The following is a 71235-nucleotide window of genomic DNA, read 5'->3' as shown; positions in this document are numbered from 1 at the left end:
TCTCATTATTCTTTCTAGCCAAACAAAGAAAATTCAAATTTAATTTTTACCGTTCCACTTTCCCTTCCTCTTTACCAAACACATATGATGGAAAACTAAAATATTTTGTATCCTCTCATGTTTCTATCCTCCTACTTCTCCATCTTCCTAACCAAACAAATTTGTGTATGATTGCTAAAAATAGTCATTAAAAGTGATTGAAAAATGGCTGAAAAGAAAACTTAACTAAAACCATCATTATAGTTTGGTCAAATGAATATTTTCAAAAATTGAAATATTTCATTAAGGTTACTAATGGTATGATTTATGTGTTGATTTGTTACAAAACTCATGGAGAGGAGTGTCATTTTTGTTAAGGTTTGGAGCGAAATTTCATTCCCAAAACTTTAAGAAAGTTTTTTTTTTTTGTAATTTACTTCAAATAAATAAAGAAAGAAAAAGAAATTTGATATTGCTTGAAGGTCATTCATATTTCCCTTCTTTACTAATTTTTTTTTTTTTAAAACATTCATATTTACTCGAAGAAATCAAGAGTTTTTATTTATTTGTTAGTTTTATCATTTTACATTCTTTTATTTGTCCAATCACTACCCCTAAGGACTTGAAAGGTTATTCTTACCCTTTATTATTTATTTATTTTTCCTTTTAAAAAAATCGCTATAAATTGTTTAGTGAGTTATAAATTAATGTGACTGTGGGTAGATGGAGCTCGGCCCAGACCAAATTCAGGCCAATACCTATAAATATGTGGCCCAACCCATGTGTGAGAGGCCCGAACAAGTTTGTTATATAGACAACCATACTAAGGTCCAAACAAATCACTCTTATCCCCCAAGGAGGAAAGTAGTGTCAAGGATAAATAACACCTTGGGAGAGTCCGCTATCCGAACATGGATCTAGATGCATGGTTCAAGTTACAAAGGAATTATCCCAAGGGCAAAACTAAGGGGGCCCATTTCCTTGATATGAAATTAGACATAATAGAACAATGCCCTACACTCAAGTGGTGAGGCCCATGCACAAGTTGAATATTCTCATCATTACCAACCAACGAGAGTATAAAAGGAGAAAGATTCAAAGGAAAAGGGGTTAAAACATTTTTCAAGGTGAGAAACACGAGTGAATGGGAGGACAACACATTTCTTTTGAGAAAGAATAAACCAGTTGGAAACACATTAAAGATAACTCGGCCACCTAAGAATCTCCTTGGACGGTCTGATAAATAATCTCAAACCATCATGGAGTAACTTTTATTCATCAAGTCATCTGCTTAATCCTTCTTGGGATCACCCATTGTGAGCTATATTTCCAATTACCCACAAATTAATTAATTGTGACCCAAGTCCAAAGGTTGCCATCCCATTGGGCCAGACCTTCACAGTACTCTTAAGAATTAATATATTTAAATAATAATGCTATAGTTACAAACTATTTTATAACATTTTTACAAATTATTGATGTAACAAATTCTTGTTTTTATTTGTATCCACCACTAACACTACTTTTTTACTTAACAACCAGTTATCAAATTAACAATTTGAAAAAAAAAAATTGTAAAATATTTTGTGTTTTTATCATTTCCCTAAGTATTGTAAGTGGGTTTTTGTAAAGCTTAGGGGCTGTTTGGTTTGTGTTTTCAAACAATCATTTTCAGTTTTTAAACACATTTTACGTATTTTCACACATTTTTTTACCCACACATATTTTCATAAATATTTTCAAACAATAATTTTCAATTTTTAAACAGATGTACCAGGCCAGTTTCAAGGATATTGACATCAATTTTCATGCAAAGATGGACATCGAGGCCACTGCGGTGACTCTTTAATAATTTTGTTTTGGGTACGAACTAATAAAGCCAGATTAAAAATTTATAATTGATCTCTTTCTACAAATTAAGAGCATTTTATGCCCGAAACAAGAAGAAAACGCTCTGTAGGATATCTCTGAGAAAGGGGCTTGACTTATGTATTGATAGACAAAACATGACTCGGGTGAGTTTCTCCTCTAGAAGCCAGCTAAAAGCATAGCACCTCAAAGTAGTAAAGACTGAAGTAAACCAATAAAAGTTTGCGCGAAAACAATCTTTAGAATTGCTTTCTTTTTGCTAACAGAATATGTGTACTGTATCAGTTTTAGAAATATAGCTGGTGATTTTAATTTTCTGAAGGCATGGAAAAATTGGTGGAAGTATGAATGATTAGTGGTTTTACAACTGACCAGTATAAGCCTATCCCACAGAGGCTGTAGCATCAGTCATCAGTGCAGAACAACAAAGACAACAAATTGATGCAATTTTTTTGGGGTTTCAAGAGCAAAACATTCTTGAAAACAGGTAACCATGGCAACCCTGCACAGTATCAAGCAAAGGAATTGTTTGGCATGCTTCCTCAGCATTACGGTCCATCCACTTTTCCAAGATAGCTTCAGCAAGAAGAACAATTTGATGCTGCAATACAGCTGCACCCATAGGTCCTACCAAATTCAACCTTGTTGCAGCAGAGATAACATCCCTCATTGTAATAAACAAGTAAGCTCTCTGAGAGGTTCTACTATCCAACCCAAGAAGTCCACATATAAGCCCAAATATAGGAGCATGGTGGAAAGAAATGACCCCAGAACCCAGAGAGGTATCTCTCATGGATTTAAGAGAGGGGATTTCTGAAAAGACAGCAGCAGCCACTCTTATAAGTGCTGATCCTTGTGCAATTGATGCCTTTCGACCCACTTCATTTGTGAGCATTGCATCTAATGTTCTGTCAAGTTTATGCCAGGTTTCCAAATTAGGTGACAAGGTTGCAGAATAAACAAAAGGAAGGAGTAAGCTTCCAGTATTTTCTAACACATGGATCACAAAAGTTTGAAGATCCTCAGGACCTGATACTATACGAGTTTGGATTGCTGCCTCAAGACCAAAAGAATGAGCAAACCCACCTGTAGGAAGGATGGAATCAAGCAATTGCCACTGACTCCACTGTAAATGAGAGTCCATGGAAGTAGATTTCTCACTTTCTTTATTCAATTCCATCCCATCCTCCATTGGAAGAGAGCAAGTACTCTGGATAGACAATCAAATATCATAAATAGCTGTCTCTAAAAGTAAGAAAGTATATAAATGGTCTTAAACATTTTTTTTCACACATTCATTTAATAAAATGGTGCAGACAAACTCAATCTGTTAAGCCTATGCAGTTTAAATGGAAGTAACAAACATTAATACTACTTTTGTCCTAACTACTCTCTTTTTTTCTGCTCAACCAAATGGAAGGGAGAGGGGGAATTGGCTGTTATGATGATATTTAAAGATGACATTTTCAAAGAATTATGTTAGTTAGCTATAGCAAAGGGTTCCTTAAAAAAAATACATGAAAAATTATAAGCTAATAAAAGTAAATTTATTTGCAGGCCAGCTATTCTGCAAGACATTTGGCTATCATCCTTACATTTGTCTACAATGCTTTTAAGCTTTCAATCCTCCTAGACATCCAAGCATAAGTCTAGTGAAAGATTTCCAGTACCTCACACTTGCACATTCATTTTTTTTTATGCAGTAAGAATGGAACTGAAAAGGGCCAACATTCTTTTCAAGGAAATTTAGAGGATCAAAATTAGTGAGAAGAAACTCAACCTCTATAATTCACATAGACCTTTAAATTCTGCAAAGAAAATCAACAAGCAACGACCACCAAGGATTGCATTCAGTGATATAATGGGGCCACTTGTAATCACCAGGTCAAGTGCCAATAAAGTCAAATAAGGTAGGTACTGTAGGAGGCGTCATCAGATATGATTAGGAAATCATTAATGTTGCCTTGCAGCTCACCAAGCCTGCTCATTTCATTTGGTACAGCTTATTTTCAAGTCGTTAGAAAATGGGCTGCTGCTGTATCTAGAAAATAGTGATGTTTAAAAATTTTGGTAAATCCTATTAAACATTGGTTCTAAACAAAATTATTGACCAAATATCAACCAGATAAACTACAAATCCGGTCTAAGAGATTAATCACAAATCAAAACAATGAAAACCACTCAAAACCCTAAAAATTTTACCTTTCTCTCTAGTCTCTGCTCTCCGCCTCTCTCTAGTCTCCAGTCTCCACTGTTCAGCCTCAGCCTCTCTCTGATTCTCTGCTCTCCGCCTCTCTCAAGTCTCAACTGCTCACCTCACCGTACCAGGTCCTGAGGTTCAGGAATCAGGTATAACTATTATAAATATTTGGGCACAGGGCACTCCATTTTATTCGTTAAGAACTTAAGACAACTTTGTTTATTTGGGCCCTCCCTGGCTGCTTTTGTAACTTTGTTTATCACTTAGCAGTTTATCATTATGGCTGCCTGGACCCTCCCTGGACTGGGCGTTAAGTTTGGGCCTTCAAGTTCTTTTTTTTTTTTTTTTTTTTTTTTTAAAGCCTGCATTTTTTTTTTGTTATAGCAGGATTTTTTTTTTTTTTTTTTTTGGTGGGTGGGTCTTATTAATAAGTCTTGTGTCAGTGTTATGGCTGTGCTTAAATTTTTGTTATGATTGTGCTTTTTTTTTCTTTTTTTTAAATTTATGTAAGTTAAGATTGCTAAAAACTTGTTATTGTTCAGTGAAATTAACAATACTCTTTATATAAATCAAATTCTATTTCTCATTTGCTCTACACTTAAAAGTTATTTTTTATTTTAGTCTTTATAAATATATTGTTTGATTAGAAATGTCAATTAGAAAATATGCATATGGATATGAAAAACTTTAAAAAAAAAAAAAAATAAAAAATAATTGAGTCTTAAAAATGATCAATGGATAAATTTGTTATTAGTAATAAACAAAATATAACACAAAATTTAGATGAAAATATCACAAATGAGAAAAAATTCACCAAAATAATTTAGAAGAAAATGATGTTCAATTTTGTAATACAACAAATCTTGATAATGAATTTCAAAATAATTTAGAAGAAAATGAAAATAATGATGAAAAATATAATATAAAAATATTAAATAAACATTAATTTAATTAATATATAAGTATAAAAAAACCTCATTTTTAGTTCTTGCCTTAAGCCCCAAAATGTCTAGGGCTACCCCTGTTTCTTCTCATCCTCTTTCTGCCTCAACCCACATCACACCGTGCTCCATGGCTGACCACCAAGCTCTCCTTCTAAACCTCCATGGCCAGAGCTTTTCAAGCTCATCACCTCCAACCACGCACCACTGTCGAAACCTAGCCAAAATCAAATTACGACCACCACCACGGCCAAAACCCAGCCAAAATCAAATCGCAACAAAAACCCAGAAGCCCACCAAATCACAAATCAAATCACACCCACCAAAATCAAAGCAAAAAAACCCACAAAACAACTAAAATCACAAAAATGAAAAACACTAAAAGTGAACCCACAGTTAAAAAAACATATATTGGTTTTGTTATTATATTTTAGAAAAAAAATCATCTTATTGAACTAATTTTAGATCCAAATTAATCAAACACATACCACAAGCAAGAATGATAGACTGAAAGCAAAGCAAAAAAAATGGTATTTCCCAGAAAAGTGTTTTTAGAAAATAGAAAGAGTAAGCAAAATATAAAAACTATTTGCTTCATAATCTCAAATAAATAAATAAATAAACAAAAATCACACACCATAATCCGATAAAGCCCTATGAGCCACAATTTCATCTAAAAGGATCATCTGAGTTGAGAGGAAGAGATTTTCATAGTCTTTGGCTCGGCAGCACAATCTTCGATTTCCTTTCTTGACATGGCTTTCGCTCGCTCCTTTCCTATCAGCCTAGGCAACATATAAAGAGAAATGAAAGGAAGAAGAACAAAGCACCGCGTAAAAAAGAAGAAAGGAAAAATGGTGAGAGAAGAAAGACGGACTAAGATCAGGTGCACTGTCGTAAGTATTTTTTTACATTTTTTACTCTTTTTTTTTATAGCTTTTTAACTCTCCTTTAATATATTTTATTTAATTGTTGAGATTGAAAGTTGTTTTTTCAACTTTTAATCTCAGCCATTAATTACAATTACATAAGGTATTGCACTTGAATCTGAAAAAGACAAAGAGACCTACACATACACATACACATACACATACATAAGCAAGCATTACACATACACATACACACACTTACATAAGCACACATACACACACATACATAAACATACACATACACATACACATACAAATACAAATACACATAAACATACATACATATACACATAAATATACATATACATAAATATAAACACACATACACATAAACACGTATAAACTCACATAAATGTAACGTAAACATACATAAACTTAAATAAAACATAAACACACATAAATGTTCGATTTAGCACACCAAAGTAACTAACGAAATTGTTTACGGATTAGTGTTAGTTTTCAATTTTTTCGAGTCTATATGAGGGTTTAATTTTTCTCAGTGTGTACGGGTATTTATGTCTATGTATGTTTATGTTATTGTGTGTGTTTATGTGTGTGTGTATTTATGTTTGTTTGTTTTATTTATGTTTGTTTATGCGTGTTTATATGTATGTGTGTTTATGTTTGTTTGTTTTTATGTTTGTTGTATTTTATTCATGTATGTTTATGTGTATGTGTTTATGTTTATATTTATATTTATAATATAAACATACACACGTACATAAACATGCATAATATAAATGAACATAAACATAACACAATGCTAAACACATATACAAACTCATACCATCACACATACATAAACACATAACAACACACACATAAACATACACATACACATATACACTCATATACATACACATACATAAACACACATACACATACACATAATTTTTAGTTCTCGTCTTACCCCAAAATGTCTAGGGCCGCCCCTGGCAGAGCACAAAACAATTGGAGAAATGGTAATTCTTTTGGCTTCCCTTAAACTAGCCTCCTACCTAATCTTACAACTAGGATTTGGCTTGTGTCCGATGCAATATTGGGCACTCGATACAAAATTGACCACGTGTCAGTCTCGTTACGTTCGTTCCTCTAGTGTCCCCAAACACATACACATTCAATGACTTCTATTCTATTCCAATTTTTTATAACAGTTGAATTGCAACTATATGATTCCTTGTCTTATTTAATTTCAAGGTGAACTCTTTCCAAATTCGCCTAGGCATTGGTTACGAGCAAAACATATAATACTAGTAAATTTTCACAAAAGTTGGTAATCAAAAAAAAAAAAAAAAAAAAAAAAGATACAATCAGATCACAAGAAAGGGTAAAGGTCACAAAAAAATATAAAATTCTTGCATTTTGCAATTTAGTTTTCAAGATTCACCAATATTTATTTTGCAATTAGTAGTGAGAATGAGATGACATATATATATATATATATAACCAAAGCACAATCTAAATAGATATATAGACAAATTAAACCTTCAAGAAAATAGAGAGAGAGAGAGAGAGAGAGAGAGAGAGAGAGAGAGAGAGAGAGAGAGAGAGAGAGAGAGAGAGTACCTGAGTGTGAGTTGTGAGGCAGTGGTTTCGATCAATGAGTTGATTCCTCGCAGTCGCAGCAGACAGTGGATTCGCTCATCTCAACGGGTATTTGAGAGCTTCTGCACTAACAATTCAAAATATTTGAACTTTCGATTTATTAGGTGTTATTCATCCATAATATGTATAATTTTTTGTTTTATAAATCCCATAATATATCTTATTGATTTTATTACAACTGGACTTTAAAATATTTTGTCTTAAATTAAGTAGTGCTACGAATTTTTTTTTTTTTTTGGCTAAATTATTACTAAATTGGTCCTAAAATAATAGGATAATGGTTAATTTGACTTAATTAATAGTTAAGCCACTATCTAACTTTCAAAATAAGTGTTCCTCAAAAAAATAAAAATAAAAAAACTTTCAAAATCAGTAAATATCATCCTCAACTTTCAAAATCAGTAATAAATATCATCCTTGAATCTACATTGTATCTAAATTTTAATGAAACAAGTTACTGCAGTAAATATAGTACAAATTGTAAGGTTATTATAAAAAGTGTACAAAAATCAAAATCAAAATTTAAAAAAAAAAATTATTAATTTCGTTAAACTTTAATATAGAAGAGAAAAACAAAATGACTTGATTTTAAAACTTGATGGATGAAATTGATACAATTGTAAAGTGAGTACTATTTTTTTTATTTTACAATTAGATGGTTACAACTTACCACTAATGAAATCCCAATCCTCTTAATATAAGAGAGTAGATTATATCATTGAGTTAAAGACTTTTTATCACCAAAATTACATTGAACTTCATCGTATAGTTTTAGGAATAATCAATAATTTAAACTTTTTTTTTTAACTAAATTGAAATTTACACCTTAAAGTTAAAGGTAATTTTAATTTTTCCTTTTAAAGTTTTAAAATTTGAATATGTAAGTATGTACCCCAAGAGCATTCGCATCAAACTAGTTGATCTAGTCTGATGATAAAAATATAGTTAAAGGCACACAAAACTCTCGTACATCAGTCTCAATAAACTAGCACAAAAACTTTAACAAAAAACAATATCGTTGTTGTGGGCTATTTGTGTTACACTGGACTGCCTTCTGCGGTACTGTTGTTGTACTAGGCTGGGCTACCTCCTGCAATACTAGACCCAAATGTTTTGAGTAAGGGAGTTGAGACTAGTCCAACTAGAACTTAACTTGGGCCGGCTTGTGCGCAAACTATGCCTCGTCTACCAGGAATATGCTTACGGTAGGCAAAGCTATTCTGAGTGAGTTGTGGCAAGCAAACATGATAATAAAACAAAAGAGAAGAATACTTTGGCTTCTTAGTTAAAGTGAATAGTTAACCCTTACTTAAGAATGGTAATCATAATAACAACAATTAAAACAAGCACGTGAATAAGTGGTCAACATGTGGGTCAATCAAAAAAAGAAAGAAATCAGAGTAAGTCTGGTTCGCAAGACCAAAACTAGAAAGGAAAGAACGCCTCTTCTCAACGCAATTAATCTCCCAGGAAAACCCCTGCCACAGAAATTAATCACCTTGAGGGAAACAAACCTGAATGGTTTGTGCCCCGAGGAACCTTTTTGTTTTTGGCAGAGAGCAGGATTTAGAGAGGGAGAGAGGGAAACAACCTATTGGTGCATACCTGCTGAACTAACTCTCTGTTTTTTCTTTTTTCTTTTTTTCTTTGTTTCAGTTTTCCTCTTATCTTTATTTTCTTTTCTTTTGCTCTTGTTTTCTATTTTGTGATTTCCTCTCAGATGGTTGTTACAATGATTCTAGTGTTCTCCCTTTTATGCGCATGGCAAGGGCCTCTTTTTATAGCGCTTGCTGTGGTCGGATTTTACTGTTTTAGCTCTTAACCACCTTTGTCTAGTTTGGGTGTACTTGCCGACCACCACTGGACCGTCTGTGTGCCACTCCATTTCACTAGACAAAGAGGACTATTTTGTTTTTTAATCTGCCATGGGACCCTTTCCTACCACGGTGTGGGTGCTCTCTCTCCCTATCCCTCATGGCATGCACCTAGTAGTTCCAACTCAGTTTTGCTTCTTTTGGGAGGTATGTCATCCCAGCAGGACGTATCCCCCAAAAGAGTTTGAGTAGGAACCCCAAAATAGGTTTTTCCCTCTCCCCACCGCCAAACCATGCCCTCTTACCTCTGACCCAGGACCTCACCATGTCCCATATTGGCTGGGTACAGGCTGGTGATGTCTAAGCCTTACGTGTGCCTTCTTTCCATATGTGTCCAAAATCTGCTTGCTGCTCATTCATTCGCCGTGGTCTGGAGGCTTGTCTGCACAGTCTACCGTCCGTTCTTGACCTTTTATGTGAGCTGCTTTTTGATTTCCCACTCCCGTTAGGGGCTGGGCTTTGTTTGATACTGGGTTTTATATTTCTTTCAACCCATTTCTTGATTGCCCTTATTTCCTGCCATATCACTCTGTCATTCCTGCCGTAATGACTCACTCCTACTGGGCCTTTTTAGGCCTATCGTTTATTCTTTCCCTCGGTAGCTTAGCATGGCCACTGGTGTTTCTACTCATGGGCTCCAGTGTCTCTTTTGTTTTTTCTCTTGAGCATCCTTTGGCCATTTGCCTTCTTTGGGTTTCCTTGACCCTTTTACTAACTTTGCATTCCCATGGGCTTTTACTAACTTCATTGGGCTTCCTTGACCCAATTACCTTATTCTCATCCTTAGGGTTCATGAGCTTGCCATTAACCCCTTACTTTCTTTGTTTGTATTACTTTGGGCCTGTAATGGACCATTCTCACTTTTTTGTATCATATACTGCCCATGGGTATGCTATTTCTCTCTTTCTGGGCTTCTTTAAGCCCATTTGCCTCCTTAAGGCCCATTTGTTTGTTTCATGGGCCTATGATCCATTATTCCTATCGCTTGGGTCTAATGGTCTTACCATCTGTTTGCCTACCAACCCTTTGCTGCCCTTGCTGCTGGGCTTTCTTCTTTCTACTTGGATTCTCGAAAATGACCCTCAACAATCGTCTCTAATGGTAAGGGTAAGGCACTTTCATCGCTGCACCAAATAAATTCATTTTTTATTTCCCTCTCTTTCTCTCTCTCTAACGATATCGTTTCTTCTTCTCTCTGTTGTGTGCCTTTTGGTCTTGTTTCTTCTCTCTCTCACAATCAAATGCCTTGGGGTCTCTCTCATAATCAACTGCCTTTGGGTCTTCTCTCACAATCAATTTCCTCTACGTATAACATCAACATCTCGCTGAAATTAGATCACAATTTGGTTGTTGGTGACTATTGAATAGGTCGCGATTTGGGTTTTTGGCACCAGTGGAGATGGGCGACAATTGAGATGGGTTTCTGGTTGGTGTGCAACGGTTGAGTGCTGGCTCAACACCCTTGGTTTGAAACCAAGATTTGTTGGGTTTTGATGGTGGATCTAAGACACTTTATTTGGTGGTTGTGTACTTATGTTTGTTTTGGCTTTGGTTTGGTTGTGTAACTTTTGTTGGAGTGTTTATGGATATCCATGTCTAGACGCAGATGTAGTGTGACGGTTGTGGTAAGTGATTGGATTGTGTTGGATGGTTATGCGTTTTGGGATGGCTGTGCTAAGTGACTGAATTGTGTTGGGTGGTTGTGGGTTTTGGGATTAAAATTGTGAATAGAAAGAAAATAATATTTAATTGAAACAATGATATAGTACTGAGGCTGATATATATGTGTATAAAAAAATAGATAGTTAAATTAGAAGAAGTAGTGTTTTTTTGTGTTAATTTGGTTAGAAATTTGAGTAGATTGATGTGAATGCTTTAAGGTTATATATCGTTTTGATTTAAGCCATTCTGTTTGTATATGGTAATGAAATTTTTGTTAAGAGCCCCTGCAATTAAAAATGACATAGTTTTAAGAATCCAAAATTTGGAACTTTAGTGAGAATATTAAAATTATCCCAAATGTTTAGCATGTATATTGCAATTTAGTGAAAAATCATTTAAACATTTTTGGGGACAAAATTAAAAATTCCCCAAATTTTAAGGATTCAAATTACAATTTATTTTATTATTATTTTCTAAAAAACAAAATACATTAACAATTTTTTTTTCTCTAAACTATTAAAAGTGTTATATTAATATATTTTGTTCTTAAACTTTAAAAAATATCTTTTTTTTTTAAAAAAAAATTATTAAAAAAAAATTTTCGTGTTTATTTTCACCCCTAAGCTTTGAAAATTTTTTTTAAAAAATTAAGGATAAAAAATGAACTTTTAATTTTTTTTTTTGATACAAGATAGAAAAACTATTTTAACATAATCTAAGTGTATATGTGTGGTTAACAAATTTGTTTTTTCTCTAAACTATTAAAAGTGTTATATTAATATATTTTGTTCTTAAACTTTGAAAAAAATTTCTTCTTTTTTTTAAAAAATTATTGAAAAAAAAAGTTATTTTCGTGTTTATTTTCACCCCTAAGCTATTGAAAAATTATTTAAAAAAAATTAAGAATAAAAAATGAACTTTTAAATTTTTTTGATAAAAAAAAAACTACTCTAACCTAATCTAAATATTATATTTTGTGTTAATATAAAATATTATATGGTGTGAAACTCCTCTTTGGAAACTTGAACTCTGTCTTTACCTCTATCTCACAAATACTTTACTTTAGAATGACCATCGCACTATGATTTGAACTTTTTAAAATTTAAGTATTGCTAAAAGCAATACAAATTTAAAGATTAAAACAATATTGAGCGCTAATTATTACTTACATACATTATGGACGAACAGTACGCGCACATCAATTAAAATCGAGTATTTAAAATACAATTTAACTTAAATTCGTGTTTTCCTGAACAATTTTACGATTTCAATTTTATAACTAATTCATATTTTGTACGCACAATATCTAATAAAGTTGGGGACAGATGTGTGCGAGAATCTGATACCAACAAACATAAACCATTCTTCTCGTTTCTCAAAAAAAAAAAAAAAAAACAAACATAAACCAACAATAAAGACAAACGACGTTACGCAAACATGGACTACAACAGAGAGAAAACCCCAAGTCGGAGGAGTTGTTGAACACTTGAACCAACCAGTTCAAAAAACACAAAAGCTCCCAAAATAGTGGTACCAATTTTTTTTTTTTTTTAGATTGTCCTAAATGGAACCCACAGTGTCATCCCATCACCACCGCCACCACCACCAACTCCTCCACTTCTAGCGGTTTTGCCCAAACCAGTGATCTCTCCCCACATCAGTTGGAGTTTCTGGACCAACATTTCCGAACCCACCAAGATCTCCTCTCAAACTCCCCATCTCTTCTCATCACTCAGCAAACGCTGCTCTGATCTCGACACCCACCTCCTCTCCCTCGGAACAAGCCTCACCAAACGCGCCGTTTCATGGATCTCTCGTTCCTTCGCTGCCAAAACCTCCCTTCACAATCTCAATCTCAAACTACACAACCTCAACCTCCGCACTGTTCCCAAGGTTTGTTTGTGTTGTTTGGTTTCATTTCTTAATTTACGTTGTTCGAACTATTGTTTATATGTAATATGTTTATGTTCTAATTTTTTTTTTATGGGATTGTAGATGGGTTTGGTTCGAAGATACGGGTGAAGAGTTGCCTCTGGCTTTACTTGCTAAGCAAGTCAGGCAAATTGAGAGTATTCGCAATTATATTGGTGGGTTACAACCAATTTCTATTTCTATTTCTTTTCCATTCTTATGCTTTTCTGAATGTGTACCAACTTGACAAATAGTATTACTGTTACCAACTTCATAGCCTTAAATTTCCTTCACATGCATTTACTTCACTTGTGTCTTTATTAGTCAATGGTGTATATCTTTGTTGGCATCCATACCTGTCAGTCTGAGTAATTATGTCATCTAGATTTGATTATTAGTTTGATTCATAGGCTTAGATTCTTGTGGACATTAACATTATCCCAATTCCATCTGTTAACATTTTATTTTTTGGCCAAAATACACTATTGGTCTTAGACTTTAGTCCATAAGTGATTGTAGTCACTCAAGTTTAAACTGATCACTTTGAGTCCCTAAAAAATTTTAGAGTGATTGATTTTGTTCCTATCAAACTTAATGTGATCACTTTAGTCCCTAAGTGATGATGTGTCAAATTTTTAGTTTGTCACATCATCTAAGTGACTAAAAGCAGATCGCTTTAAACTTAAAGACTAAAATCGATCATGGGGTAAACTTTATGGATTAACAGTAACATCCCTCCCCTTTCCCACTTGACTTACCAAGGCATAAGCTAAACTTACTTTCTTATTATCTCAGAAACTGCTCTACGGTTGGAAGCTCTGGTTGGGGATCTTGAAGATGCTGTTTTCTGCGTTGTGAATCGCCACTCTGGGTTCCTCTTCTCAGCAAAGGTTTTAAAGTCATCAATTGCTACTGTAATGGTCTAGTCCCTTCACCCCCAGCCCCTTCCTTTTGTTTTGCAGTATTCCTGGTTGCATGTTGAAGTGGTAGTTTAGTTGATGGGAGCCAAAATGTTGAACATTAATATGTGTTGGAATGCAGGACTCTGGACCAAAGCAAGAAAAGTTGCTTCAAGCCATAAAAGCCATGAATGATATTGAAGAAGCATTAGTACATGTTGTGAAGTTCCACCCTCAGTGGCGTAATCTTTTGATATCTGTTGATAATAGGGTAGATAAAATTTTGGCGGTTATTAGGCCACAAGTTTTTGCCGATCACCGAGCTCTTCTTGCTTCTCTTGGATGGCCACCAAAATTTTAACATCTAAAATTGAAAGCGACAAATATCTGGTCTCCCTAACCCTCTAGTTTTGATGCAAGGTGACAAAAGAGAGAGATATTCTCATAGCTTTATAGCTCTTTGTGCTTTGCAGCATCTGCAGAAACGGAGGGAAGAACGACAGCATAATTTTTTTGGGAAAAAGGAGTACAGTTTGCAGCTTTGGGCTATTGATGAACTGGTATCTCCTATTGCATCACGGATGGAATACCACTTCTCAAAATGGGCTGATCAGCCTGAGTTTATTTTTGCTCTTATGTATAAAATTACTAGGGATTTTATTGTTGGAGTGGATGATGTGTTGCAACCTTTGATTGATAGAGCAAGACTGGTAAGTTGTAGTGCTAGAGAAGCTTGGGTGTCTGCAATGATCCAAATGCTGTCTGGCTTTTTAGCAAAGAGATTTTTCTCTGGTCTTGCTGAAAGATACAAAGAAAAACATATGACATCTGAAGTTATGACTTCATGGCTTCATCTGATAGACCTTATAGTTGCTTTTGACAAACAGATGCAATTGCTTGTAAATTTGGAAACTGGTCTCTTCCTGGCAGAGTCTGAAAGGTTTGAAGGCCTTTCAAGAGGCATATCAGTATTAATGATATTCCATGATAGGCCTGATTGGCTCAAGATTTGGGCAAAGATGGAGCTCAAGGATGCTTGTAAGAAACTAAAGGCAGAAGTGAAAGATGAGAGAGCTTGGATAGTTGATAACAAACATGGATTGGCAACATACACTGAGCAATATCTTCTTTCTACTAGAGAAGACCATAAAGCTCCATTCATTGCAGAATCCGCCCTTAAAATTTCCTGGGAATTGATTGAACGATGCCGAACTATGCCAGCCACATTACTACGTCTACGATTTATCAGATCAACTGCAGTCAAATTCCTCTGGTACTTTTTTGAAGTACTGCTTTTCCGCTTCAAGGGAACCGAATTCTCTCCTGACAATTATGATGATGGTGCATTGATCAGATTATGTGGACTGATTAATGCTGCCAGGTATGTTGATTCTAAACTGCAAGAATGGAGTGATGATGTGGACTTTCTTGAGATGAGAATTGCTGAAAATGATTCCAAACTCCATAACAAAGATGAAGGTATCGACTGGGGGTGCTTTTTTGGAGAAGAAATAAAAAATTTGTCTGAACTCGAGACCAATTGGCTTATGGAGATAATTGCTGTTATTCTTCGTGCATTTGAAAATCTTTCATGGGAATATGTCCAAAATAAAGAACATTTTGAGGAAAACAAAGAAGTTTTGTCTCCAGTTAGATTATCAGCAACCATGGATCTAGTTGTATGCACTGATATTGTTGAAGCATTAGATGTTCTAAGAAGTCAGCTTCAAGTTTTGAAGACGAGCCTCAATCCAAAAGACTTCTTGGATTTATGGAGAAGTGTTGCTGAAGGACTTGACCATTTCATTTCTTGCAGCATTCTCTCAAGTGAGATTCACTTTTCTGACAGGGGGGTCGGTCAGTTTGAAACTGATATGCAAGCATTGTTTTGTATTTTTCAGCCTTTTTGTGCTCGGCCCCAAGCGTTTTTCCCTTGTATTAAAGAGACTCTTAAGCTTTTAAAATTGAAGAAGGAAGAGGTTAAGCATTTGCAAGTAGTTTTATCCACTGGCGAAAATGGAATAAAATACTTGCATCTTTCTGGAATTTCTCAAATACCTTTTGATCAAGTTGATAGAGTTTTGAGGAACAGGAAGTTTGGAACTTGATATTTACTATGGTAGCAGATAGGATTTTTAAAATAATTTTAATTTTCTCACTTGCAGCTGGTTGTAGTTGAAATAGAATGGTACTTTCTTTTTGTAATTATTTAATCTAATTTAGCTGGCTCTTTGAAGGCAACTGAATGAAATGCTACACAGAAGAGATTACAGTTCATGGTTGCCACTTGCCACTCATAAATTTAAGTTACTCCCTCCATTTTTTATTTTTACTCTTCTAGTGTGTTTGGATAGAGAGGGGAGGAGAGGGGGTGATGCGGGAGATGCAAGAAAATTATTATTTAATATTATTTATGCGTGCAAGTCAATTATATTTTTATGTTTTAGGTCCTAGTAGTTTATTTGGCTATTAGTATTTTAATTTGGGAAGCAAGGTTATTTTTGTAATAAGGCAATATGGGTTTCCTAACCAATTAGAATTAGGGTTTAGTAATCCTTTATAAACAACCTATTGTACTCCTTAAAGAGATAGTTGATATTTTGATGAACGAAAAAAATAGCCGTTTGGTCTTTCTTTGGTCTGGTGCTGACTCCAGGTCTATCCTCGGTGTTGACTCCTAGTGGTTTCTCCGTTTGGTACTGACTCCAAGCAAGGCCTAGGTGCTGACTCTAGGTTATATTTTTTATTTTTCCGTTATTTCAGTTTTGTTTTGGTTGCCCTGCGTCAGTTTTGGTATCAAAGCAAACACCGATCTGTTGAAGCACCGCAGGAAAGAGCCAGAAAATATCACCAAAAAAAAATAATAATAAATCCCTCACCATCTTGTTTTTTTCTCCACTAGAGAGTTGCCTCTGTCATTTTTATGCTTGGTGCAAGAAAGTGGTCATACAGTTGGGTTTCCCATTAAAAAAAAAAACCAACACAAGCCAACAGCCACAAACCAAGACCCACAAATCAACCTTCAGCCACCGCAGCCCATCCCCACCAGTTGTAGACCCATCAGCCACCGCCGTTGACACCACCTTCGCCCCTGACCACCGCCGCTGAGGACGTCAGCCACCGTCGATGCAAGACCCAAGATAGGCAGCTGCCACTCTGTCGTAGTCTTCCCCGTTTTGCGTTGTTGCAGTCGTTGATCACAAGCACTGCCGTCCATCGCCGAGCCGATTATTTCGTGTCTTTTAGTTTCTGAGTTTTCTTTTAAGGGTCCGTTTGGTTCCCGTAAAATATTTTCTGGAAAATACTTATTTTCCGGAAATGCTATTTTTCGGAAAAGGAAAATATTTTCAAGTGTTTGGTTATATTATGAAAATTGTTGTGGAGAATATTTTCATGTGTTTGGTTCTATTAGGAAAATGCTATTTTCCTACAATTTTTTTCCGACAACAAATTCCGGCAACAACAACACAGCAACAACAACATCCGCCAACAACAACAACAACAACAACATCCGGCAACATCCGACAACAACAACAACAACGCAAATTCCGGCAACAACAACACAAATTCCGGCGACAACAACAACAACAACAATTTTCATTCCTCAGCTCCCAAACAAATATTAACATCAGTCCTCAGTCCACAGCCACAAAAATACAAAACCCAAAGACAAAAAATCATCAACAACAACAATCAAACTTTTAAAAAAAAAAAAAACTGAGAAATCGAGGAAGAGGGAGCGACGGGTCTAGGTTTGGGTCTGGGTTTTTAAAAAAAAAAAAAACTGAGAAATCGAGGAAGAGGGAGCGACGGGTCTAGGTTTGGGTCTGGGTCGACGACGAGGTGCGATGGCGCGGTGCGATGGCCCGATCGAGGAGGCGATGGGTCTGGGTCGAGCGGCATTGGAGCGATCGGCGCGGTGCTGCGATTTCCCTTTGATTGATCAGCGCGGTGCGATGGCGAGGTGCGATGGCGCGGTTCGTGGGTTCGTCGGTTTGTGGCGCCGGCGAAGTCGAAGGCTCGTGAACGCCGGCAATGGGTTGTGGCGTTGGTTCGTTCTCTCTCTCGCTCTCTCTCTCTCTCTCGCTCGGTTTGGTTCTTCCTTCCTCTCTCTCTCTCTCTCTCTCCCTCTCTCTCTCTTTTTCCGGAAACACTTTGAAGTGAAAATAGGTACTGAAAATGATTTCAGTTGGGTAACGGAAAATTTGGAAGTGATTTTCCGGAAAATATAATTTTCCGGAACAGCCAAACACGCGAAAATGTGGAAAACCATTTCCGGAAATGATTTACTCCCAATTCAAACGCAGCCTAAGTCTGTACCTGAGTTCTTTTAAAATCCTACATTTGAGTTTTCATTTTAAGTCCGTGTCTGTAGCTCTTAAAGTAGCAAAGCATTTTATTATTTTGCAACAAAAAAAAAAAAATGTTACTGTAGCAACCCATTGTAAGTATTGGGCCCTTAAGTTGCTTATCCACAGATCCATTTTGTGCAAACAGACCCACTCACTTGAGGAGCCAAGCTAGTGACCGTAGTGCAGCAAATTGGCCACTGACAAGGAGAAAATCACAGCAGCTATTTGTTGAATCACTATTTTAGAGAATCATGGTAATATTAAAAGCACCTTATTTTGATGGTGATGATACTTATCCACGAAATTTTGTCAACTGGATGAATGGGATGGAACAATTCTTTAAGCAAGCAAATTGGGCAGATAACAAAAAAGTTAGGTATGCTAAGTTGAAGTTAAGAGGTGAAGCACAAATGTTTTGGGAGAAGCTTGAATATTTCCGCTATATGAATTATGAACCTGCCATTAGTGTGTGGGAAGATATGAAAGAAAAGCTTTGTGATGAGTATTTGTCACCATACTATCAAGCTAAATATCTACCCCAATCTTAGTGTGGTACTTTTTAAGTTGAAACAAATACAATGAATTCTCATCCTCACCCTATTTCATGTCCTGAGCGCACTTTTGAACAATATACCAAGGAATTATCTACCAGGGAAGTAACGGAATTAACTGTAAAGCTCATGAAAGACGTTCAAGACAGGATTGCTCAGATGAAGAAAATGAAGACTCAACCCGATTCAATTGGGAAACCAAGGATAATTGATCACAATGAACTTATTGCTGCCCCCATAGAAGACAACATTGATGGTGATATCTTGGTCGTGGAGAATCCTCTAGGAACATCAAAGCCTAATGTTGACACAGACATATATGCCTCGACAAGTGTTGCTTTAACAAGCGTGCAAGGAAATGAATCTATTCAAGAACAGCAAGGTGAAAAGATGGTGCCTAAAGAGAGTATTATGTTAAAGGGTGCACATGATGTGAAAGTTGAAGTTGTTGAATTTGCTTTTGATCAACCCTCCACAGTCCTTGAAGATCTACATCTTGGTGAAGTTGAAGAGGTTAAAACCACAATGCTTCCTATGGTTCATAAAGTTCAAGAAGAGATTATACTGATTCCACACATTGATTTTGTTATTCCAAATGAGTTTGATGTGGTGGAATTCAAGGTTTTTTTTTTCCCCTGTTCTCCCTAAGGTGATTTCAAACTTGAAGCAAGTGTTATTTGTCAATATCCTAATCCTTCAATACTTTAAAACTTGAGGTCGAGTTTTCTCCAACCAGAGGAGAATGATGAGGGAGATGCAAGAAAATTATTATTTAATATTATTTATATGTGCAAGTCAATTGTATTTTTATGTTTTAGGTCCTAGTAGTTTATTGGGCTATTAGTATTTTAATTTGGAAAGCAAGGTTATTTTTGTAATAAGGCAATTAGAGTTTCCTAGCCAATTAGAATTAGGGTTTAGTAATATTTTATAAGCAACTTATTGTACTCCTTGAGGAGATAGTTGATATTTTGATGAATGAAAAAAATGGTCGTTCGGTTTTTCTTTGGTTTGGTGCTGACTCTAGATCTACCCTAGGTGCTGACTCCTAGTAGTTTCCCCGCTTGGTGCTAACTCCAAGTAAGGCGTAGGTGCTAACTCCTAAGTCATATCTTTTATTTTTTCGTTATTTCAGTTTTGTTCTGGTTGTCCTGTGTCAAGGGGTTAAAGGGAAAGGGATATGGGTTGCTTAATTAATCTTATCTGGATAAATTTTAAGAGGGAGAGGGAAAGGGGTGTGAAGGGATTTGGAGAAATAAGATACCCCCACCAAAACCCCTCATTTTTAATTCCTTCCAATTGGAGAAATTTGAAGGAGGGGGTATTTCATGAGATCGTCTCACTACACAATTTTACAATTTTGGAGGGGAATAGGTTCCACTTATATAGTTATATTATGATTTTTAAATAACAATTTTGTTTATGATGTCAATTTATATACATTCCTATAAATTTAAAAAAAGAAAAAGGTATAATCCATCGTCAATTTATAAGATGTCTTATTATTTATTCCATCCCATTTCAATTTTAGAACATTCAAATAAAGAGGAGGGATATGTATTCTCTTGGTAGATTGTGTTTGAGTTTAAATTCAATCAGGACTTTGTGTAAACCCAAGTATTTACGCCCTCCAATGAGATAGTGCCATGTTAGCACTATTTTACTCTTTACCTTTGTAACAATTTCGTTCTTGAATTAAAAATTTACCATTATGACAATTTTATTCTTGTGTTTAGAATTTACTGTTGTGATGATTTTACTTGTGTTTAGAATTTATCGTTGTGACAATTTTACTCTTGTATTAAGAATTTATTGTCCTAATGATTTTACTCTTTTACATTATCAAAAATAATTTTTGGAAGCATAAACTAAGAAAAGATAATGCTTTCACTTGAAGAAGTTTTATTTGCTTGAAGGAATTTTGTCCTCTTATTTTATTTTATTTATTTTTAGCTATCAGGGAATCATAAGGAAATAAAGTAATGCTAATAACATTTTTACTAATAATACCTCTTGAGATGTTCAACATTCCATAGACAGAGCAATTTGCTTCCATCCAATGCCTCTAAATTGATGAAACCAAAAATGGTCGTCAGTTGAATTCCTCATCCACTTCTTCTTCTTCCTTTCATTTACTAACTATGCCTTTGGCCATCAATGTGTTTTCTCCATTCATGTACTTTTGTGTTTTGAACATAAGATTTGTCATCGTGGTTGGTGGGCTCTTTGCCATTGCAAAAATAAAGTCTTCCGATGTTAGCCCTGATTGGAAATCAATTAGCGAGACTTGATCATCTGCCTTATCCACTTCTAAGATTTCTCTGTTAAAGCGTTTCCCAAAAGCCCTGAAGATTTCCCCCTCCTGCTGTTTTATCATCAATAAATAAGCAATTGGTATTTTGTGTATTTGTCCTCCAATGAAGTGTCATGCGAATGAATTGCTCAATTGTTCAAAGCTTGCAATTGACGAGGGTGCCAACTTGCTAAACCAAACTTGAGCTACTACTTTAAGTGTGGTTAGGAAAGATCTACACACATTACCTCGCTGGGAGTTTGTTGGTGATTCAACGTCTTGAAGGATTCTATATGATCAGGAGGATCCTTCAAACCATCATATGTCTCCAACTGAGGAAGTTAGAACTTTGGAGGTAGTGGACATGCCAAAACACTAGTGGTGAATGGTGAATTAGTCCTTCTTATCATCCTATCTAAGTTTTTTGATGTGTTTCCCTTCATAGCACTCTTTATTTCATCCATTTCTTTTCTCATGTTCTTTAACAACTCGTCATTGTTCCAATTGGATTGCTACGTATGCTCGAAACTTCCTCCCCTGTGACTATTTTTCAGACTATGAACTTCTTCTTCGTTGTTGCTCTGATTACGTCGTTTAAGTGGCATGTTATTGTTTTTTGGGCACATTCACTGTCTCAGCTCCTAATTCCGTCTGACCAACTCTTTTACACTAGCTATGAGAGTTTGAATTTGTTGAGATATCTAAATTGGATCAAGCTAGGTTGACGTATTCGGGTCCATTAGTGGTGAGGAATTCAAATGGAGTCACGACAGCTTGTAAGTCAGATTACATTGTTCCCCACATACGGTGCCAAACTGATGAAACCAAAAATGGTCATTAGTTGAATTTCTCATGGAAGCTGAATGGAAGAGTCAAACTAATGAAACCAAAAATGGTCGTCAATTGAATTTCTCATCTAAGTCAAATGGAAGAGTAATAACCTTTTGCAAAAGAATGTAACTAGGAAGAAACAAAACCAGGGTAGTGCTAAGCAAGGACCCTCCATTGCTTCAATTAGATAGCTGACAAAGCTTTAAAATACTTCAAGAATCTAGTATGATTGTGAGCGTGTACCTTTATTCTTGGTGGGAGATGGCTTTAGATAGCCTAGCTTCCAAGGTTTAATTTGTTTCATTTGTAAAGTTTAGGATTTAATTTAGCACTTTTGAAACTATAGGGTTTAATTTAGACTATCCCTAAATTATAGGGTTTAAATTGAAATTTACCCAAAAAAATAACTACAATATCGTAAAAAATATGAGTTGGCTGATGAGTCCAATTACTCCAATACCAAAGCCCCTTCTTCTATGGCCAACAGGCTTGTAACTCAATTAGTTGGCATTTTTTGTTGTTTTCAATTGAGACATCTAAAATTCAAATCACCCTATCTTATTTGTAACTATTGAAAAAAAAAAAAAAAAAAAAAAAAATTTTTTTTTTTTTTTTTTTTTTTTACAATTCAGGCTATAGTGAGCTTGTATTAATACAAGCTCATTCTAGCAGTATGCCAAATATTTTACCATTTGAAAGTTTTGATGGAGTTGCTTTTTTTGGTGTTTTGATACTAAAATTAGCATATACCCCTTTTAGCATCCTTCATAGGAATGCTTTAAAGGGTGCTTCATAGCATTTGTTAATGGACCATTTAATGCCCAATTTCACAAAAAAAAAAAATATAATAAAAAATTGTTAAAAAAATTAGTTACTTTTTTCTTTTCTTATAAAATTTTCTTAAAAATAATTTTTATACCAATATGTTAGGACAATTGTTAACTTTTTCTTTTTTATTTATCACCGCTGCTCACATTTCCCAATTCCCATCGGAAATAACTAGTATTTAACTTTTTTTTTTTTATGAGAACTAGTAATTAACTTAAATCATATTATTGATACCTGAGTGACATATTTTTCATATAATAAAAGAAATTTCATTACAATGAATAAAAGAAAGCCGGCCAGTTGTAACTTATAAATATTAGACCTTCCCTAGATTGACAAGAAAAGGTATCAAAAAATTTTACTCAAAAAAAAAAAAAAAAAGGAAGAAAAGGTATCAAAAAAGACACAAAAATCTTCCTTCTTATAATTGTATCGTTTTGTCATCAAGAAAAGGTATAAATGACTAATTAGTAATTCTACCTCCACCGGTATTATCAATTTCTATATCGAAGGACGCCACCTACTATTATTTATATTCTAGTCAAAATAAAATTCACCATTCTAACTTACATTTTCCGAAATATACAGTCCACAAACTTTTTCGTTGAGAAGAAAATACAACTATCACTCATGACACATGAGTACAAAATGACCATAACAAGGAGTTGCGTATCAACAACATTTTCCTACTTTCAAACGTAGGACAAAATAATTATGATACCTCTCTAATTAAATAGCTTATCCTACCTTATTTAAAGATTCAATATATATAACATCTCTCCCACAATATATAAAAATCGCAATCATGTGTAATTCACATGCTATGCCAATAAGACATAAATGTAGTAGATATCTATGTCGAGCCAAATAAAAACCATTTGTACCTCCTCTTGTATTCCAAATATATCTTAAATATGAGGTATATTCCAAATATATCTTAAATATGAGGTATATTACATGTATTAGATACATTAGATTCTTCAATTTCTTCTTTTTTCTCTTTTCATTCCAAACATACCCTAAATTAATGCGCAAGAAACATTCTTCAAAAACTCACCTATTAACGCATACTCTTCGAAAGCTCGAACATCAGCCTTAAACCGGAGGAACGGAGGAAAAAACAGCCAAAATGAGGTAACGAACACAAATCCAATTGCCAAAGGCCCCGAAATCAGCCGTGGCCACCGCCACCCACCAGTAAAAACCTCCGTTTTCAAGACAAGCTCAACTACCAAACACAAACCGTGTAAGAGGAAGAACCAAGTCACCTCCCATGTGGGACTCACACGCCCCAAGTAGTAAAAGATAAGCTCATGCATGAACCCCGAAACAATAAACGTGGCAAACACAGCTATGAGTGGGGCCCACTTTTTGTTGACGCCACGTGTCACAAGAGCATGTCGGGTGGGATTGTATACGGTGATGCGTAGCATGTTGGTGACCATGAGATTCCATCTTTTACCCCAGAAGTCTTGTAGTGAAGTGGAGAGGTATGGCTCATTGAACTGTGGTTCGAGCTCCATTCCTAGTAGGACTCGAGCCAGGGTTGCCACAATGGCTAAGATGAACTCGAGGAGAAAGTATATGTGAAAGCAATAGAGGATCAATAGGACTTTTGGGTGCATGCGGTCACTATAGTCATATAAACATGCCAAAATGGCCAAAAGGACACCCTTTACTGCATAATTAAGAAGGGAGATATGACCTTCTTGGGTCTTTTTGGAAGTTGGGTTTTCTTTGTTTTGGCCATTTAGGTGTGCCATTGGTGGATTTTTGAGTTTCTCTATTGGTTTTTGAGGTGGGTTTTCTTTGCTGTGGCCATTTTGTGACTCTAGTGGAAAAGGGTTTACCTTACTTGAGGTGTTTTGGGGTTTTGAGGGTGTGTTTTGTTGGATCTTGATGGGAAGGCAAGCAAGAGCAACAAAGCGTCCAAGAGAGATTGATGGGTCAGAACACAAAGGGCCTTTACCAAAAGCAAAGAGCAAGAGCTTGAAATTGGCAAGCCAAGCTATGAAAAAGGCAGTTGTGCCTCCAAGATGAATGGAATGGAGGTCAAGAGGAAGGAAGAGAAAGAGGCAAACAATTGGGAGAACACAGAGGAGTCTTGAAAGACCTTTGTAGACTTTCTTACTAATTGTATAGCAATAAGAAAGACATACGAAGACTGAGAGCCATACCTTTATGAAATTGTATATCTCACCTTCCATTGTTCTCTTGGATCTCTCTTTCTTTCTTGTTCTTGATATCTGCAGTGTTTGTGGTGAAGAAATGAATGAGATCCAGGACCAAGAGCTCAGAAAAAGTGTTTGATGTACATAAATAAAGACCGCGAAAGACAAAGACGCTCTCTTTCCTTTTCTTTTTCTTTTTCTTTTTTCTTTTTTTTTTTAAGACAAATGTTAACGAGCATGCTTAAATAAATAAAAATGACATAAACTAATTATTTTAATATTTTTTAGCTTAAAAAAAGACAAAAAATTGTAAAAAATAAAAATAAAAATTGCTGTTAACGAAACACTTTTTAAAATATTGGGCCAATAAAGATTGACCGTGGAAAACGATAACCGCAAAGTGCTTTTAATTGGTGGAATAATAAAATAAAATAAAAAACAGTTTTGATTGTTCTTTTCTTCAGCCTGAAAAAACATACTTTAACTCAGGTTTGTTAGGCTTTTTTGACCTTTAAAAAGTAATGACTTGTGGCAGCAACTTCTTTTTCTTGGTAGTGCTTGTAGCAGCAACTTCGTACGAAGTTGCCGCCACAAGTATTACCAAATGCGTTGCACCAGTTCCATGTAAATGGCCCACATAAAACCGTGCATTTTAAATTACATCAGCTTTATGTAATGGACAACATAAAAATTGGAGAATTCTAGTATTTTGTCTTTATTTTTTTAAATATTTAGTAATATATTCATGTTTTGAAACTATCTAAATTCATAACCCTGTTTTGAAACTCGATTTTCTCAAAGTCGAGTTTCAATGTATAACTCGATTTGCTACAAATCGAGTATTGGGCGATCAAACTTTATATATATATATATATATAAAGGAACTCGAGTTCCATTCAAGGTACTCAAGCTACAGGAACTCGAGCACCTTGAATGGAACTCAAGCTCAATGAACTCAAGTTTCACAATTTTTTTTTTTTTTTTATAAGTTTCATTTGGCATAACTCGATTTTAAACCAATCGAGTTTTACATTAAAACTCGATTTTATTAAAATCGAGTTTCAAAACAAGGACATGAACTTAAATAGTTTCAAAATAGGGACATATTACTAAATTTAAAAAAAAAATAAGGGCAAAAGGCTATAATTCCCCATAAAACTATGCACTTTAAACATCATATACGCACATGGTGCACAGAAAGTCTATGAGAGCCAAATAAATTAAGAACTTTTGTATATCGACATATTAGCTCTTCTCCTTTTTTATGGGAATTAAACTTAAGGTTCCTGAAAAGAATCAAGGTGTTCATGGATGTGTTATATGTTGATGTTTAACACAAGGATAAATTGACCCTTTCAAGCTTACTCTAATGGTGGAATAGAGTTAATTCTTGTCTACAATAGTTGGGTAAGGCCTATATGACACATAAATTCCCTCAAAACAAGGGCAATGGTGAAGAAAAAAATCGACCATATGACATGTCTGTGTGCCAAAAGGGTAGTAGGTAATGTATTACCTAGTAATTGACCACAGTAATAACCTATTCTCAGTGGGAATTAGGAGTATATATGATCTTCCCAAGGTAATGATAGCAAAATTGGACAAGACCTGTGATAGCAAGAAGATTTAGTAAGGCCTATGTGACACATAAATTCCCTCAAAACAAGGGCAATGGTGACGAAAAAAAATCGACCATATGACATGTCTGTGTGCCAAAAGGGTAGTAGGTAATGTATTAGCTAGTAATTAACCACAGTAATAACCTATTATCAAGAAGAATTAGGAGTATATATGATCTTCCCAAGGTAATGATAGCAAAATTGGACAGAATATGTGATAGCAAGAAGATTTAGTATGGCCTATATGACACATATTCCCTCAAAACAAGGGCAATGGTGAAAAAAAAATCAACCATATGACATGTCTGTGTGAAACCACAGTAATAACCTATTCTCAGGAAGAATTAGGAGTATATATGATCTTCCCAAGATAATGATAGCAAAATTGGACAGAATCTGTGATAGCAAGAAGATTTAGTAAGCATTCCTCTAGGCCCAAGAACTGTTGGGCTTGTGGACAACCTCAACCCTTGGGAGGACTTGAGTCTGGAAAACAAATGCTAAAAAAATAAAACGAGAACCAAAAAGTAGAGGGGAAAACAAAGGAAAAATGTTACACAAGCAATGATTTGTTAAAAGGGAACATATTCAAGGCTCAAACATGTATGAATGGGCGACAAGTTTTGGATTTGAATTCAAACAATATGGGACATGAATAAGTTTTTGGGGAGGGCTAGGAGCCTAGGATTACCTTCTATTTTGTAGTATAAAAAAAGACAAATAAAAGTGAAAGTTAAAAATCTAGAGTAAATCGATGCTACCTCCTTTATACAAAGGAAGTTTCTTTGCCATCCAAATAAAGACCCTCATTCTGCTCCCATAACTCGACCTTGGATCATTTCAAAGCACTAATCAACAGTTAAACACCAAACTAGAGATAATACTTATATACTCCGGAAGCATTGCTCCCTCCTCTCAAATGAGGGATGGGCCCATGGTGGGACCGGACCCATGTGTGAAGCCACCCTCATGCGAGAGGAGGGAGCATTGCTCCTAGACTATCTAATAATTTTTCCCCAAATAAGATACACCCATAAAAGAATCTCTAAATGCACGGTTTATGTTTTATGGCCAAATGACAATTTATGCGGATGTGGGGAAGTGGTTCCCAGTACTAATTATAATTATTTGAAAGAGAGATCATGACCCAAGTGTCAAAGCAGTGTATCATATCTTAATTTACTAATAGTATGAATTTGGGAGCAGGATATGGATATTCATATTTCTTTTATCAGATAACCATTTAACTAATGAATAAAACAAATTTCAGCTTCAAAACAGAACATTGCTTGAATAAATGTCTTAGTTCAAGGCTTAGAATCTATGGTTTCGGACACACTGACATTTAATGATGACAACCCAACAGTATCAGGGCTCTTGAGTTGATCTAGCTGTTTCTGACCACGGCGAAGTAAGTACTCAATGTAGAGGAAATTTTTCCGATCTACCTGCTTGGAATTACGGCGGAACTCACCTGACACAATTGATTCAATCTTATGTCGATCTTCAGCAGATTTGGTACGAGCTGCCCTCAAAAACCCTCTATATAGACTAAGTACTTGCTTCTGCATTCCAGAAAGCTTTGGACTGCTAGAGGCTCCCATAGCATTTTCTCGTTAAGTTTGCAATTGGATATGCTTTCTGAACAGCAAGAAAAGGAATTTATGAACTTTCTATACTCACAGGCAACATAAAACAGTTTTTATTCCTAAAACTTAAAACAAAAACAACCAAAACTATATTTTTAGGAACACAAGAAACAGAAGTATGTTTGTAAGCAAAGTGAAGAGACATCTTACTTCTCACTTTCAAAATGATTATAAGAGAAAAGGAGACGAATATGATAGGAGAAGAAAAACCATACAAAGTGGTTATCATATCAGTATATGCACATGCAAGAGTTAAAAGCAAAAGAGTAACTCATGAGTATGGTCACAAATTCAAATAGAAATTGCTAATTTAGGTTATGCAAAGTATCAAGTCGCATTTCCAATCACATAAAAGAAGATAGACACAAAATTGTTCCACATGTAGTACTCGGATATTATGACTTTCAGAAATAATTTCTCTTCATGAGCTTAAGACATCCTAACAATGAGGAATCCAGTTAAAATACAGTTTAAAAGAATTGCTAACCAAAATAAAAATTGGAACAAATGAAGGAAAAACAGAAAGACTTCTGGAAATCTTGTTAAGAATTTATATGCAAGTCAAAGATTTTTACAAAGACTCAAAACCCATAGTCTCATGGCTAAAGATGGATCAATCAAGGGAAAATAATTAAATCTTGATCGCATCTCATTTGTATATGAATTGGGGTAGAAAAACAAACTGGTAACTTTTTTCTTAACTTGAGACACAGACTTTTTGATGCATGGGTACAGAAATAATGAAAGGGGATTGCACATGTTTTGGCTAGTTGTTTGTGCATCTACCAAATTCTGAGGTTCAGAGACAATAAAAAAAGAAAGTAAGACCTAAGAGCATCTTCGAGAAACAATGCACTAGTCTCCCAACATGTTCTCCTTGAAACAACCATGTCTCAACTTAATGGGAGGGGAAAACCATTGAGGAAATTATGAGGGACAACATGTATAAAATAAATAAAATTACTTCTGGACTTTTATATTGCACCTCAAATGGATAGTTGTATGTACAAGGGCATCAGTGAAAAAACACAGGCAACATCTACCGTGCTAAAATCCAAGCACACAATACATCCTATCTAAAATTAGACAATAAATCTATCAACAGTGCTACTGAAACAAAAAATTTCAAATTTTTTTACAACATCTGAAGTGGCAGATTATGATTAGTGCAACATCATTTCACATGAATTACCACTAATGTCTCTTTCATTGTACACCAATCAAAACCTACCAGGCTATCATCTCAGCGGTTGTGAATTTTATTATCTAGACTTATTGAAAATCAATAACCTCAGTGTGCTTAGACAAACAATGTGAGCACTAACTTTTGAACATTCTATTGTTAATGTCAAAAAATACCATGCAAGATTAGGATCACCGAAACACATGAAAGACAAGTAATGGAAGAACCAGAAAAAAGTATTGGGGTTACATCAGCCACCATTTTGTGTCTTCCAATCACAGAATATCCATAGAGGACTTTCGTCAAACACATGGTGCACTCGACATACCCACATACAGAAACACCTACAAACACACATTCATACGTGCATACACACCTACATGCACATCAACACAGCATTTTCAATCAGACCCATAAGCTAATTGTTCTGTTTTTTAGGAAACTGATGTGTTTATGCCAAAATGGTAGCTAAAACAAACTCCCAGCAATCAAGCAATAGCAAGGCAATGACTTTAAAAATTACCACTCTGTTTGATTGGTAGTAAAGGGTCAGATTACAATGCAAAATATACCATTTTTAACGTTAACTTGTTTGTTAAAATCAAGGGAAAGAAAAAGAAACAGACACATATGAAAACTATGAATATGATCAAATGTAAAATGGGAATTTTCAGACACAGAAATAGGATTATATAATCAAGTATACTCATAAATCATATTTGGAGTCAAAATCATCAAGCTCATAATTCATATATAAATGGAAGTGTAGTGAGTAGTGTGAAGAAAATACCTGTAAAATGAGACACTCAGCAAGAGAAAGAGAGAAACTGGGAATGGAAGCCATTAAAGAGCATATTGAACTTGGACACGTGTCTGAGGACTGTTGAAGCATTGATGACTAGGTAGATGCGTGCATGCGTTAAACCCCTATGGGCTGAGAATTCCAATGTAAGAAACCAACCCAGACCAAATGGGCTGAGAATTCCTACAGGCTGATTATGTTTATAGATTGGGCCTTAAATGTTTTTTGTTTGATAAAAATTTTGACAATTATTCTTTCTTTTTCTTTTTTCAGAAGTAGACCTCATCAACTATCTAAACATTAAAAATTATTTTCCACATTAAAAATTATTGCAATTTACATCATTGTCCCTAAATTATATTAAAATTTTGTAAATTTATTAAAATAATTTTTAAAATATCAAAATAAGGATAAATAAGGATAAATAAAATAAACTTATATGTATTTGTCAGGATAAGTTCGGATTGAGTTGAAAAAATATATATCAATCCTTCCTTAACCCAACCCAACCCAAATCTCCAAAAAAAAAAAAAAAAAAAAAAAAAAAAAAGCATTTACATAAGAAAAAGTCTATGGATCAATGTGGTTAAAAGCACATTAAAGCTTAAAGTCTCACAACTAGGTGGGTCATGATTCCAGCTGAGGGCCTAAATGGACCTTAGTGGATTGGTGGCAAACTGTTAACGTACTCAAAGCCCATTATATGCAATGACACAAATTGTAAGTTGGTGGGATAAACTCTGGAAGACTTTGGCCCAAATGAAGCATACTCGTCTTCCCACTCATCACCAACCATGGCAAAGGGACAAAAGAACCAAGTGAAAGTGTGTGCAAAACAATATTGAAAGCCTTTGTTAAGATTAGGAGATGGAACACATTGGAGTCAAACTCTCTATCCCCAGTGGAGTCACCACAGTGGGCGCAAGAAGGAATACATCTCGGCTGAGTGGATCGGGGCGGAGAAGAAAATGGAGTCGCCACCTAGATCAAGTCTAGGAACTATAAATATAGTGCCTTGTGAAATGACTAATCTTTACTAGAGCACATGTCCGGAGTTTAGGTATAAGGATGAGAAGTTGTTAGGCACCCAATCCCATTCGACCCATATGTTGGCCTCCACTAATTGTGTTCCAAATCCTAATCCCATCAAAGGGTTCTCTAATATGTTATTCTAAACTCACACACACTAACATGCATTTAACATCCAAACATGGCATATGTCCCACACTCATCCATAGCATAAAACCCTACTAATCATCTAGCAATATATATCTAAGGGCAACAAGCACATTATAAAACAAAAACATCAACAAGGCATTAATCATCAAGCATATTCATCATGTTCATCAATCAAGAAATCTCATAATGTTCATCAATCAAGAAATCACATCATGTTCATCAACCAAATCAAATGCATGTTTATGTAATTATGCATGACTTACACAACAAGATCGAATGATAATCAAGGAAATAAAATATATCAATAGTCCATTAGTAATCACAACTCAAAAATAAAAAGATGTTCTTGAAAAGCTTTCAAAAGAATCTTTGAAAAACATTTCTTAGAATGAGATAGATAGTTTCTACCTTAAGACCATTACAGAGAGGTTTTTTGAAGAACCAAAAATGTGCTAGCTACTGTGTGTGTAGAAAAATCAGAGTTAGAAAAGAGTTTTGGAAGCGTTTAGGTCAAAAANGAATTTTCTTGTAGGATTGGATTCTCATAGTGGTTTTTCTTACCACATCATTATTTTTTTCACTTTTATTTGCTAAAACATATGGTCACTACCAGATGCTTCCCTAAACATTATAACATACACACCTCTTTATACCTACAAAAAAGAAAAGAAAAAGAAATACATCTACCTATTTGCACACACCAAACAAAAATGGGCTAAACGTGCCTTTCAAGAGGGGCACCACACCGCACCTGAAATATGCATCTTACCCTCCATGGATTCACACGTTGGGTCATGACTTATGATCTCTCTTTTCATACAATTATAATTGGCTCTAAGAACCACATATACGTCCACAAATATGCATCCACATTAATTGAGGTTTGGCTATAAAACATGGACAATTCATGAGGTTCTTTATTGGGTGCTTGTTTTGTTTGGTGTTGAATATTTGCCTTGAAATGACCCTTTTCTTTTAAGTTATGAGAAGCACAATGTCAAGTCATGTGGGCCTTCACCTATACTTGGGAAGTTGGGTGGTAAAGAAACTTCGTTTGTATAAAGGAGGTAACCATTGATCTACCCTAGGTTTTTCACTATCACTTTCACTTTTATTTGCCTTTTTACACTACATAATTAAAAGTAATCCTAGGCTCCTAGGCCTCCCAAAAAACTTATTTCTGTCCATTATTGTTTGGTTTCAAGTCCATTTATAAACTTGTTGTTTAGCAAAAAAGTCCATAACTTGTTGCCCATCCATCCGTGAGTGTCTTTAAATATCTTGGGATCTTTTCTTTTTTTTTGGTGTTATTGATGGATATAACCCACCCATCTTTGAGTTTTGAATATGTTCCTTTTTAATTTGTCATTGCTTATGTAATATCTTGTTTTGTTTTCTTCTTTTGCGTTTTGGTTCTTGTTTCTTCTTTTGGTTTTTGTTTTGTTAATTTCTCTGGTTCTCTCTCTCTCCATCCTTTTTGGACAGGGTGGAAGTGAGGTTTATTTGGCCTATGGGCCATAGACCATAGTAATCAAACAAAATTTCATCCAGCCAGCCTCAAATCTTCTCGAGGTTGTCCACAAGCCCAACTGTTCATCTGCTTACAGGCAGATGTGAGCCTTTAAAAAGAAAAAGAAAAAGAAAAAGAAAAAAGAATCAAGTAGTTTTAGCCTTTTTTACTCTATGCTATCATTTTCTAGTACATGATTCAAACGAGTTATTTTATGTACACAAGAAAATTTCACAATATTTTCATACTAAACAGAAGTGTTAACATACCATAAATCAAGATAAAATAAACTTAAACCCACCGCAACTCAAAATTTGGATGTTGTGAGATCTTATTGTGCCTCTAATACTTAAAGTGTATCAAATCACATATTACATCCTTCAATTGTTAAAGCTCTCCAAGCTAGTTTGTGAGCAATATAATTATCATCCATTCTTATGTGAACATATCTTTAACCCACTAATTCGAAAAAAACCAACTTAATTCAACTTAACTCAAAGTGTTGGGTTAGTTTTTCGTGGTAGTTGGATTAGGTTGATTATATAAATTGACAACGTAAAAATGAACCCAAAAAAAAAATATATATATATATATATATATATATATCTTAAATGTTTAAAAAGTGGGAAAAAAGATAGGGATGATAGAGAGTTTACAATAGAAATAAGTAAATGTAATAAGCGAATCGTAAGACTTGGCTAAGGCCTCGTAGGATTCGTAAGCTCCGCGTTTGAAATCTCTAGTCAATCCACATTCAAGTTATTCCTTCATGTAATAATTTGGTGTGTGTGGGTTCTGTGTGATAGGGGGATTACACATACTTTTAATCAAATGGAGGGATATGGTTTGCTTAATTAATCTTATTTGGATAATTATTAAGAGGGAGAGGGAAAGGGGTGTGAAAGGATTTGGAGGAATAAGATACCCCCATCAAACCCCTCATTTTTAATTCCTTCCCATTGGGGAAACTTGAAGGAGGGGGTATCTCATGAGATCGTCCCACTACATAATTTTCCAATGTTGAAGGGGGATAGGTTCCACTTATATTATGATTTTTAAATACCAATTTTGTTTATGATGTAAATTCATATACATTCATTTAATTTTTTTTTAAAAGGTATAATATATCGTCAATTTATAAGATATCTTATTATTTATTGTATTCCCATTTCAATTTTAGAACATTCAAATAAAGAAGAGGGATATGTATTCTCCTCCTTCTAGTTAATTTTTAAAACATCCAAAGTTTTTCTCTTGGTAGATTGTATTAAGGCATAGAGTTTTGTACTTTTTAAACATTCATTTACTAATTTCGATTTCTCAATAAAGGTATTATGAGATTTCTTAGTTTTTACTTTCAAATAAATTAAATGGCGACTTCATTTTTGTAAGTCCCTTAGCTTAAAGGGATTTGCATTGTCGAGTGATGAATCTGAGAAGTTCACCAATGAGTCGCACAATGCCCTTTTCGCTTATATGTTAACCTGCACAAAGCAAAGGAGAAATCCTACCAAAGGGCGCCGGTGTGGCGCCGGCCAAATACCCTCCGAAGGTCAAGTCAGAAAGTGTTCTCACAACTCTAGAGTGCTAAAGAGGGTAAAAATAATACGTACCTTGGTTTGTGAGGGTATTGGGGCTTTTATAGTAGTAGAGGGTTGACATCTCTTTCTTGGTGCGGAAGTCTTTTCCTTATAGGACTCTTCTCGTAGAATCCTAAACGTGATGGACAGATTTCCTCATTATAGGGAAGGTCTTTACTAAATATACAAGATTTCCGGAGTCCAACTAGCGCAAGGACTCTGTTTAGGGCCTTATGAGAGTGGGCCTAGATATCCCCACTAAGGGGTCCAACAGGCCCATGGCTTAACCAGCCCACCTTCATTCGCTCCGTCCGTATCCGGTCCGTCCACACGAGATCCGTCCACTGGAGGTCCGTGCAAATGACAGGCTCGCCCATCCTGACGTCCGCGGACAATATTCGGCCTGTTCAATCACCAAAGGCATCTTAGCGTGTATTTTCACCCTTTCATCAAGTAAATCTCTACCTTGAGATTCGTCATCCTTAAGTCATGGTGAAGGGATTTCATCCTCAACCAAATAAAAGTTTATAAAAAGGCAGCTTTTCAAGTAGTGGCGCTGGTAGCACTTCATCAATTACACCATATTGCTACTTATTTTTATTAAATAGCACTTTCTATATGATGATTTAAACAGTGGGTTTAATAACCAAAACTTTTGTATAGTTGATATAAAAAGTTGTGAATTTTGTACTAAACCCTCCGGAAGGTTAGTTGTTTCCTTTATAATTTGATAATTAAACTGTGGGGTTTAATAATTTATTTAGAAAGTTTAAATATAATATTTTGTATAATTCTCTTGCTCTTTTTAAAAATACATAATGGGATAGCCATGAGCAGAAGTATATGATTTAATGAAAATAAATCCAAAAGGGAAAGACTAAAAATTACAAAAAATAGTAACTTATCCTTGTTCGTGTCTTTCGTTATGTAAGCAAAAAATTGTTTGTGTAATTAAGAACAATGTTTGTTTAATAAATCGATACCCATGTCATTTCCTTTAAGATGAATAAATTAATTTTAATGATTCATATATTTTTTTAGGGAAAAAAAAAAAAGCACACCTAAGCATGCCTTTTGCTTCTTCTAATAAAAAGGCTAAAAAAGCATGCTTAAGACGTGCTTCATTAAATGAGTTTTGCTTCAGCCAAACAAAGCGCTTAGATCTTGAGACTTCTAGATTTAAAGTGCTTTTAACAACATTGATCCATAGACTTTTTCCTATGTAAATGCTAATTGACAATGTAAAAATAAACCAAAAAAAAATCTTAAATGCTTAAAAAATGGGAAAAAAAGATAGAGTTGATAGAGAGTTTACAATAACAATAAGTAAATAAAGGGCAAGGCCTGTGTCCAGTGAAAATTTTCACTGGACACGGTAGGATTTGGACACGTGTTCAAGAGTGGACACGTGTCCAGTGAAAACTTTCACTGGACACAAGCCGGTCCCGTAAATAAAATAGGGTCAATCATAAATGATGATGGTGCACCTACCTAGCCTAACTAATAATCAACATTTTGAATCCTAAGAGTTGGCTAAGGCCTCATGAGATTCATAAGCTCCGTGTTTGAAATCTAAAGGCCACACTCAAGTTATTCTTTCATGTAATAATTTGGTATGTATGGGTCATATGGGATAGTGGGACTACACATGCTCTCAAAGGATTAGTCAATTGTTCAAATAGCTAATTTTGGAAATTTTTGGTCCAATTTAAAACCCCTTAATGACTCGATTATTAGTGTTAATCGAACAAGTTGAATGAGTTTTGAGTTGATCATAAATGAGTCAGTTATACAAAGTATCAGACAAGATATAGGGTCCTATAGTCTTTAATGTCCTGGATGACTTAGGTCGTAACGTGTTCATGCACCTTGGTCTTGCTTGTTTTTCTTTTCCAGTGGGGTGTGCCGACGGTTCTGTTCAAAGTTAGGTAAATAAAAGGATTGGGTAAGGAATAGGAATAATGGGGCACGCTTAAAGACTACGGTAAGGACATGTTCCAAGCTTAAAAGACTAGAGTCAATGGCAAATGCATTCAACTGTAACCAGTTAGGGATAGCTAGAGAGATGGAGTTGAAGAGAGTCAAGAGACTTATAAGAAAGTTGGAGAGAAGAAATAAATAGTGTAACTTGTTTAGAAATTAGAATAAAATAGTCACAAGGAAAGGCAAAAGTAAAAGTCAATTTTCAGGGAGAAAGCATTAAGCCATTAATTGCCTTAAAAAAAAAACCTAATAAAGAAGTTCACAATTTCTTTAGTATTTTGTATCAAACACTATCGACTTTCTCGCAAATGCACTACTAGACCAATACATACTCAAAATAAAATTATTTGAAATTCCCATTTTATCTTGGAGATTCTGCATCCAACACGGCAAAGAGGTGTAATGAAATGTTTGCAACTTGCAAGCCAATCTTTCTTTTCTTCTTTTTGGGTAAACAGAGGTCTTTTATAAACTAGGCCAAAAAAACATAGAGGACAAAGCCTCTCATAATATAAACCCAATTTATCATGATAAAGCAAAATACAAAAGTCCGCAGGGGTTCAGTGGCGACTTCAGAAATTTTTTTCAGGGTGTTCCTCAACAAGCAATAAAAAACAAAATATTGCATCCTTGTCTATACTATATTCCAACCAGTATCTCTTTTCATACCATTTGAATATAAATCAACGGGACTTTTCAGAAAAATATGATACAGGTAATCATCATAGTGTAAAATTGGTTGACAATGGCCTTTTTGTAAATAATATCTTCTTATTTCATCATGATTATTAGGATGATAAGATGATATCTTTTCTTATAGTCCAGCATCTGAATGAAAATTTTCTAAGTTAAAGTCAACATGAATTCGCTTAGAAGATGAAGATGAATCTTGCACAGGAGATGAATCTTGGATACGTGGTTTTCTTATCAAATATTTGTCCATAATTCTAGCAAAAGAATAAACAATAAACTATAAGTTTATTTGAAATATTAATAAAATTATTAATTATTGTTGTTTAGTTGTTTCATTAATTTGTTTCTCTTTTATAAACTATAATTTGTTATATTATTGTTTCAATAATTATAAAATTATTAATTGTTATTGTAGGGACTCAAATTGGATTGGACCCAGAGTATGCATGGGTTTTCAGCCCAACAAGCCCAAACAATAAATTTTTAGAGCATGGGTACAAGAACTAGTTCTGTTCGACAGGAAATGTTATATTCGCTGATCAATAAGGGATATGTAAGGCTGATCGTATGAGAAAAATTCTCCTCGGCTAGGTTTTAGTGAGCCTCTCTTATGCATGGAATATCTGTTCTTTCTTTTTTCTCCCCCCCCCTTTCTTTTCTGTCATCCGCTTCCATGTTATATACTACGTTCCTTCCTCCATTTCCATCGTACACGTGTAGTTCTTATTTTGGGAATTCCTTTCTGTCCCATCCAGCACCTACCGGAACCTTTGCTCAGTGGTCATAAAGCTGCTTAGTTACTGTTCAGGTATCACTTCCACATTAATGCGGCCAGAGGGTTAGCTGGAAAGCATTTAATGGGGAGGTGATAGCCTTGGAAGATATTTGCTACCTTCTCCGACTCCTCCTTAGGTTTATACTCAATTTTCAGTTCAGATACAACTTTGTGGAATCTCCTGAATAAAATGAAAGTTACGTTCACCTCGGACTTCGGTGTCCTCGGACGTGCGTCATGCCGCTATATACAATATCCACCCCTTTCTCCTATATTATCCCCTTAATAATAATTTTTTTACACTATCCTCGGATAACTAAGCGTCTTCGAATTGGGCCGTTGGGCCCTGAGCCCACTTCTGAGTATTCCTATATCTTTTTAAATAACAGGCCCCACAATAGCCCCTCAAAATCTCGCTTTTTGTCACCTCGGGAGAAAGGGAGATTTTGATATCCTGCCTTCATTTATTTCATAGACTTCCCCTGCTTTCAGAATGTCCTTTTGCTTGCCCAAGGCATGCTCCTGACGTTTCGACATCAGGAGCACGCCATTATTAAATGATGACTGCTTTGTTGTCCCACACGTTCAATGACCTGATGCAAATCTAACGGTGGGGGATCCTTTGCATTTATGGGCGGAATTTTTCCCGCTCCCAATTTTTGTGCCCTTATAAAGTGCCTTTCAAATCAAATCTCTCTTCAGTTACAAATTACACCGTCTCAGCGCATATTCATTGAATCTGTCTCTCTCTCATTACTTCACGCTCTCATAAATACTAGGAGCCCGTCCGAGGAGCTTATTTTCCAAACCTGTAAGTTTCCTTAACCCTCCCTAGTTTTCCATCTTCTGCGTCAGTTTTTCTTTACTACTGTTAGAAAATGGGTAGGTTTAAGTATCTAGTTGATTCCGATGAGCAAATAGAATTATTTAGGGCTAAGTATAGGATTCTCCCAACAGTGGGTATGAGATATGCTTCCCCACAAACTTGGTTACACGATAGAAAAATAGGGGAAGTAGTCATTCCTATGATAGCTTTTATCGAGAGAGGGATGACTATCCCAATGGGTAGTCTGACTAGAAGTTACCTCAGGTTCTTCAGATTATCTCCCACACAGTGCGCCTCGAATATGTTCAGGGTGCTTAGGAGTATAGAGGCTCTAAATGCCTCGTACAATTTAGGTCTGACCCATCACGATGTGAACTGGGTATATAACCTCAATCACTTGAAGGATCAGGGATATTACCTTAAGTCTAGGTACCCTGCAGTAAGATTGATCCAGTGCCTCCCTACCTCAAACAAGGGTTTAAAAGACGATTTCCTTATTTTCTCCAGGGAGTGGCATGATGGTTTGCCTTGTCCGACGGAAGAGGGACAACCAGGTGGGGTTCCTAGGATGTACACCCCTTATAAGTCAGATTAAATTTTTAATTGAAGCTATTTTTATTTTTGACAAAAATTTCCTCTCATGTTTTAATGATTTTGCAGACAAGCGCGCCACTAGACGTAATTTCAGGCTGATCAATAGGGAGAGCTTAGATAGAATCCTACGATCCGAGATGTATGTGAATCCCTCCGACGGCCAATTAAGAGCAGCACATTTAATACTGAAGTACGACCCCATTTCGAAAGCCTTTCAGGTTCCCAAGTACGTGATAAAGGCAAAAGATCCTCGACTCCACCGTATCAGTGTAGCCTTTGAGGGATTCATCGTTCCTGAGGGCACTCCCATTCCTGAAGGTGTACCCTTCACTGAACTATCGCCTAAGGCCATTCCCTCTATAGGAGCTTCATCATCACGCTCCGTTCCCTAAAAAGTGAGAGAGGGAGAAGAAGAAAGAGAAAAAGAGGCAGAAGAAGGGGAAGAAGAAGAAGAAGAAGAAGAAGAAGAAGAAGAAACTTCGGGAGGACTTGTAGAGTTGTCTGATTCTGCCGACGAATTCGAAGTTTTCAACCAACCCCAATCTCCCGAGGTGACCTCTGAGAAAATGGGTATCCAAAGGAGAAGCCAGAGGGGCTTGAAAGACGTAATCGAGGGCCAGCCTGGCAGGGTGGTGGAAAAACAAGTTCAAACCAACCCTCCACCTCTTCCTCCTCTACATCCTCAGTCACCCCAACCAACTGTGACCGAGCCCAGCGATCCAAAGAGGAGGAGAGAACCAAAGGGTAAAGAAGTGATGGACGCAGGGAGGCCTCACACTACCCGTGAAGATGAGGACCAAAGAGCTGCTAAGCAGCAGAAAACAAGCCATGGGTCACAGCGAGGGGTGGATAAGACAACCACTCAGTCCTCGGAACCTGGGATCTGGCTCCCAGCCCCTATGCTCGATGAGAAGCCTCTGAGGGAGGATGCTTCAATCAGGGACTTCAGTGACGGACTTGGGTGCCGAGTCGCCTCAGCATTAGAGGAGACACTTCTTCTTCCCAGGGACATAGCTGAGCTGAGAGCAATCAAGAGAAACGAGGTCTTTCAAAATACCAAAAGATATTTGGGCATGGTATGACGCTTTTACCATTATATTTTTATTGTCTTTTATCATACACATTTTTCTGTTATGTATTTTTAATTCCTTTTACTCTAGGCCATTCAAGCCACCTTCAGGCTGGAGGAGATAGTTGAATCCTGCCACCAGCAAATAGACGAAGAGAGGAAGAAAAGGATAGCAGCTGTGCGCATACTCAATGCTTCTGAGCAAAACATCGTGCAGCTGAAGAAGAGGTTAACTACCGAAGAAAGTGCTCGGAAGAGTGCTGACTCAGCTCTGAAGGGGTTCCAAAGACAGGCCGAGGACCAAAGGTAGCTTCTGCGTGACGCCAATGCCCAGCTAGCAACCTCTAAGGAACAGGTGCTAGCTCTACAGAAACAACTGGAGGAAGTCCAGAAGCTCAGAGATCAGGCTGAAAAAGCCAAAGCTGAGGCTGAAAAAGAAAGAGACGTCGCTGAGCAGCGTGGTTACGATGTGGGCGTTGCTGAGACAGAGGACACTTTCCAAGCTGAGGTGCCCGTTGTGTGCCGGGAGTACTGTTCCTTGACCTAGCAAGAGGCTCTCAACTGACCTGGGGTTGAATCCTCATTAGAGTTGGGGAAACCTGAAAATGTTTATCTCCCCCCAGCTATTCGGGCCTCCACTCCCTCTACTCCACAAGGGGAGGCATCCTCTACAGCTGTTGAGCCACCTAAGGAAGTTCAAACTCAGGCTCCTCCCTCGCTCAATCAGCAAGAGCAGCCACAAATGCCTGAAAAAGCAAAGGATCTATCCTCGGCTAAAGAAGTAGAAGGGCCCAAAAACGGAGCGACCTCTCCAACTTTTGAACAGGCCTTAGCCTCAACCACCCTGCCTGTTGGAGAAGCTCCTAAGGCGCAGGAAAAGGACGTTCCTCCTGAGGCAGCTGGCAAGGCCCCTCCACCCAAGCTCCAAATAAAGTTAACCAAATAATTACTTGTAGTCAAATTCCTTTTAGTGTCCTTTTCATTTCATTTTTCCCTTTTTTTTTTTTTAAATCCTTTTAAGGATGTTCCTGGTTGCAATGTGTACTTCTTTTTGAAAACTTATAAGAGATATTGGAGTTTCGTTTATCACTTATATAATTTCATGTATGACTGCTCTTCATTACTTACGCTTATTTATCTACTTTTCTTATGATCTCGGACTGTAAAAGGATGAAAGTTGACATTATAGGGAAGAATCATAACTTTATACACAATCATTGAGAACTCAAAACAGGCTATAATAGTGACCTCCACGGCCTTATAAAGGCTCCCTGTAGTATTCATTAAAAAAGTATACGTATTTAGGATAGCACTTTTATATTTCATCCAGAGAGGTATTGACCCCCTTGAAACGCTTTAAGTGATGCTCATAGCATCTACTTCGATATGTATCTCTAGTCATACGAACCCCTTTTAGAAGACATAGATTCCAACTGAGTTTGATGCCTAAATAGTTCGTTATACCTTAACCCAAAAGTAATACCGAGGACCTAATATAGCTTAGCTTCTGTTTAATACTTCCATTGATAGTGTATTAATTTCCACTAAGTTGATGACTTAGCTTCTGTTTAATACTTCCATTGATAGTGTACTAATTTCCACTAAGTTGTGGTCCGAGGACCTGACATGACTTAGCTTCTGTTTAATACTTCTGTTGATAGTGTACTAATTTCCACTAAGTTGTGGTCCGAGGACCTGACATGACTTAGCTTCTGTTTAATACTTCCATTGATAGTGTACTAATTTTCACTAAGTTGTGGTTCGAGGACCTGACATGACTTAGCTTCTGTTTAATACTTCCATTTATAGTGTACTAATTTCCACTAAGTTGTGGTCCGAGGACTTGGCATGACTTAGCTTCTGTTTAATACTTCCATTTATAGTGTACTAATTTCCACTAAGTTGTGGTCCGAGGACCTGACATGACTTAGCTTCTGTTTAATACTTCCATTTATAGTGTACTAGTTTTCACTAAGTTGTGGTCCGAGGACCTGACATGACTTAGCTTCTGTTTAATACTTCCATTCATTTCAGAAACACATATTGCAGGAGCAGGATAAATTATAAAGGAAAGTAAAGTACAACTTGTTAATAATAATACATTTTCAGGTTGCTTACATTCCAGGGATGGAGTATAGTTTTTTCATCTAAATCTTCTAAATAGTAAGCCCCTATCCCTGCTACAGATGTAATATGATATGGCCCTTCCCAATTGGGCCCCAACTTTCCCCAGGCTAGGTTCTTGGTATTTCCCAAGACCTTCCTCAACACCAAGTCTCCTGGAGCTAATGGCCTTAGTCTGACATTTGCATCATAGCTCTGCTTCAGCTTGTGCTGGTAGTACGCTAATTGAACCATAGTTTTCTCTCGTCGCTCATCTATCAAGTCTAAACTTTTCCTCAACAGCTCATCATTTTCATCTGTGGTGAAATTACTAGTTCTCAGTGTTGGAAAGTTTGTTTCAATAAGGATCACGGCCTCAGCTCCATATGTCATTGAGAATGGGGTCTCCCCTGTTGATCGTCGGGGCATTGTTTTATACGCCCAGAGAACATGCGGAAGCTCTTCCACCCATCTTCCCTTTGCATCATCCAGCCTTTTCTTAAGTCCACCCACTATGATTTTGTTGACAGCCTCGGCCAGTCTATTTCCCTGTGGATAGGCTGGGGTGGAATACCTATTTTTTATCCCCAAGTCAGAACAATACCTTCTAAAAGCCTTGCTGTCAAATTTTAGACCGTTGTCCGAGATGAGAGTTTGAGGAACCCTAAATCGAGTAATGATATTCCTTAATAGGAATCTTTTGACGTCAACATCCCTGATGTTAGCCAGAGGCTCAACTTCAACCCACTTCGTGAAATAGTCCGTGCCAACTAGCAGGTACTTCTTATTTCCTACTGCTCTAGGGAAAGGGCCAACGATATCCAAGCCCCACTAAGCGAAAGGCCAAGGACTAGAAAGAGGATTGAGAACTCCTCCAGGCTGATGAATATTTGGCACGAACCTTTGGCATTGATCACATTTCCTTACATACTCCTGCGCTTCCTTTTGCATGCCTGGCCACCAGTACCCTTGGGTAATCGCCCTATGAGACAAAGACCTTCCTCCACTGTGACTACCACAAATTCCTTCATGTAGCTCTTCTAGAAGATCCTCTGACGCTTTAGGGCGTACACAGAGCAGATAACGTCCAGAGTAAGAGCGTTTGTACAACTTCTTATCCTCGGATAGCCAAAAACGGGGAGCCTTCCTTCGTATCTTTTCTGCCTCTGACTTGTCCTCGGGCAGTATATCCTTCTCAAGGAATAGTATTATAGGATCCATCCAACTACGCGCTGAACTGATTTGGTTGACCTGTAGCATTTCCGTTGTTCCTTGGGTAGGTGTGCCCAAGTCCTCGACCATGATCATCCGAGGTAAGTTTTGAGCCGAGGAGGTGGCAAGAGTAGCTAAAGAGTCTGCATGGGCATTTCCACTCCTAGGGACATGGGTTATTTTAAAGAATTCAAAATTGGCTTGTATACGCCTAACCTGGCTCAAGTATTCCTGCATTCTTGTATCTCGAGCCTCCAGTTCCCCTCTGACCTGGCCCACAACAAGCCCCGAGTCCGAGAAGATTTCCACAGTTTTTCCGCCCAGCTTATTGACCATTGCCATCCCTATTAGTAAAGCTTCATATTCCGCCTCGTTATTAGTAGCTGAGAATCCCAGCCTTAGAGACTTCTCAATGATGACTTCCTCAGGAGATATCAGTACAAGTCCCACTCTAGACCCCTGCTGATTTGCTGCGCCATCCACATACACCATCCAGGATGAAATAGGTTGCGCGGAGATGAGGCCAACCGATTTTTCATCCATGCCACCTGGGCTTGTCTCTATTTCTTTAGGACCTTCAGCAAACTCGGCCACTAGATCGGCGAGCACTTGACCCTTCACGAAAGTACGGGGCATATACTTGACATCAAAATCCCCTAAAATTGTGCCCCACTTGGCAACCCTACCAGTATAGTCTGCACTTTGAAGTACTGCTTTGATCGGATATTGAGTCAGGACAACCACTGTATGCGCCTGAAAATAATGGGGAAGTTTTCTGGTAGCGTGCACCACTGCTAAAATGGCCTTTTCCAATGGCAGGTAGCGTATTTCGGCCTCGTGAAGAGACTTACTCACATAGTAGACTGGCCGCTGTACTCCATTGTCCACTCGTATCAGAACAAAACTAATCGCATAAGTGGTGATCACTAGGTAGGAAAAAAGAACCTCGTCTACCTCGGGGCTAGACATGATGGGTGGCCGAGATAGATACTCCTTCAGCTGCTGAAATGCTAAGGCACACTCCTCAGTCCATTCGTATCCCTTCCACTTGTGGAGCAGTAAGAAAAAAGGCCTGCACCTATCCGCCGACCTAGATATGAATCTATTCAATGCAGCGGTCATCCCGGTCAGCCTCTGGACCTCCTTGGGATTCCGAGGCGGTTGCGAGTTAGCTATGGCTCTAATTTGATCAGGGTTGACCTCAATTCCCCTATGAGTCACCATGTAACCCAGGAACTTACCTGAACTTACTCCAAATGAGCATTTGGATGTGTTCAGCCGCAATTTATGCCTTCTTAAAATCTCAAAAGTGTGGTTAAGGTCCGTCACGTGCTCGGCCACTACCTTACTCTTTACGACCATATCATCAATATAAATCTCAATGTTTCTGCCCAACTGCGGCTCAAACATTTTCGTCATCATTCTCTGGTAGGTAGACCCCGCGTTCTTTAGACCAAAGGGCATTACCTTGTAGTGATAATTTCCAGTGGGAGTGAGAAAAGCGGTCTTCTCCTGATCGCCCAATGCCAGTGGGATTTGATGGTAGCCTTGAAAGGTGTCTAGGAAACTCATCCGAGGATGACCAACTGTTGCATCTACCAACTGATCTATACAGGGCATAGGAAAAGGGTCCTTTGGGCACGCTCTGTTGAGGTCCGTAAAATCAACACACACACGCCATTTTCCATTTTTCTTTTTCACTACGACTGTATTGGCCAACCACTGAGGGTAAAATACCTCCTTGATAGCCCCAGCCTGCTTTAACTTGGTCATCTCGTCTTTAATAGCCTCGACGTGTACCCTGGACGGACGCCGAGGTGGTTGTTTCTTTGGAGTACACGAGGGATTGACATTCAGATGATGACAAATGAACTCCGGATCCACTCCAGGGGCTTTATAGGCACTCCATGTAAACACATCAACGTTTCTACTAAGAACCTCAACCAACTGCTCTTTCTCTGACAAAAGCAACTGAGCCCCGACCTGAAAGTACTTCTCTGGATCATCACCAACGCTCACCCTTTCCAAATCTTCATACCTCATTTCCTCTGCGGAAGTGCCGAACTAGGCTCCCTGAATCCTTGGTTGCTATAAATCATCCTCGGCTGCAGCTGAAGTACTTTCTCTGGCCGATGTTGAATGGCCATTATCATACACTGCCTAGCCATGGTCTGATTTCCCAAAATTTCTGAAACCTCGCCTCCCGAGGGATACTTCACTTTCTGATGAAGAGTGGAAGAAACGGCCCCCAAAGCATGCAACCAAGGTCTGCCCAAAATAGCCGTATACAGAGAAAAAGCATCCACCACAATAAAATCCACCTCCACCATATCTGAACCAGTCTGCACAGGTAATCTAACCATCCCCAACGGAGCGACTGATTTGCCCTCGAAGCCCACCAATGGGGAACTGTATGTTGTCAAATCTTCAGATTTCAAATTCAGCCCCCTGAATAAATCAGGGTACATCACCTCGGCGACACTTCCATCATCAACCATCACTCTTCTCACGTCATACCCTCCGATCCTAATCGTAACCACCAAAGCATCATCATGCGGTTGTATGGTTCCTCTCTTATCCTCTTCTGAGAAGCCTAACACTAACGAGGTGCCCAATCTGGCTCTCTTCGGCCTCGAACTGGAGCCCTCCTCCGAGCACTGAGACACAGACATTACCCTGGAAGGGTAAGACCCAGTTCTCCCCGGGGCAGCAAATATAACGTTTATCGTGCCCAAAGGAGGTCCCCTCGAAGCATCCCCCTGAAACGCCGAGCCTACGTGGCCTCCTCAGCCGCCGGAGTGATGCAGAAGTTGGGTCAACTTCCCCTCTTGCACCAACTGTTCTAAGTGGTCCCACAGATTTTTACAATCTTCGGTGATATGTCCATGATCTTGATGGTAATGGCAATAAAGGTTCCGATTACGCTTCGCAGGATCCCCCGCCATCCTATTGGGCCACCTAAAAAATGGCTCATCCTTTATCTTCTCCAGAACTCGCTGCACTGGTTCTCGGAACACGGCACTAACCAATTGGGAGTTGGCAGGTCCTGACTGCCCCCCAAAGTCCCTCCGAGGTCGGTTGTTATTATACCGGTCCGGCCTGAAATCCCTCCTCTCCTGAGTTACTGCCTTAGACTTTCCTCTGCCCTACATCTGATCCTCCTCTACTCTTCTATATTTGTCTATCCGATCCATAAGCTGACGCACACTAGTAACAGGCTTGCCAGTCAGAGACTTCCTCAGACCGTGCTCGGTTGGAAGACCTTCCTTAAAAGTGTTCATAGCCACGTCATCGTGAGCTCCATCTACCTCATTGAACATTTCCCAATATCTGTCCGAGTAGGCTTTCAGGGTTCCCCCCCCCACCCCCCCCCCCCCGCATAGACATGTCCCCCCCCCCCCCCCCCCCCCCCGCATAGACATGGATAGTAGCGATCCCAGGGGTTGAACAACCCTCCTACATGTAATGAAACAGGCACCAAAAGCCTAGGTGAACTTCTCAAAAGAGTCAATAGTAGTTCTCAGGCCATTAAACCATCTCATTGCCACTGGGCCCAGGCTAGATGGGAAAACCTTGCACATTAAGGCCTCATCCCTGGCATGAATAGCCATTCTCTGACTGTAGTGGCTAACATGTTCTACTGGGTCTGTTCGACCATTATAAATGGTAAACACAGGCTGGTGGAATCGCCGGGGAAGACTAGCGTCCTCAATATGTCGCGTGAAGGGCGACTTAGAGACCTAACTCAAAGCTTTGTTTAAGGCGTCATTCCCCTGACCCTGGCGAGTCGGACTCTTATTCCTTCGCCCATAGTGGTACTCCTCCTCACACAAAAAAGATTCGCTGGGTGGAGTTCTCGACCTTCGCCTATAACTGGTGTCATCCGACTCCTCAGAGGAGTGCCCAGAGTTATGAGCCTTACGCCTCCGTCGCTCATATTGCAATTCCCTCTTCAACTTGTTAATCTCACGCTGCATATTTCCTCCGCTCTTTACAGGGGAAACATGGCCTTTCCCCCGAGAGCGGCTTCTATCTGTATGGGTTGTTCGTGTACTTCCCTCATGATCCCCCCTGTGTTCGTGGGCTACCAATGGATTACTGTGCTGAGAGCCCCTAGACTCTGCCTGGTGCTGATTAGCATCCACCTGTTGCGGGCCCGTCAATGGTTGCTGCGGTACTCCTCCTTCCATCGCGAGTATCACGCTTGCGTTTCCTTCTCAACAGATCAAGTTCTTCCCACAGACGGCGCCAATTGTAGGGACTCAAATTGGATTGGACCCAGAGTATGCATGAGTTTTCAGCCCAACAAGCCCAAACAATAAATTTTTAGAGCATGGGTACAAGAACTAGTTCTGTTCGACAGGAAAGGTTATATTCGCTGATCAATAAGGGATATGTAAGGCTGATCGTATGAGAAAAATTATCCTCGGCTAGGTTTTAGTGAGCCTCTCTTATGCATGGAATATCTGTTCTTTCTTTTTTCTCCCCCCCTTTCTTTTATGTCATCCGCTTCCATGTTATATACTACGTTCCTTCCTCCATTTCCATCGTACACGTGTAGTTCTTATTTTGGGAACTCCTTTCTGTCCCGTCCAGCACCTACCGGAACCTTTGCTCAGTGGCCATAAAGTTGCTTAATTACTGTTCAGGTATCACTTCCACATTAATGCGACCAGAGGGTTAGCTGGAAAGCATTTAATGGGGAGGTGATAGCCTTGGAAGATATTTGCTACCTTCCCCGACTCCTCCTTAGGTTTATACTCAATTTTCAGTTCAGATACAACTTTGTGGAATCTCCTGAATAAAATGAAAGTTACGTTCACCTCGGACTTCGGTGTCCTCGGACGTGCGTCATGCCGCTATATACAATATCCACCCCTTTCTCCTATATTATCCCCTTAATAATAATTTTTTACACTATCCTCGGATAACTAAGCGTCTTCGAATTGGGCCGTTGGGCCCTGAGCCCACTTCTGAGTATTCCTATATCTTTTTAAATAACAGGCCCCACAATTATAATTTGTGAGTTCCAGTTAACTCAACTGGTAAAATATCATATGGTTGAATAAGAAATTTGAAATTCAATTCCTACTTACACCAAAAACCGATTGGTGTCTTAGGCTAATGATAAAGATTAATGTTAAAACAAAATTTTGGGAGGTTTCCAAAATATTATGCAAGCTTAATGTTAGTATAAGATTGTATCCACGGTTGCAAAAAAAAAAAATATATATATATATATATATTGTATCCACGTCTAGATTTTTGCCTGTATTCCACAAAACACTTAGAAATTTTGAGTACAACAAATTAGACTCAAAGAAGTTTTCAAAGGGTATTGGATCCCAAAATGATCGGGAAGTAAGAAAGTTATGAGAATTTACAGGACTTCCATTATCGGTCCCTTGATTTGAACACCCATTTTATAAGAAATCTCTGTAGGAGAATTTGTAGTTTCTGTTGGATCACTAGCAATAAATTCAAGTCGTCTCTTAAATCTGTAAGATCATTAGATCCAATTCAAACAGAAAAAATAAATAAGTAATGATATAGACCACCCATTAGAACCCTTATTTTCCTATAAATTAAAACGAAAGCTCTCCAACAGCCCAGAACATCAAATCCCATATTTCCCTCTTCCTCATTCACCCTAAACCTTTTTTTCCTTGAAATCCTCCATCAACACTCAAAAGACCCAACATAATCAAGGTAATAGACAAAATAATTAGCTTGACTCTCTTTAATTGTCTTTAACATGCTGTTCCCTCATCTTTTTTTTTTTTTTTTTTAATTCCAAACCATTCCCAATATTTGATTATGCATATGTTTCGTAATCATTGAATGTGTTATTCTTTGCTTGTTTGTTGTCTCATTTGTTTATATGTTTCTTTTTTGAGTTGCCGTGGATCCCAATAATATATTTCTCTTTTTATTTTTTATTTCATTTTTTGAACTCAAATTTTTTTTTTGGGTGAAATAGTTACAATATGCAGCTATTTTTGTAGTTTAAACCATTTCTCCCTAGATCCCTAGACACTTTATGCATGAAAAAATGTTAATTCAACTACAAAACTCTTGTAAAAAAAAAAAAAAAAAAAAAAAAAAACCTCATAATTTTATAATTCTATTTGATAGTGCACTAATTAAAGATAACATATATTATAGTCAAAATCCTACAATATTGTTGACAATATAATACTCTCTCTCTCTCTCTCTCTCTCTCTCTCTCTCTCTATATATATATATCTCAAAGGTTGTTACTTTGAACCATTTAAAAGAAAAAAAAAAAAAGTAAATGAAATTACCGATTTTGTAAATGCCATCCTGAGCGATTGGACACTTCTCTCATGGCAGCTCTCCATGTTTGTACCTTCTCTATGTTCTCCTTAAAACCTTCTTCGTGTTTAGCAAAGGCTTGAGCAAAAGTTCCAGTTTGCTTTCATACATCAGAAGGATCAACATCGTAAAAAATATGTAGAATTGTCATTTTCATCTCTTTCATGCATCTAACGATTTTGGCAAGCTCATCCAAGCACTATGTAGAAGATGCATAGTTCCTTGAAAGAATTATAATAGCAAACCTTGATTTTTCGATTGCTTTTAAAAGCGTTGATGAAATAGATTTTCCCTCCCAACATTTCATCATCTCTAAAAGTATAAATGCCTTTCTGTTTCAAAGTAGTACATAGATGTCTGTAAAAGTATTGCGAGTGTCTTCGCCTTTGAAACTGAGGAAGACATCATATTTTCATTGAAGTCTATCGAAGAAGGTGACGACAACAAGTCTCCTTGAGTGCTCGTGGAGCCATTGAGAATATGCTGTAGCTAAATCTTGAACAGTTGAACCATAACATGGATGAAAAAAAAACATTTATTAACTAAATAAAAAATAAAAGAAAAAATAAGGAAGAAAACAATTACATATGAATTTTCATGTCAACGAGGTAGTGAAAGGGGAGGAATAAAGGAGATAAGTGTGTGCAAAAAGTGAAACTTAGAACTTCGAAAAAGAAATTGAGGTCAAGATTGGAAATTAACTCTAATTTTTAAACATTATAATTAATAGAAAATTTTTTAACTATATTTTTACTAGCATCTCGAGTCTAAAAAACTCAATTTTAAACTTAAAAATCGAGTCTTAAAAACTCAATTTTTATGGACTGATCACCATGTGGTGTTTTTTTCACGCACATGAATAAATATTAAGCCCAGCCATGCATAAATATTAAACATTACATACACAGCTATTGATGATTTCCTTTTTTTTAGTTTTTCTTTGTCCTGGTGTCAGCTAACGATGATTTCCTTTTTTTTTTTAGTTTTTCTTTGTCCTGGTGTGTTGGTTTGCCAAACCAACGTACACAAAATGATGATTTTCTTTCTCTTTTTTTTTGTTTTTTCTTTGTCCCGGGTGTGTGTGTTTTGCCAAACCAATGTTCACAGCTACAGCTAATGATAATTTCTTTTTTTTTTTTTTTCTTTGTCCTGGTGTCAGGCTAATACGTATAGCCTGACACCTTTGTATTTTTTTTTATTATTTAATTCAAATTTTACGTTTTCAGTCAAAAAAAAATTTCAAACATTATCAGTGCATATTGGCTGCAGGACCCTTATAACATTGTAAAAATTCATATAAATGGGTTTAGAAGCTTGATTTTCATGTATGCCCACATGAAAAAAAGTCACATCAGACGTGATCAGCTTATGAAAATCGACTTTTAAAAACTCAATTTATAGGCCAAAATTAAGTCTTTAAGACTTGAGATATTAGTAAAAAATATAGTTTGAAAACTTAGCCTACTAATTATAATGTTTAAAAATTATGACTAATTTTTCATTTTGGCTTGAAATTGAACCATGGTTTGTGGCCCACCAGTAGCCTAGCCCTCTCTCTAATAATGGTAGAGTCAAGATACCATTCCTCACATATAGGGTTATTTACACGGTTATAGACTTCCACGTAACAAGAGTCTCCNGTTGTATTTCATTTGTTGTGTTTGCATAATTTGGTCTAATGTAAACATTGCACGCCGCATATATGATGTGTTTCTGCCAAATGGCTAACCATAAATATATGAAAAGCTACTAATATAATTCACTTTAGGGAAACTACCTTATAAGTTTCAAGAAGTGTCTATTAACAAAAATTTCAAAAAAAAAAAATTAAGAAGTTTTATTTTTTATTTTAAATTATTGGAATCGTTACAATAATTTTCTATTTAGGGAAAAAAATCCGATTTTACATAATATGCTTCCCAGAACGCAATATAGTTTTTTTTTTTTTTTTTTTTTTTAGTTTTACTGTCTATTTCATTTTCAATATCAATAATATCAGTACATATCTATTATTTAGTTTATACATGATTTTTAATGACCTTATATATGTGTGATAGCATGGGATTAGCAGCACATAATATAAATGAGTTTCAGTCAGTTCAATTGGTAAAGTCTCTGATGGTTGTATAAGAAATCTGAGGTTCATTCTTCGCCTACACCAAAAATTGATTGGTGTCTTGGTTTGATGATAAAAGAACTATAATCAGAAGTGAACATCATAGGTTAAAACTATCTCAAAAAAAAAAGTACATAATATAAAACATAATACATTATGTGAGTTTTAGTTATCTCAATATATAAAGTATTTTATTTTCAATAAAGGATTTGATTTCGAATATCACCTACACCAAAAAATAATTAATGTTTGTAACTTTATATGATGGTACATAGCAATCGTTATAAGGCAGATGTCATAGTTTCAAATTCTATTATATCTATTATGTGCAATAATAGTCACATAATACTTTTTATTTTTTATTTGATAGTCACATAATGCTTATGTGTCTTTGTGAGCCCTAGAAAGATTGGCCTTGCTGCGTACTTCATTAACTATTTCGTATTACTTCATTGATTTGAAATGATTACTCTCAGTGCCTACATCAATTATAATTTTTTGTAGCCACTTGACTAGGTGGAAAAATGCTAGACCCACTGATATTTACACAACTTTTGCCATAACTTGCCACATGGTGAAGTGTGAGTGGTGAAAAAAAAAAGTTGTGGGTCCATGTGAGTCCACACTTGTACCATTTACAACTCATCACGTTGCAAGTTGTGCAAAAGTTGTATAAATAATTATGGTCTTAGCATTGTTCAACTAGGTATCCGATGTTGTTTGAAGAAAGCTTCATCAAGAAATTTTTTGTTTTTTGGGAACTTCAAGAACTTTGAACATAATTTAAGCAGACTTTTTGAAATTTTAATCTTCATATTTTCTTACACATGATAACCATTTTAAAAAAATCGAATTATAAATTGGTTGAAATTTTCATTTTGCTTCTCCCGATTGTTGAGCACAATCAACTCGAACCTTTTCCTTGCCCTCTGGCCTCTCTAAGGAGAATGGCACAGCCAAATATCATCCTAGAAGCGAATCCACTTACCATTAGCACCATGTCCTTTTCTCTTTCTTTGAAAATCTCCATAGCCACCCAAAACTCATATGTATTTGGATTTTACATTATACTAAAACATATTTTGCGAATGGGTGGATTAAAACCTAGCTATGCTAATGAATGGAGCATTAGTGAAGTCAATTTCTTTTTTATTTTTTCTTTTTCTTTTTTTGAGAAACTAGATTTCTAATTAAGTAGACATATATCTATTAATTTTTTTTTTCTTGTAAGTTCAGACCCAATACTTTTTGTTATCTCTTCTTTGCAGGTCTGAAGCAGAATTTATCAAAGACATTGTGGAATTCATATTGCGAGAGTTGAGTTACACATTCTCTAGACAACTCTAGCGAGATTTGTTTATGATATGATTTCCGATCAATTTGAAGCTTGTAACTTTATTGCTAATGTTAGGGAAGTTTCTAAAAAATGTGGTTTACTTCCATTACAGCAATTGCTATTAAATGAGCTTCTGGGGGAAGGAGATATGAATATCCATGGTATTGATAATGGAGTTCTCATGATAAAGAATAGGTTATGTCATAAAAGAATTCTTCTTGTTTTTGATTATGTAAATGAATTAGACCAATTGAAGAAGTTAGCTAGAGAGCATAATTGGTTTGGGCTGGGTAGTAGAGTTATCATAACAACAAGAGATGAGCATTTGCTAATGACACATAAAGTAGATGGAATATATGAGGCTAAAGGATTGAATTATGATGAAGCTCTTCATCTTTTTAGTTTGAAAGCCTTTCACAAGGACTATCCTCCCAAACTTTACCTAAATGTATCCAAGCATTTTGTACAATATGCAAATGGTCTTCCTTTAGCCATTGAGGTTTTGGGTTCCTTTTTGTTTAATAGAAGTATTGATGAATGGAAAAGTGCATTTGATAGGCTTAAAGAATTTTTTGAAAGAAAAATTCTTGATGTACTCCAAATAAGTTTTGATGGACTACATGAAATAGAGAAGGAAATATTCCTACATATTGCATGTTTCTTTAATCAAGAGGAGCAGGATCATGTGGTAGAAATACTAGATTGTCTTGATCTTTACCCTAAAATTGGATTAAGGGTTCTTATTGATAAATCTCTTATAAAAGTACATAGCAATCAATTATGGATGCATGATTTACTACAAGAAATGGGGTGGGACATAGTTTGTCAAAAGTGCCGTGAGGAGCCTTGGAAGCGTAGTTGACTATGGTTGTGTAAGGACATTGACAAGGTGCTAACAAGTAATTCGGTAAGACATTATTCAAACAACTTAGACGATATTCAAACAACTTAGAGCATATAGGTTATTATATTATTCAATTGAGTATAAACTTCTTCTTTTTTTTTTTTTTTTTTTGGAGAACTAGTCAGAATTGAGTATAAACTTTAAATTAGAGTAGTTTAGTGATTATTCATTCTTCAATTTACTAATTCCTTTTTCTTGATTATTAGGGAACAAAAGCAATTCAAGGCATAGTCCTAAAGTTGCCTAAACCAAAAGAGGCACATTGGAACCCTAAAGCCTTTTCAAAGATGCATCATCTTAAATTGCTCATAATTCATAATGTTCACCTTCTGCATGAGCGTAAACATCTTTCTAATGGATTAAGATATCTTGATTGGAGTGAATATCCTTCAACATCTTTACCTTCAAGTTTCCAACCGAATGAGCTCGTTGGACTTCGCATGTGCTATAGCAATATTGAAAGACTTTGGAAAGGAACAAAGGTAAGATTATGACTTAAGTACATTTACATAACTTTGATTTTGAGTTTCAACAAACTATAAGGTTTGTAGAAGCTAATTGTTTTACTTTCTTCTTTTTTTCCTCTCTCTCTTACTCATTTAACAGCCTTTTGACAAGTTGAAATTCATCCAATTAAGCAACTCCCTAAAACTAATTGACACACCTGACCTTACTAAATTCCCAAATCTAGAGAAATTGGTTGTTGAAGGTTGTATAAATTTACAAGGAATTCACCCAACAACCGGAGTTCATAAAAGGCTTACTATTTTGAATCTAAAAGGCTACAAAAACCTTAGTAGTCTTCCAAGCAAGCTTGAAATGGAGTCCCTTAAGATTCTTATTATTTCTAGTTGCTCAAAAGTCAATGATATTCCAGAATTCATAGAAAATATGAAATGTTTAATAGAGCTTTACTTGGATGGCACTGCAATTACAAAACTACCCACATCGATTAAAAATTTATGTGGCCTAAGTTCATTGAATTTAAGAGGATGTAAAAATCTTTTGTGCCTATTACTCTTTTTAATATGAAGTCACTTAAAGATCTTAATCTTTTTGGATGCTCAAAGCTTGATGGACTGCTAGAGAACTTAGGGAATGTGAAAAGTTTGGAGAAGCTTGATATGGGTGGCACTGCAATTACAAAACTACCCTCATCAATTGTGAATTTGAGCAACCTTGCTTCATTGAATTTAAAAGATTGTAAAAATCTTGTGTGTCTTACTAGAACCATATGTAATATGAAGTCTCTTAAAGATCTCAATCTTTCTGGATGCTCAAAACTTGACAAGCTACTTGAGAACATGGAAAATGCCGAAGTTTTTGAAGATCATAATACATGTGGCACTACTAATACAAAATCAATTCAACATTTGACTGGCCTTCATTCGCTGAATTTAAGAGATTGCAAAAATCTTTTGTGTCTTCCTAGCACCATTTTTAATATGAAGTTGCTTAAAGATCTTGATCTTTATGGATGCTCAAAACTTAAAAATTTACCGGAGAACTTGGGGAATGCTGAAGGACTATTGGAGCTTGATGCAGGTGGAACTGCTATACAAGAGTTGCCTTCTTCAATTGTTCTCTTAAAAAATATTAAAGTCTTGTCTTTTTGTGGTTGTAAAGAGTCATCATCATCTAAATAATGGTATGAGCGCTTCACTTTTTATTTAATGAAAAGAAGTCCAAATCCTATAGGTTTGTCATTACCTTCCTTATCCAATTTTTGTTCTTTGACTGATCTGAATCTAAGTCACTGTAATCTTGATGTGATTCCCAATGATATTGGCTGCTTACTCTCTCTTGAATACTTAGATCTCAGTGGAAATAAATTCGTTGGTCTTTCGGAAAGCATCATTCAACTATCTAATTTGAAATATATGTGCTTGGAGAATTGCAGAAACCTTCAATCATTGCTAAAGGTTCCATTAAATATTGATGATATTTTGGCTGATAATTGTACCTCACTAGAAACGTTACCAGATCAACTAAAACCAAATGATTCCTTTGAGCCATCTCTCTTTATTCTCAATTGTTTCAAATTGGCTGACAATCAAAATTGCATTGACATATTATTGGCAATGATAAAGAAGTACCTACAGGTCTCTCTCTCTCTCTCTCCTAAAATCTAAACATCATGCTTTGTATCTTGTAGGGAATCTCTTATCAAGATCGATATTATAGATATGATCTTGCCATTCTCGGAAGTGAAATACCAAAATGGTTTAGCCATCAAATTACGGGGACTGAAGTGAGAATACAAGAGCCTTCTTATTTACTACATAATGAGTGGATGGGAATTGCTATTTGCGCTATATTTTCTCGGCACCATCCTCATGACCAATTCAATGACAATAAACGTACACTTGTTTGTTGTTTGATAGCTAATGGATATCAAGACCGAAAAAGCATTTGGGTTTCATATAAATATGGTAGAGTTTTATCAGATCACCTTTGGTTGCTCTATTTGTTCCCCCAATACTTTGGTGACGGTTGGATAGACAAATTAAGAAATTTGATGCGAATGGATTCATTCAGCTTGGCATTAGAATTGAAACAATGGATTCAGACTTGAAGGTAAAAAAATGTGGGGTTCGTTGGGTACACAAGCAAGATATTGAAGATCTCAACCCAACCATAGCTTATTAAAGTTTTGGGTGTACGTTCTCCATTATGGTTTTGACAATTCAACTGTGGTAATGGAAGGCACCAAAATTAAGCGAAGTTGTGATGACTTTGGGTATGATGGGGCTAGACCTATTGGAGAAGGAAACTCTAATGATGTATCACACTCAAAATGGTTTGAAATTCTTGCACAATTTATGCATGGCTTAGGATTTCCTTGTTGGGAGGAATCTAGTGAAAGTGACCTAGAAGGCTAATAAAATTTCTCTCCTTCTTTCTATTTCAAGTCTCATTGGTTGCTCTCTGAAAAAAGAAAAAAATTGTTATTGTTTTTTATTTTTTCCTTTTCTCTTGTGTGTGTATATATATTTATATTTTTTTTTTATTCAGACTTCAAAATAGTATTTCGTTGGCTATGTTTTAGCTTTACCTACTCTACTAGCATTTTACAATGGGCAAAGTTTGTCTAGTACTAAACCATCACGATGGTAACATGTGTCCACTTTTAACCATTTATCATCATTTTTACAAGTCCAGTACATCGGAGCATTGTACTCAAGTTAAGTCTTTTTGTAGCCACTCCAACTTGCTCCAAATTTAAAATATAAAAAAAATAAAATCATATGGTTCTTTGATTTTAAATTATGGACAAAACTTATGTATAATAATTTATATGCTATTCATTAGGTTTCCCTCTTAAGATTCTGCCATGTGGAGACTTAACTAAAAAATACACTTACATCTCATTAGAAAAAAACCACATAACATAATCTTACAATGTGAACTTAAGTAACAGGAATTAAGTACTGTACTTAAGTTTTGCCCTTAAATTATAATATAACAACGTATACTTTCATATAAATTCTCACCATTAATGATTATATATAATCAACCATTTAAAAATCATAAACAATTAACTTGTTGAGTATATTACTTCTTTTTTTCTTTTTGTTTTTTTTTTTTATAAATAAATTCAATAATTACAATGAAAAGGAGGTTATGACCCTTGGATGATTCTGTTGAAAAAATCAATAGATGTCAGTTTCTCTACAAAGCTCTTGACTTGATGGGTATATTAACTTATTACAATGAATATGATTGGATTTACTCCAACAACAAATAATGAAATATGTGATTTTTTTTTTTTTGGTAGGTGATTGGTGACACAGTACTTAAGGCTTATGTAATAAAATTTTACAATATCCCTATCATCACTTAGAGAACATTCTTCACATTATTTGATTTTTTTTTTTTTTAATGACATAAAAGAATGTGTTAGGATACCAAAATTTTCCCAATTGTACTCTTCCCTTTTTTAGTATCCTAGTTTGCCTCTAAATCGAGATCAAATGCGACTGTTAGCTTTTTCTCTCCCTCGTAGGAGTATTCTCTCTTGGCGCACGATAGATAGCTCCCTACTATCGTACGCGTGAGTATTTCCTGCTGCATTTGTGAGCTACGCTCAGGGGTGTGGCTGTCTCTGCCTCTTTGGGGTGCCAGAATTCCTTTTTCAACGGGTCACGCGCCGCCTGGGTGCTTAGCCCAGTAGTGGGTTTTCCTCCTCCATTGCAGGCTTTCTCTGCCTCGTGAGTGGGGCTTTTTTCTTGGCTGGCGTGAGTCTTTTTCTACCCCTAAGTGGGTGTATTAGATGATTTGGTGGTGGTGCTATCTGTGTCATCTTCTTTGGGCGTTTGCTTTCAGTCTGGTGGCCATAGAGTTTTGCAAGGTAAATTTCAGTCTTTTGGCTTCCGTGTTTTGTGCTTGTGGGTATCTAGTTTTCAAGTGGTCTGGCTATGTTTTGGGCTACTGTAATAGAAGAGTTGGGCTGCTTGCTTACAACATGAGAGTTTTAGGATGGAACTGCCGGGAACTTGGAAATCCCCGGTCAGTCAATGCCCTGCGCGAGATTGTGCGGCGGTGGGATCCCAATTTTGTCTTTTTATCAGAGACAAAACTTAAGAAGAGAGCAATAGAAAGAACAAAGAGGAAAGTGGGGTTTGTTTATGGTTTGGTTGTCCCTAAATCAGATAAAAGTGGAGGTTTGGCAATGCTGTGGAAAGAAAACATCAATCTGGAAATCATGGGGTACGCGGGCAACTTCATTGACGCAATTGTTACAGAAGCTGACTCAGGGCTCAAATGGAGAATCACAGGCTTCTATGGACACTCGAAAGCCCATGAGAGAAAAGAATCATGGGACCAATTAAAAGCGTTAAATAGGAAGTTCCAACTGCCATGGATATGTTTCGGGGACTTTAATGAGATTTTGTCAATGAACAAAAAAATGGGAGGTGTGCAAAAATCTCAGAGACAGATGGATGAGTTCCGAGAGGCAGTTAATTCTTGTGGCTTCAAGGACTTGGGCTATAATGGTCCGGATTATACGTGGTGTAATATGCAAGAAGGTGAGAATAGAATGTATATCAAGTTGGATCGGGCTTTCGCTACCTCAAAGTGGATTGAGCATTTTAAGGAAGCCCGTGTATACCACATTGTTGATTCTACATCAGACCATTGTGCTCTTTTGGTGTCTAATTCTTATCATCCTCAACCCCCAAGAAAGCGTCGCTTTCACTTCGAAGCGATGTGGACTAAAAGGGGGGATTGTAGGAAAATAATTGAGGAAACGTGGAGCAAGAATATGAGTTTAAATTCCCCAAGTGATATGGCCTTAAGTCTCAAGCAATGTGCTATGGAGCTATCCAGATGGAATTTGTATGCTTTTGGAAAGGTCCCAAAGAAGATCCAAGAAAAAAGGAGGACCCTGAGTAATTTGGTTCAAAGAGATAGAAATGGGAGTTTGGGTAGAGAAATCAATGTACTACGGAAAGAGATAAATGAGTTACTAGAGAGTGAGGACATTATGTGGCAGCAAAGATCAAGAGTTCAGTGGTTGGGCTTGGGAGACCGGAATACAAAATATTTTCACTCCAAAGCATCTGAAAGAAGGAAGAAAAACATAATTACTGGGTTAATGGATGAGAATGGGAATTGGTGCGACAGTACTGAAAGCATAGCGGCTGTTGCAGTATCTTATTTTGAGAAGCTGTTTTCTACTTCTTTTCCTAGCCGCATCTCAGAGGTTACAAATGCAATTCCCACCAGAGTTACAGATGAGATGAACCAGAGTCTGATTAAGGAGTTCACAAGGGAGGAAGTGATGACAGCTCTTCAACAAATGCACCCCACAAAAGCTCCAGGCCCAGATGGTATGTCTGCTATTTTCTTTCAGAAGTATTGGGATATAGTTGGAAATGATATCACATGCATGGTTCTTAATGTTTTAAATTCAAACATGTCCATGGTTGAAATAAATCGAACCAACATAGCCCTTGTTCCAAAAACAAATAGCCCTACAAAAATGACAGAATTCAGGCCTATAAGTTTGTGTAATGTCATTTACAAGCTAATTTCAAAAGTTCTTGCTAATCGCCTCAAAGCTATTCTTCCTCAAATCATCTCTGAAAACCGAAGTGCATTCCTTTCTGAGCGCCTTATTACAGACAATGTATTAGTTGCTTTTGAACTTATGCATTACCTTGATCACAAAAAGGATGGGAAGGATAGTTTTATGGCTGTTAAGCTTGATATGAGCAAAGCCTATGATAGGGTTGAATGGAGCTTTATTGAAAAACTTATGGAACGTATGGGCTTTCATGAAAAATGGATCAATATCATTATGCAATGTATTTCTACTGTATCTTATTCTGTGCTTGTGAATGGAGTGGCATATGGAAGCATAATTCCCTCAAGGGGTTTGCGTCAAGGCGACCCTTTATCACCTTATCTGATGCAGCCAGGAATAAAATGCTCAGTGGATTATCTATATGTAAATGATGCCCCATGATTACCCACTTGTTTTTTGCCGATGATAGCCTGCTATTCTGCAAAGCCAGTAGGCAAGAATGTCAAAAACACACTGAAATTCTTGAGCTCTATGAGGCGGCATCGGGGCAAAAAATCAATGCAGACAAGTCCTCAGTTTTCTTTAGTCACAATGCTCCCAATGGGTTGAAAAATGAAGTACTAGAAATCTTGGGGCCTATGCAAGACCAGAGACATAGCAAGTACCTGGGCCTCCCATCAATCATCGGCAAGTCAAAAAAGGAAATTTTTGCAGAAGTAAAAGAGAAGGTGGGGAAAAAACTGTCTGGTTGGAAGGAGAAGCTCCTTTCGGGTAGGGGAAAGGAAGTCCTAATAAAAGCCGTCGCCCAAGCCATCCCGACATACACAATGAGCTGCTTCCAGCTTCCAAAGGGACTTTGTGACGAGATTGAAGGTATGATGCGTAGGTTTTGGTGGGGACAAAGGCAAAAGGAGTCAAAAATAGCTTGGGTTAATTGGAAGACTATGTGCAAATCCAAGCTAAGAGGTGGGATAGGGTTTAGAAACTTGCAAGCTTTTAACTTAGCTTTGCTAGCTAAACAAGGGTGGAGTTTGCTTTCCAATCCTCATTCTCTAGTGGCTCGCTTATATAAGGAAAAATACTTTCGCCACGGCGATGTTCTCAATTCGCAGCTGGGAAGTAACCCTTCGTATGCTTGGAGAAGTATTTTCAACAATTTGGAGGTTATTAAAAGAGGAACTAGATGGAGGGTTGGTAATGGAAAAGTAATCCACATATGGGAAGACAAGTGGCTGCCCACTCCCTCTACCTACAAGGTAATCTCCCCTCCTCGCATCCTTTGTGTTTTCCCAATGGTCTCAACTCTTATAGACTCGGAGAGTAGAAGGTGGAAAGCTGATTTAGTCCGGTCTCTTTTTCTCCCCTTTGAAGCCAATACAATTCTGAATATCCCTTTAAGTTACAATCTGCCTGAAGATAAAATTATTTGGATAGGCAATAAAAAGGGTGAGTTTACTGTGAAGAGTGCATATTACATTGCTCTCAAGGTGGTTGATTCTGTTGAGGTTGCTGAGTGCTCTAATGGGGATCCAAGAACTCCATTGTGGAGGAAATTGTGGCACTTAAAAGTTCCAGCAAAGATTCGTATTTTTGCGTGGAAAGCGTGTATGAATGCTCTCCCAACAAAGTTGAATCTGTACAAGAGAGGTATTAATACAAGTGTTATATGTCCCATCTGTGATCATGGGGTTGAAACCATATTACACTCTTTAGTCTTCTGTGATCCAGCTAGGCAGGTCTGGGATAAGTGGAAAGATTGTCCAGTGAACCTTAAATCAAATTATTTGGATTTTGCAGATATAGCACTAAAATTTATGGCTGCTGGCACTTTACAAGATCTTGAGCTTTTCTTTGTGACTGCTTGGTCCCTTTGGTGCAGCAGGAACCTAACAGTGTTTGAAGCAGATTTTCAGTCCCCTGTCCAAGTTTGGAGTTTTGCTAGAAGACTTATTCAGGACTATAAGGAGGCTTCCAACTTTTGCATTGGTAGAACAGCCTGTGCAAACTCAAATTGGAGAGCTCCTCCTGTGGGGATGTATAAAATTAATGTGGACGGTGCTACATCAAAAAATGGCAGGCCCTCAAGTATAGGTGTGATCATTAGAGACAGCAGATGTGAGACCATTGCAGCTATGTGTTTGTCCCTTCCTGGCCAATACACGAGTTTAGAGACAGAAACTATTGCCGTTGAGAAAGGAGTATTATTAGCCAAAGAGATGGGGCTGCAACAGATATTGTTAGAGACTGACGCACTCACAGTGGCTCAAAGCTTGGCAGCAGGTGACAAGGAGGGATGCCTTGGCCATTTAATTCAAGGGATCAGTGAAAACTTAAGGTCATTTTCAGTTTGGAAGATTAACCACCTGAAAAGGGACTGCAACAAGGTTGCTCACGAGCTTGCACAGTTCGCAAAACGCAGCGGCACTAACCAGGTCTGGAAAGGCGTTTCTCCACCTATGGTGCAACACCTTCTTCAGCTAGATAAGACTTAATGTTTTCCATGTATCAGCTTGTTGCTGCTTCTGTGTTTCTGCTGTGTGCAGCTGTGTTGTGGACTTTGTTGTCTTTCTTTTCTCAGTTCTTTGAATGAAATCAGGTCCAAATAAAAAAAAAAAAAAAAAAAGAATGTGTTACTAAGAGCGACCATATCAATAGTTGCAAAATCTTGCAAAATACAAAAAATAGTTTATTTTACACATTTTGATCCAAAAAACACTTATATCAGTAGATGTAAAATTGTGCATAAATATAAAAGTGTTACATTAGCCGTGTATATATATATATATATATATATGCACGATTCCTGTGACATTTTATTTGATTTTTTTAATTATTTTTTTCTCCCTCGTCGGATTCTCTCTCCTTTCTCATTTGATTCTCTCTCTCCCTCTACTCTCTCTCTCTCCTCTATCTTCTTAAATTCAACAAAAAATTATACAAATCATTAAATTCTTCAAATTTATTCTAAATCTAGATCCCAAATTCATCAAACCCTCTCCTCAAAAAAAAAATTCCCATCAAACCCATATAACTAATCAAACCCAAAATGCAAAAGTGAAGAAGAAGAAGAAGCTGCAGCAGGAGCGGAGAAATTCGCCTGAAATTCGCCCAATATCACCGCTCAAAGTAGCAGTGAAATCCGCCCAAAACCACCACCCAAAATCAAACCCAAATTGCAAACTCAAAATCACCATCCATAATGAAACCCAAATTGAAAAAGAAGAAGAAGAATGAGAAGAAATAAAAGAAGAAAGAAGAAGAAGAAGACGAAAGAAGCAAGAATAGAAAGGAGAACGAAAAAAAGAAAGGGTGAGCAGTATGGGTTAAAAGTTGGTGGAGTCGCATGGGTAAGTGTAAAATAATGAAAAAAAAAATATGAGAAAAATATTATTTAAATAAAAGAGAGTATAAAATAAATAAATTGATGAAAGTATTTTGAAAAAATGATGATATAAAATTAAAAAAGTAAGTTTTTTTTATAAAATAAATAGAAATTTTTAGAAAAAATGATGAGGTTGCTCTAATTGATTAAAAGCACACCTGCTAGTATAGGAGTAGGCATAAATGCCAATCTAGGAGCATCTTTCCTATGAAGTTTATTGCTACTTTTGACCCAATCATATTGGGTGATTAGGTTAACAAAGAAGCCTAGCCAATCACGGGAACCTCGACCACCTAGGACGTATCAGCAAACATCTATTAGGAGGCTTGGTCAGCACTAACCTACTGGAATTTACCTTGAAATCTTAGAACATGAAGTAATATGACATGAGCGTCACATGACTGGGATTCAAGCATCTGTATTGCTGCTTCAACCACTTCCCTCAATGTTGCATTAATTCGTTTAATTACCATCAAGTCACAATAAATGCTACTTGACAGCTATCTTAACTTGGTTTTCTCTTGGTTTTTGGAGGGACAAGAGGTCATCTCACGCTCTCTTTTTCTAGGGAATACCTAGAGGAAAGGACCAACATGCCCTTGGAATTATCACTGTATATAGGGAGGGGTTTACAGGGCCAAAATAGCTAACTTTTTTTTTTTCTCAAACTATCTAGTTAGTAGTTTCAGTTTTGAAACTATATTATTTAGTAGCACCTCGAGTCTCTTAGACTCGATTTCCTTATAACCAAATAAAAGAAGAACCAGAACAGAGAAGGGGGATAAGCCAGAGAAAAAAAAAAAAAAACCAGAATGAGAAGAACGCAGATCAATGGCCCCCCCTGCCCCTAAGTAGATCCGTCCCTGTGTATCAGCTTGCTGCTGCTTCTGTGTTTCTGCTGTGTGCAGCTGTGTTGTGGACTTTGTTGTCTTTCTTTCTCAGTTCTATGAATGAAATCAAAAAAAAAAAAAAAAATTAACATTTCATTCGTTTCTTTCCAGTTTCCAAAAAGTGAATTTTGACATTTTATGTGGTTTTCTTTGTTTGCTAGCAAAACACTTCTTGCTATTTATATCATCATTTTTTTGCTTTGTACTCCTATTACTAAAATAATTTTAATTATTTACTGCAAGTTCCAATTAACTCAACTGATAAAATCTTTGATGGTTGAATAAAAGATCTATAGTAAGTTTAAAGGCCACTGCCGAGTTTGGATTGCCTCATTCTTTCCTTAGCATTTAAAATAAAATAGTTCGAGTTGTGAAGTTAGCAACAAGTTGTAATTATCTTTAAAAAAAATTAGTAATAAAGAAATTTAAATTTAATTACGTTTTACTTATGTCTATTAAACAATAAATAAATAAATATTTAGTATAAAACCATTAATTAGATCATTTCTACACTATTATTGATCTACATTATTCAGGTTTACCTCTCTCTCTTTATAATTATGACTATATCATTCATTTGATTGAAAGGCCATAGTTTAGCTTAAGATTGTCTAATTTTCATTCTTTTGATATTTGATAGACTAATGATACACCTTATATTGAAGATTTGCTTTCTTCAAGTACTGTACTTTGTGAGATCATATTAACTGCAATTTCATCATCTAATTGATTACTATTCAATGATGTTATTCTACTTCTACCTTTGCAGCCATGGGGTCTTGGATGTACAAATACTTAAAATCGTTTTTTGTTCAATCAATTCAATGATGTTTTGTTACATATCTTGAAGGCTTTATTTCTAAACTTTTTAAACAACTCAATCAAATTTGGATTAAAGAGGAAACTTGGGAAAAAATTAGAGTGTTTAGCAATAGTAATACTCATTATGGTTGGCTTTGAGCTGCTACATTAATATTTCTTTTTTAGTTTTATTTCATCTATGAAGTGCATATGTAGCCATATAAACATTTATAAGTATTTAATTGCATCGGTTATCTTCATAATTCTTAATAGGACTTTTCTTAAAGATTTTTTTCATTTTTCATAGCCAATATTATGTTTGTTTCAATTCAAGACAAACATAATTAAATTATACATCTATGCAAAGTTTTTCCATGCATCGCACGGGTTTGCAACTAGTCTATATATTACTAAAAGTTGAAGCGTAGCGTTTAATGCTACTGCTCTCACGTTGCGCCACATCAGCTGCCACGTCTTTTTTTTTTTTTTTTCTTTTCTTTTTTAAAATATAATTTTCCTATAATTTTAAAATAATTTTTACAATTTTCAGCCCTATAAATGCAGCCCACTATTTATTTATTTACTTCTACTACTTATTTACACTTCTTCAATCTTTCTCTCTCCCTTACCATTTCATCTCCCCACTACTTCTTCAATCTTTCTCCCTCATTTACCTTTTCATCTCCCCACTACCCTCTACATTAATATCATTCTTCCTCTTTCCCTTCATCTTCCTTTATTTTTGTCTCTTCTTATTCACACATTCTTACTATAAATTTGTCACTATCTCTTCTATTCTATGCATAGTTTTCCCTCACAAAAAAAAAGGTTCTCCTCTCTCTCTCTCTCTCTCTCTCTCTCTCTCTCAATTTTTGGTGAATTTTTTATTTTTCTTGCATCTCTACTTTAGGTTGATAATTTTTTATATTCTTTAAAACTCTATTTTGGGTTAATGCAATTTAGTTTAGTTTTTTAAATTGTGATTTAGTTTAGTTTTTTAAATTGTTGTTGTTGTTGTTTTTTTTTTAATTTTTTTATTCTCTTTGAATGTTAAATGTTATCCTATTGCGTTCTAAAGAATTAAATATAGCATATAAAAATATAATATTATTCTATTATATAGCATGATTTGGATAATTTGGTATTTATTCTGTTACATAGCATGATTTTTTATAGTGCTCAATTTAGATGTTAAACTATGAGACTTTACTAATTTTTGTTTATTTTCTAATCATTTGTGGTGGACAAAGTACTCTTAATAGTTGTACTAGAAGTACTTTATAATGTCATTTATTTAAAGAAAAGTAAAGGTTAGCCAAACGAAAGAAAAGCAAAGGTTAGCCAAACAAAAATAATCGGATAGGTGACAAATTTTAACTTTTGCAATTTTATTTTAATTATTATTATTTTATTACAATGCATGTATAGAAATTTAATTCTTAGATTTTGCTAATAATTGTTTATTTGATAATATGTTTTGAGCCGCCGAAATTATAATTTCTACAAAGAAAATAACCTTAATAGATTATCAAAAACAAAATTTTATCCTAATATTGGTTGAATTAATCATTTTTAAGTTTTATTAATTTTTTTTAGTTTATGTTTTTTTGGTGTATTGGATTGATCATATATTACATTTATGATTGTTCTTATAATAAATAAAAATATAATTATGAAATACATTACTCATTATTAGATTAGTTTAAATTGTAAATTTTTTTTAATAAAATCACCATAAAAATAATTATCACGCGCAACGCGCGGGTTCGTGGCTAGTAATAACTAATAGTCGAAACGTTTAACTTTTTGTTGACCACTGCTCATTACACCACGTGGCTACATAAATTTATGTGACATTTACTTTAAACAACACTGAATAATTGTGACTTTAGGTTTGCCAATATAAGTTTCAGTATTTAACACCGTTTCCCGTAAGCAACCCTATCAGCTCATGCAAAATCTTGCAAAATACAAAAAATAGTCCATTATACACATTTTGAGCAAAAAAACACCCACATTAGTGAATGTAAAATTGTGCATAAATGCACAAGTGCTATATTAACTGTGCATATATGCACAGTTACTGTAGCTCATGCATTTAATATTTTAATATTTTTGGTAGTGTTGGGTTTGTGAAGGAGAGGTGTAATGAGTGAAGAAATAATAAAAAATTGTAAAAGAATTAATATTTTATTGAATAGATGTGTAGAATAGATAGACTGATGTGGGTTTTTTGTAAAAGTGAGTGTGTAAAATAGAAAAAATAGTTTTTTTTTGGTGTAAAATAGACAGAAAGTTTGCATGAGCTAATATGGTTGCTCTAAATGTATATTAAAACAAAGAAATTGCCAATACCAAAAGAAAACCATACATAACACGTAGGGAGAGAGAGAGTGATAAATCTAGGCGCTACTACCATCAAAGTAAGCACCTTGGATCAAGCCAGCATCCCACAAAGCAACTGGTAAAGGTATTCATTGATTGTGCATATAAACCCCCAAGTCTCAACCCCTAAATCTTGATTTAGAAGAGAAAGATAGTGAGAAGGGAGAAGGTTATCTTTGTTGTATCCCCTTGATGAAAAGGTCAGAAAATAATTTGAAACTACTGCATTTGATTATTCAAAATCCGAGGTTAATCTGAAAATTAAATTAAAATTCTTTGCATTTTGTGCTACTTTGTTGTAAGCGCAGAAAGGATCACATTATGTCATACTTTGTTGAAAATTGAGTGAAATTATGTAATTAGACTATAAAAAGGTTTTTTGGGCAACCAACTTTAGTGCTAACAGCTATAGACAAAACTCCATGCTTATTCTAATTTAGTCTTTTGAAGAAACTGTCTTTCAACTTTTGAATTTGAAACTAACCATTTTTTTTTCCTTTTTTTAAATGTTGAAGATTTACATTGGAGGTTTGTGTTATCTACTCGCTCTAAGTGTTTGAGGAAATGCCTAGACAAAACTTTCCATCACTTAAGAATTATAAGGGAAATCCCTTATAGTTTTATATTCTTTCCTAAAGTTATTTTGTATCTAAACTTCACTAAATCCACCAATGATATATTAACTACAAAGTGAGTCCCAAGCATTGTTTATGTTAAATTGCAAACTAGTGTAGTTTCAGGCATTGTTTAGCATTGAATATGTTCAATTTATATTTTAACAATTTTTTTAGCATTGTTCCCTATTTTGGCAATCTATCTAACAGTAGATATTGCTTTATACACTCTTATGCAGGGTCAATGCATTCTCATTATCAACCCATGCTACTATTATGTCTCCTGGTGCAACCAGGAACTTCTTTCCTATGAAACATGTCACTCTTTAATGTTTGAATTTGATTGGCTGATTTGCAATCTAAGAGTAGCCACTCTTATCTCTTTTTTCCCTCTGTTTTGCAATCATACATTTTTTTTTTTTGCTTAGTTTTAATAATTTCTTAGTTTGATTATAAATTTTTTTTTTTGGCCCTTTGGAAGTTCTAATATTTGAGATTTTGGTTTCCTTTTTTCTTTTTCTTTTTTTGGGTTTATTTTGGTGTTAAAAGTTAAATCTTTCAAAAGATTTGTAACCTACATGATTATCTGACTCATGTTAAATCTTTTGAATTGTGGTTTATCTTCTCAATCTTGTGATTTTTGGTTACAAATGCAAGATTCTATGAAAATTTGCAGCTTCAATTTCTATTTGGTTGCTTTGAAAATGGACGAAAACGAGATGAATTGAATTTGAGTCCTATGTTTTATTTTTCTTTTTGTGGTCGTTTCCTTCATGGTATACAATCACTCAACCAAATGTAGCAAATGGCTTATTATGTCAAATTTATGTTGGTACATACTTTTCATATTCACTTCTATTTGTGGGTGTTTGGATTTGGGCTATGGAAGTATTAACGACTTACTAATGGTTGTAAGGTCTGAATGGCTTTGATTGTACACTTCTTTCTTACTTTTGTTGTTGGTATCTTAAGTGAATTTTAATTTCAATGTTTTTAATATGTAAGATGCACCTTCCTCATAATTAACATCCAGAACTTAGTTGCTCTTATGATGATCCATAATTTTGGATGTATAGATTCATGCAATTGAATTTAATGGTAAGAAGAGAAATTATTAAATTAACAACACTGTGTAACTTTATAAAGGGTGAATCTATATTAAGTTGTAATTGACTGAAAATCAATAACTTCATATGTATACATTCATACAAAATTGGATTTGCTGGTCACAACAAAATTTTTTAAATGAGATCAATGCTGCATGATTGTTGGATAGGTTGAATCTATATTGAGGTGTATTTTTATGAAAATAATTGATTACATAAGTTTAAGATTTCAACTAGAATTTATGTGCTTCAAATAAATTCTAAGCTACATCTCCTTGATGAACAATGAATGTGGTATAATATGTATTTTCAAAGTAATCTATAGTAAATAGAACTTACTTTTCTTTTTAAAGTATTTTTGCTTCTATATTTATTACTTAATCTTACCTAATGCATGTTTATGATGGAGGATTCATTGCTGCTTAACACTAGACTACAATTTAAGGGCTGCCATATATGCTTTAGATAATATTTAGAAAAATACACTTCATTTTATTATTAATTCAAATACTTAATTGCCATGCATACTATATGCTTTTAACAATGCTAATTGTTAGGACATATGTGATTCAATGTTAAGTACATATGTCATTATTTTATGCAATTGACTAATCTTTTGACAAAACGCACTTTACTTATAATTAGGTAGATCTAGGATGTGTTTGATACTTAAAGAAACAAGGTTTCAAGTTCAAGTGTTAAAGTCATGCAAGCAAGGAAGTGAATCTCGTACCATACCGACCAGTACGGCCGGTATATACCGTACCGGTCAGTGATTCGGTACGCTGAACCCCCCTATTTCTTATCGGGAAAAATAACAGACATACCGGCCGTACCGGTGAAATCCGGGTGTTCCTGTCGATAAATGCATACCGGGCCGAAAAAAAAAATAAAAAAATAAAAAAATAAACATTCTCACTCTCTCATCTCTCCACTCACCGGCGTCACTTGCAGTTTCTCAAACTCGTAGCGCATGGTTTTTCCTCCCTCAAATTCCAGACTTGACTGGCGTTCTCTTTCTCTCTTTCAGATTTTCTTTCTCTTTCCTCTTTCTTGGTTGTCCGGCGTTCTCTTTCTCTTTTTCAGATTTTCTTTCTGTTTCCTCTTTCTTGGTTGCGTCCAACTTAAGCCCAAGCCTGAATTTTAGCTTTTTTAAACACCGAATAAAGTTGACAGCTTGCAAAAGTGATGTACAAAGTTAAAAGCAACTTTTATATGTCAAATTTTTTTCCTTTTTTTAATTAATTCCTAGCTCCTAAAAACGGTCAAAGGCTCAAAAGTCCTTTCACATGTCAGATGCTCTTCTTCTTCTTCTTCTTTTCTTTTTTTTTTTAAGCCCTTAATTAGTTCACGTGTGAAAGATTAGTATTTTAAATTTGACATGATTTTTAATTCTTTTTATAGATATAGATGTATAAGCTTGGGCTTGGGCTTGTATAGGGTTTAAGATTACAAATTATTCTAATCTATGAATTTATATATATATATATACACACACATACATATATATATGGGCTTTAAACACTATATATATATATATAGCAGTAAATCCGAAACAGTACACCGGTATTGACCGGTATCCGAAATATATCGTACCGCTGGCCAAACCGATACAGCCTCCGGTACGGTATTGACTCCCTTACATGCAAGTATGTCCAAGAA

General features: G+C 36.1%; 8 protein-coding genes across 11 annotated transcripts; 3 read left to right on the top strand and 5 right to left on the bottom strand.

The window, feature by feature from the left end:
- Positions 1 to 2069: 2069 nt before the first annotated feature.
- On the bottom strand, positions 2070 to 4269 carry LOC112033080 (urease accessory protein F). 4 transcript variants are annotated; one of them, XM_024065859.2, is made up of 3 exons: positions 4051 to 4269; positions 3629 to 3889; positions 2070 to 3058 (listed from the first exon to the last, which is right to left on the bottom strand). In XM_024065859.2, exon 3 carries the CDS (start codon positions 3038 to 3040, stop codon positions 2309 to 2311), a length of 732 nt encoding a protein of 243 aa, XP_023921627.1. In that variant the 5' UTR covers positions 3041 to 3058; positions 3629 to 3889; positions 4051 to 4269; the 3' UTR covers positions 2070 to 2308. The 4 variants fall into 4 exon arrangements, with proteins under 4 accessions (XP_023921627.1, XP_065627753.1, XP_065627752.1 ...); XM_065771681.1 differs by having other exon boundaries at positions 3629 to 3880; XM_065771680.1 differs by having other exon boundaries at positions 3629 to 3828.
- A 6720-nt stretch (positions 4270 to 10989) lies between these two features.
- On the top strand, positions 10990 to 16201 carry LOC111992166 (RINT1-like protein MAG2L). The gene is given in 8 exon segments (XM_065771705.1): positions 10990 to 11022; positions 12614 to 12695; positions 12698 to 12764; positions 12766 to 12956; positions 13072 to 13146; positions 13766 to 13884; positions 14012 to 14247; positions 14249 to 16201. Coding segments are annotated over 8 exon segments (2532 nt in total). The 3' UTR covers positions 15978 to 16201.
- A 7094-nt stretch (positions 16202 to 23295) lies between these two features.
- Positions 23296 to 25097, bottom strand: LOC112034455 (acyl-CoA--sterol O-acyltransferase 1). The gene has a single exon (XM_024067276.2). It carries the CDS (start codon positions 24929 to 24931, stop codon positions 23744 to 23746), a length of 1188 nt encoding a protein of 395 aa, XP_023923044.1. The 5' UTR covers positions 24932 to 25097; the 3' UTR covers positions 23296 to 23743.
- Positions 25098 to 27657: 2560 nt separating this feature from the next.
- Positions 27658 to 30389, bottom strand: LOC136066798 (succinate dehydrogenase assembly factor 1, mitochondrial-like). Its single transcript, XM_065771678.1, has 2 exons — positions 30137 to 30389; positions 27658 to 28155 (listed from the first exon to the last, which is right to left on the bottom strand). The coding sequence occupies exon 2, from the start codon at positions 28116 to 28118 to the stop codon at positions 27822 to 27824; it is 297 nt and encodes a 98-aa protein (XP_065627750.1). The 5' UTR covers positions 28119 to 28155; positions 30137 to 30389; the 3' UTR covers positions 27658 to 27821.
- Positions 30390 to 39854: 9465 nt separating this feature from the next.
- On the top strand, positions 39855 to 41303 carry LOC112033060 (uncharacterized). Its single transcript, XM_024065835.1, has 4 exons — positions 39855 to 40364; positions 40449 to 40649; positions 40728 to 40865; positions 40947 to 41303. The coding sequence occupies exons 1-4, from the start codon at positions 39855 to 39857 to the stop codon at positions 41301 to 41303; spliced, it is 1206 nt and encodes a 401-aa protein (XP_023921603.1).
- A 1142-nt stretch (positions 41304 to 42445) lies between these two features.
- LOC136066811 (uncharacterized) lies at positions 42446 to 45715 on the bottom strand. Its single transcript, XM_065771704.1, has 2 exons — positions 43388 to 45715; positions 42446 to 43291 (listed from the first exon to the last, which is right to left on the bottom strand). The coding sequence occupies exons 1-2, from the start codon at positions 45713 to 45715 to the stop codon at positions 42446 to 42448; spliced, it is 3174 nt and encodes a 1057-aa protein (XP_065627776.1).
- On the bottom strand, positions 45712 to 46344 carry LOC136066810 (uncharacterized). Its single transcript, XM_065771703.1, has one exon. The coding sequence runs from the start codon at positions 46342 to 46344 to the stop codon at positions 45712 to 45714; it is 633 nt and encodes a 210-aa protein (XP_065627775.1).
- A 7144-nt stretch (positions 46345 to 53488) lies between these two features.
- LOC112033061 (disease resistance protein RUN1) lies at positions 53489 to 56010 on the top strand. The gene is made up of 3 exons (XM_024065836.1): positions 53489 to 54223; positions 54571 to 54846; positions 55399 to 56010. The coding sequence occupies exons 1-3, from the start codon at positions 53489 to 53491 to the stop codon at positions 56008 to 56010; spliced, it is 1623 nt and encodes a 540-aa protein (XP_023921604.1).
- Positions 56011 to 71235: the final 15225 nt, after the last annotated feature.

The sequence above is a fragment of the Quercus suber genome, unplaced genomic scaffold, assembly GCF_002906115.3.
Source record: "Quercus suber isolate HL8 unplaced genomic scaffold, Cork oak 2.0 scaffold_47, whole genome shotgun sequence".
NCBI classification, from domain to species: Eukaryota; Viridiplantae; Streptophyta; class Magnoliopsida; order Fagales; family Fagaceae; genus Quercus; species Quercus suber.
Note: the sequence above shows the minus strand (reverse complement) of the source record. Positions and strands in the feature narration are given on the sequence as shown.

Coding starts and splice junctions, on each gene's coding strand:
- LOC112033060 (XM_024065835.1), top strand. CDS start 39,855: ATGGGTATCCAAAGGAGAAGCCAGAGGGGCTTGAAAGACGTAATCGAG. Junction 40,365..40,448: donor CCAAAAGATATTTGGGCATG/GTATGACGCTTT, acceptor CTTTTACTCTAG/GCCATTCAAGCCACCTTCAG. Junction 40,650..40,727: donor TGAAGGGGTTCCAAAGACAG/GCCGAGGACCAA, acceptor CTAGCTCTACAG/AAACAACTGGAGGAAGTCCA.
- LOC112034455 (XM_024067276.2), bottom strand. CDS start 24,931: ATGGAAGGTGAGATATACAATTTCATAAAGGTATGGCTCTCAGTCTTC.
- LOC136066811 (XM_065771704.1), bottom strand. CDS start 45,715: ATGAGGTATGAAGATTTGGAAAGGGTGAGCGTTGGTGATGATCCAGAG. Junction 43,292..43,387: donor AAAAGGAAGCGCAGGAGTAT/GTAAGGAAATGT, acceptor CCTTTCGCTTAG/TGGGGCTTGGATATCGTTGG.
- LOC112033061 (XM_024065836.1), top strand. CDS start 53,489: ATGATTTCCGATCAATTTGAAGCTTGTAACTTTATTGCTAATGTTAGG. Junction 54,224..54,570: donor TTGATAAATCTCTTATAAAA/GTACATAGCAAT, acceptor CTTGATTATTAG/GGAACAAAAGCAATTCAAGG. Junction 54,847..55,398: donor GACTTTGGAAAGGAACAAAG/GTAAGATTATGA, acceptor TTTAATATGAAG/TCACTTAAAGATCTTAATCT.
- LOC136066798 (XM_065771678.1), bottom strand. CDS start 28,118: ATGGGAGCCTCTAGCAGTCCAAAGCTTTCTGGAATGCAGAAGCAAGTA.
- LOC136066810 (XM_065771703.1), bottom strand. CDS start 46,344: ATGTCTGTGTCTCAGTGCTCGGAGGAGGGCTCCAGTTCGAGGCCGAAG.
- LOC112033080 (XM_024065859.2), bottom strand. CDS start 3,040: ATGGAGGATGGGATGGAATTGAATAAAGAAAGTGAGAAATCTACTTCC.